The 72,089-nt window shown below is 35.2% G+C and overlaps 1 protein-coding gene and 1 pseudogene across 1 annotated transcript; both read right to left on the bottom strand.

The window, feature by feature from the left end:
* Positions 1–9,879: 9,879 nt before the first annotated feature.
* On the bottom strand, positions 9,880–12,009 carry LOC132622987 (geraniol 8-hydroxylase-like). Its single transcript, XM_060337681.1, has 2 exons — positions 11,051–12,009; positions 9,880–10,653 (listed from the first exon to the last, which is right to left on the bottom strand). Exons 1-2 carry the CDS (start codon positions 11,921–11,923, stop codon positions 10,048–10,050), a joined length of 1,479 nt encoding a protein of 492 aa, XP_060193664.1. The 5' UTR covers positions 11,924–12,009; the 3' UTR covers positions 9,880–10,047.
* A 26,464-nt stretch (positions 12,010–38,473) lies between these two features.
* LOC132624328 (uncharacterized) lies at positions 38,474–50,980 on the bottom strand (annotated as a pseudogene).
* Positions 50,981–72,089: the final 21,109 nt, after the last annotated feature.

Below are 72,089 nucleotides of genomic sequence, written 5' to 3'. Positions count from 1 at the left end.
TGTTGCACTTGTCTTGTCTCTTATACTTGGTTTTGAATAGTCTAGCCGTTGAACTGGTCTTCTAATTTTGGAAAAGAATTTCCTTTGCTGCTGACTTTTCCTCCAACGTTCCTTTGACTGCGGTCTTGATTCATGCTTCCAGATTCATTATTGGTAAGGAAAGAAATCCTCATTCCAAAAAGACTTTTCCTTTTTGTAGTAAAATATTAATGCTCCATCAATATAGTAAGTGCTCTCAATTTCAATTCTTCTCCACGTGATGTCCAATCAAAACATATACTTTATATTTACTTCCTTGATGGCCTCTTTGCTTGAAACTTCTATTCCAATTAAGTATTAATTCAATCAAAAGTCTTCCATCCAAAAATATAACTCAATCATCACAGCTTCCTTTAATTTCAACCATAGTCAATATATGAAGATCTCTCATATCACGAAATAAATATTTACCATCCATGGCTGATGCAATAATATTCCTGTCCATTTCTAAATCTTGTGCCAATCTTCTGCGTAATAATTTATTTCATAAGTGCTTTCCTTCCATGCATAGATCTTGGAAGTATAATTTATTTCCATAAAGAAACTTGTAGCAATTTACCAAATAATCTGAATAGTCTTTCCTTAATATTGTAGTAAAATCCATCCACCCTCTTTCCAAGCTTGCGGTAGATATATTCAAATTTGAATATCTTCTTCCCAAAATAACTAATATTCTTCCCATTAGTTTCTCTGCACTCTTCTTCTGATTTTTACAAATATGAGCTTTATTTAGGCAACCCAAGAGAATTTTAAGATCCTCTTCATTCAACGTGGATCTTGATTAGAATGTAAAAAAATTCAGCTTCTTGAATTTGGACTTTAATCCCTATGAATATGGACTCCCTGTAAACTTGAGACTTCTTGTATATCTTGATACTACATACATTTTGGATCTTCCTTGAGTACCAAATCAATCTTGATCTTTTCCTTTTGTAAAATATTTTCCTTCCATAGGATCGCAGTAAATATTCTTCCCATAATTCCTGCACCTTGATTTGAGTAAGTGTTTCTTCCATAATTCCATCTCGTAATATCTTCTTTTCCATATTTGCTTATATCTTCACCAGATCCGTCTTCATCAAACAAGCCTATACCAAAAATAAATTTACCACAAGTAAATGTTCTTTTATTAAAACTTATGTTGGTTTGTTATCATCAAAATTAATAGGTGAAATCTTGGACCTATCACCTAGTACATTCCTTACCCAGACAATGACACAGGTTTTAGTCTATCATTATTTTATTCAATCACGTCTTACTGTAGGACTAAATTTCTCTCCCATGATTGAACATGTTTCAATCTTAACAGGATCCTTATCATAGGCTTAACCTAATGCCATCTAAACAACTATCGAATTAGCTTACACTACCACCTATTGAAAACCGTGTTATGTTGTTCATTACATGATCATACTTGCAAATCAAATAAATATCTAGCCCGAATAAGCTTTTGATTTTGCGGAACAACCCAATCGTATGGAAGTTGTTCAATCACTTCTGATTGATGTATAGCTTCATTGAAGTCTCTAGAATTTTCTGAAATTTTTTTGCTAACTTGAGTTTCTGGAAGTTTCTATTTGAAGTTAAAAGTCGCGGTACCCTTTCGGCACTTGAACTATTTTCCCACAAGTTAATTTCCTAATTTAATCCAAGAATAATATCAGTTATTTGACTACTGAATCGATAATATACCACTTTTGTGATACAACATTATTGTGCAGTCACCTGTAAGTAAGCAATCCTTATATCATATTACGTTACTTGGTTTTGTTATCTATCAACAAAATATTGTAATTCAAAGTTTATTCATTTGAAGATGGCTTCGAAGCTATCAAACTTACATGTGAAATACCTTATCTGAGCCTATTTAAGAACCTAGAAACTCTGTAAGTTCTCTTCCTCCCCCTCTAACAATTTTTTCTTTTAACTTGTAAGTCTGAAAAGTCCACCTCGGCATGCCATGGATAAGGCACTTGAAGAACAACCAATTCCAAAGGTTCAATTCCAGACTCATCAGGACATTGCCAAAACTTTTGAGAAGTGTGTGCTCCTCTGTCTAAAGTTTGCATAATTTGTAAATATGATTATTGAAGCTCAGCTCTAACTCCATAATGGAAAAGCTGAACTTAGATTTCTATTCACAAAAAAATTCAAGTCACCTTAAGCATTGTTCTATTCACATAAAATTTTAAATCACCTTAAGCATTATCACACTAATACAGTTTTTTGGTGATACAATACAAATATCATACCTACTTGCCCGCACAAGTTTCTCCAATAAAATAGAACTGTCAGCCATAATTAAAAGATTTTAGAGCATAACAAAAAGAATTCATAAGATGAATTATGTTATCGCTGGAGGAATAAATTTTGAAGCTATGTCATAATAGGAAAGATTTTACCACTGATGCTTCGAGATATGGCTGACAAAACACACCAGCACTTAGGGTTGTTCACAGTTTTGGTTAAAACCAAAATCAAACCGAAAATTTAACCAAACCGAATAAAATAACCGATATTTGGTTTAGTTTGGTTTGGTTTGGTTTTAAATTTGAAAAACCGATAATATTTGGTTTGGTTATGGTTATAGTAAAAAATAACCGAATAAATAACCGAATCAAACTGATAATTATATACATAAAATTTATAATTATTTATATGTATAATATTAGCTTTTCATAAATAATTAAAGATATTTTATACCTTTTAATTATTAATTTAATTTTGATCTACTTATTTTAAGGCCCATGTCTTAAAAGAATATGTCCAACAATCCAAGCCCAACTCTAATAAGTCGTAAGCATAAGGGTTGTTTGTATTTTGAAACCTCTGTTTGACTTGTTCTTTTGAATCTAAACTGCGTTGCAAGTTTGGTCCACCTGATTTGCCAACAGCGTGTCTTTCCCTCAATATGCAGCAAAGTTCACCCTTGTGGGCCATGAGGAAAAAAAAGCTTCATAAGAAATTTGAAGAATGTAGAGAGAGAATATTTGAATTGTCACGGCTAGTCATAAATCGAAAAACCGAACCAAACCGACAATAACCATACCGGTGGTTATTATTCTACTTGGTTTGGTTATGGTTTTAGACATTTAAAAACCGACTAAATTGGTTTAATTATGATTTTAACCAATAACCGACCCAAACCGAACCATGAACACCCCTACCAGCACTCATATATCAAGCTCCAAATCAATGAGAAGATCTTAAAGGCACATTAGCACAAAGAAATCTTTCAAGTAAAGGTATGAGATTTTTTGAACTAAAACTTAAAAGAAGAAAGTAAATTACTTACTACAGTATATCCAGTATTTTGACATGAAAGCTAATAGCTGAAATTGATTCATATCATTTTTCCTCTATGGAAGTGGAGAAGTGCTCCATAAGTATGGGAAGAAAGAAAATGCACAAGTGTGGCAAGTGGGTATGCCTTTGGGTTCACTGTTTTCGGCAGTCATGGTGGCAAAGAGTTGAGAACGTGGGAGGGTGGATCTAGAATAGTTTGGAACCACGTGTAGAAAGGAAAAGTGAATAATCATGTGTTGGTTGTTCTATTTCCGGGACACGTTAGATAGATGCTGTCAAAAGTCAAATGTCAAAAGTCAAACATATCCTCAATTTGAAAGTTATGACCAGATCAAGCAGCCATGTCGATCCTTTGGTTCTACCGGCTCTTGTAATATATACTAGATGGACTATGCCCGTGCGCAAATTATAATGTATCTATGTATATGTAATTGTGTTTAGATAATGATAATATATATATAAAAACACTATGTTCAAAATACGATTAATATAACATTGTAGTTTGTGTTTCGTATCTAGAACTTTATTTTATTCGTGTTTGCTACGAAAATTTATTAATATTTTTTAAAAGAGAAGACTTGTTTAAAAAGAAATTATTTTCCTCTCTTTGAGATAAAACAATAGCAATATTTAAGCATCAGTTGATACTTTCAATTTTAATTCGATTAATTTAACGGTGTAAAATACTTATTATTTTTTATCAAATTTTGATTTAGATAATTCTAATTCAAATTATTAAATTAATTTTACATGTTTAAAACGAAACAAAGTAGAAATTAATTTTTTATTCTAAAGAGTCCATCATTATTGATTTAATTGTTTGATTTTCTAAGCATTTGTTTTTTAACATTGTTTGTTTTATTCATATGGGATTCACATTTTTTTTTAATATTACTTGATTATGTTAATATGGGGTCCACTTTTTTTTCCCCGTGAGTTTGGATGTGGTTAGTTCCACTTTTTTTTCTTCCTTTTTTTTTAAAGGGACAACGGACGATGAAGCATGGGTCTATGCTTTATATAGTTTTTTTTTTTTTTTTTATATTGCTTGGTGTCGTTTAGTATGGGGCCCACCCTTTTGGACATTATTAGTTTGCATTATTTTTATATATATATATATATATATATATATACACTATGTTCAAAACACGATTGATATAACATTGTAATTTGTGCTCCGTATCTAAAACTTTATTATATTAGTATTTGCTAAGAATACAAAGTCTGCACTTTTTTTTTTTGACATTGTTTATTTTTTTAATATGGGATTCACTTTTTTTTTATGTATATATATATTGCTTGATTTTGTATATATGGGATACTATGTTCAAAACACGATTAATATAACATTGTAGTTTGTGCTCCGTATTTAAAACTTTATTATATTAGTGTTTGCTACAAATACGCATGGTGTTTAATATGGGGCTCACAATTATTTTCACATTTATTAGAGTAAGGAAAAAATAAAAAAGTAATTAAATTCTATCTTATTTTAATATATAAGTATTTTAAGTATGTTAATGTACAATAATTTCATTTGCTCCCACTAATGGAATGATACGCACGCGGTAATGAATCCATCATTATTGACTTAATGAGATACTTTGGAAATTACATGAATATTGTTTGATTTTTTAATATGGGGTGCACTTTTTTTTTTTACATTATTAATTTGCATTATTTTTATGCATATATATATATATATATATATATATATATACTATGTTCAAAACACGATTAATATAACATTGTAGTTTGTGCTCCGTATCTAAAACTTTATTATATTAGTGTTTACTACGAATACGAAGTCTTTTTTGACATTATTTGTTTTGAGTATGGGGTTCAATTTTTTTTTTTTATATTGCTTGATTTTGTTAATACGGGGTCCACTTTTTTTACCGTGAGTTTGGAGATGGTGAGTTCCACTTTTTTTATATATATCTATTGCTTGATGTTGTTTAGTATGAGGTCAATATATATGGGGCCCACAATTTATTTTTTTTACAATTTTGTTTTTTTTATGGGTCTGTTTAATATGAGGCCCAATGTTTTTTTTTTTATATATATATACTATGTTCAAAACATGATTGATATAACATTGTAATTTGTGTTTCGTATCTAAAACTTTATTATATTAGTGTTTGCTAAGAATACAAAGTCTGCACTTTTTTTTTGACATTGCTTATTTTTTTATTCATTTTTTTATATATATTGCTTGATTTTATCAATATGGGATACTATGTTCAAAATACGATTAATATAACATTATAGTTTGTGCTCCGTATTTAAAACTTTATTATATTAGTGTTTGCTATGAATACGCATCGTGTTTAATATGGGGCTCACATTTTTTTTAAATATGGGATTCACTTTTTTTTTTTCAATATTGCTTGATTTTGTTAATATGGGGTCCACTTTTTTTTTCCCGTGAGTTTGGATGTGGTGGGTTCCACTTTTTTTTTTAATACCGGATGTTGTTTAATATGGGGCCCATAATTTTTTTTAATACTGGATGTTGTTGAATATGGGGCCCACAATGTTTTTTAGGCCCTGTTTAATATGGGGCCCAAAAATATGGGGTTCACTTTTTTTTTCAATATTGCTTGATTTTGTTAATATGGGGTCCACTTTTTTTTTCCCGTGAGTTTGGATGTGGTGGGTTCCACTTTTTTTTTTTTAATACCGGATGTTGTTTAATATGGGGCCCATAATTTTTTTTAATACTGGATGTTGTTGAATATGGGGCCCACAATGTTTTTTAGGCCCTGTTTAATATGGGGCCCAAAAATATGGGGTTCACTTTTTTTTTCAATATTGCTTGATTTTGTTAATATGGGGTCCACTTTTTTTTTCCGTGAGTTTGGATGTGGTGGGTTCCACTTTTTTTTTAATACTGGATGTTGTTTAATATGGGGCCCATAATTTTTTTAATACTGGATGTTGTTGAATATGGGGCCCACAATTTATTTATTTTTACAATTTGTTTAGGGCCTTTTTTTTTTTAGGGTCTGTTTTTTTTTTTTTAATGTTTTGGGGGGGGGGGGGGGGGGGGTCCACACACGGACGATGAAAGAAGCACCAACCGGTGCTTCTAATATAGTAGAAATTAAAAATTACAATGACACATGTAACGTAGCATTTTGACAGCCCGATTCATCTATATATTTTGAACATTCGAAAATAATTGATAGACATTTTAGTACTCTTACAGAGTGTTTGGCTAAGCTTATAAGCTGGTTAAACTGGCTTATAAACACTTTTTTTATTTATTTAGTCATTTCGTAAATATCAAAGTGCTTATAAGTCAAAATTAGCCAGAAGTCATAAGCAAGTCATCCTCAACTTATATATGTGTTTTGAGCTTATTAACACTTTTGATTTGACTGGTATTTTACTATTTTACCCTTAATATTTTATTAAATTCTCAAAATATATTTCCCAAAAGAAAAATCCTAACTTCCTTCTTCACCCTGTATTCGTCGTTACTCATTTTCTTTACGAGAATACTTTTAAATTTATAAAATTGCAAAATTTTAACATTTTTTTTCATTCTAATAAAAAACAACTTATCACCACGTTCTTACCAAACACATTAACTGCTTATTAATAGTTTCAACCCTTGTATCCAAACACGTAACTACTTATTTATACAATTAGTTTCAACACTTAAAAATATTTTTCAGCACTTAAACTTATCAGCTACTAGTCGTGGACACGTACGTTGCATGTGTGTCCCATGTATATATGTGTAGACTCGTTAGAACAATATATTTGGAACGTATATTATTGTTAACATATGATAAATGTAATTTCCAATCGAACGTAACTGACAGAAATTTAAGGAATTACTTTCCAACATGCAGCTAAACAAAACATATTAGTTGCTTATATAATTGTCATTTATCTGAAATTATTTGATCAAGTATGTCATTACCATAAGCTTATTACAAAAATGAGAAAAATACTACACTTTAACTCTTGCTGAAGCTATAATACAACAGACCTCTTTATTGACCAAATTTGAAATTCAACAAAGGGAGCCACCATAGTTTTACGGCTTCAGGTACGAGTCTGGAGCCAAAATGAGTTATTTTTGCAGCCATTAGCTCAAAATAGTATGTTTTTTTTTTTTAGACCAAAATGGGTATTTCGTTGGATAACCAACGAAATACCCACACTCACACTGTTCCGGTGCCGAATGAATTGTTGCATTTCGCTACATGTGTAGCGAAATGCAACAATTTTTTTTTTTTTTTTGCATTTCGTTGTGCAATTCACGAAATGCAACAATGTTTTTTTTTAATTTTTTTTTGCAATTCGTGAAATAAACTGTTTTTTTTTATTTTTTTGCATTTCGTTGTGCAATTCACGAAATGCAACAATTTTTTTTTTTTTTTGCAAAGTTATGACTGTTTAAAGTTTCACCAATTTACAACTACTCTTTCTACTATATTTTCTAACTATAAAATAATGGTGAAAGAGTAGTTGTAAATTGGTGAAACTTTAAACAGTCATAACTTTGCGCTCAGATATCCGATTTATGCAAAAAAAAAAATATTTTGCATATTTTTCCGAGATATAGCAGCACAAAGCCGGGCCGATTTTCTAGAAAACCTCTTTTTTCCCTTCCAATTTTAATTTTCCCCTAAATTGGCGGGAAATTTTTAGTTTTCTTTACTTATAATATGATGATGTGCAATAGATTTCAACATAAAAATTTCGGAGTAATGTAGCTGTGAATGTCAATTTCACTTATGTGGTTTCAATTTTTGAAAATAAAGCTGACTAATTTTCTCAACATATAGGATAAAACTAATTTTTTTTACACGAAATGCAATTGGAATATATATATATAATCCTATTTCGTTGATCTACCAATGAAATGCAAAATATATATATATATATATATATATATATATATATATATATATATATATATATATATATATATATATATATATTCCAATTTCGTTTTTAGATGAACGAAATAAAATAAAATAAACTATTTCGAAAAAATTATTTCGTTCATTGATTCACGAAATGCAAAAAAAAAAAAAAAAAAAAACAGTTTTTTTCATTAATTTCATGAAATGCAAAAAAAAAAAAGCCCATTTCGTTGATCAATTAACGAAATGCAAAAAAAAAACAATTTTTTTCATTAGTTTCACGAATTGCAAAAAAAAAAAAAAAAAAAAACAGTTTCTTTCACGAATTGCAAAAAAAAAAAAAAAATTGTTGCATTTCGTGAATTGCACAACGAAATGCAAAAAAAATAATGTTGCATTTCGCTACACATGTAGCGAAATGCAACAATTCATTCGGCACCGGAACAGTGTGAGTGTGGGTATTTCGTTGGTTCCAACGAAATACTTATTTTGGTCTAAAAAAAAAACATACTATTTTGGGCTAATAGCTGCAAAAATAACCCATTTTAGCTCCGGACTCCTTCAGGTACACTCAAAAGGTTTGTTATTTAACTTAAATTAAGAGGAAAGAGACAATAGAAGGGAAAACCTCAATGAATTCTCTTCCTAGACATAAACAAATAAAATAAGTTTCAAAATGTAATGAAGATGCAGCGCATTAGTAACATTTTCTCAATGGGTTTTTTTCTTTTATTTCTTGTTCTTCAATGCTTCTTTCTTCTCCAGCCTCTCTTAGGATATTTATTCTCAAATTACAGCATGATACGATTTTCATATAAAGAGACCGTTCATAAAGTAAATATTAACAATAATATGCAAGGAAATGTATTGATTAAAAAGCAAAGTACTAATATTTATAGACAAGATAGTGGAATGAACCTTCCGCAAAATATAGGCACTCCGGGATTTATTATAGTAGAGCAGTGAATACATAGAGAAGTATATTGATCATGCAGCTTGTTGTAAATAAGAGAAACTCCAAATTGAATGAATATCCGAATATCATAAACATGTAGATTAATCTCATAATTATGATATCAATATAGACATCAATACCGACAGCTTGAAAAGAAAATACTTTGTACTTTTGTAGATGAATTTGGTATATACATTGTTTTTATTGATTGCAACTTTACAAATTCTTCAATTTAAGACTAAAGAAGAAAACCTTGGTTACTGTAAGAATCAATTAGCTTTTATTGTTTCATTAATTACGTACAACTCTTCAAGTTCTTCGGTTTTCATATTCACGAAGCGAAGTTTGTATAGTATGTTGAGTTTTTAATTTTACGTGGCATTTGTATGTATTTTTAAGTATTGTAATGAATTTCAATTACTTCTTCTGCATTTACTTACTGTGGTCATGCTTCAGAGGATTTGCTCTCAACCTTAGATAAAATTTACGGGAAAATCAAAAGTCTTACTACTCAAAGCTAAGCATGTGAATAGGTTCGACATTTGTCTTAAATTTAATTAATTTTTCATTTTTATTATCTTTAACGATTGAAATCACTTGGACTTCTTTTTTATAAGATGTTCAAAATGATCATGGATTTTTAGACTACTAATATTAATTGAAATGGAATGAATTAGTAGAAAAAAATTAAAATGGAGAAAAAAAGATGCACAGATTTGTTAATCATTAATAGGATTGCAGGAGTAAAATCGTAATCCAACTTTAAAGATACGAGCTTCCCACTTTTAGTATAATATGATTTATAGTCAGCTCGAACGACCTCTAATCTACTGACTTAAACCCTTAAACCTATCCCTATAGCTACAGTGGGATCGGGATAACTAGCAGAGGTTGAACTTTTGCCAATGTAATACCAAAATTTTCCTCCATGTCTAAATCTTTAGATGCAATTTCACCATGTAGCTTCCAACTAAATGTATTTAGCATAGAACCCAATGCTACTGGAATCATTCTGATAGCCAAAGCCAATCCAGGGCAAATTCTTCTACCAGCACCAAATGGAATTAGCTCAAAATCCCGACCTCGTACATCTATTTCCAGCTCCCAAAACCTCTCTGGCTTAAAGTCCAAAGGATTTTCCCATAGACCAGAGTCGCGCCCAATTGCCCATACGTTCACTAGAACTTGCGAGTCTTTTGGAACAGTATAGCCACAAATCTCAACATCTTCGTCCACTTTGCGGGGAATTAAGAAAGGAACCGGTGGGTGTATTCGTAAGGTTTCTTTCACCACGCATCGCAAGTAAGGTAGTTGTGCAGCATCAGCTTCATCTACTAGTTTGCCTCTTCCAATTACTTGTGCAAGTTCTTCTTGGGCTTTCTCCAATGTATGTGGATTCTTAAGTAGTTCGGTCATTGCCCACTCCAACGTATTCGATGTAGTATCTGTCCCTGCTGCAAACAAGTCCTGTAAAATTTACCAGTGTAAGATCTATGAAATAGAGGCCATAATCTAGTAAAATGTTCCATCACACGTTAACTTGTTGGAATAATATTAAAGATGGGACTAATTAGAAATAACACGCAAGAAGCAATAATAAACAATAAAAGAAGAGATAGATCGGCACGCTTTGAAAGACAAGCAGTTAGCCAAGTTACATACCAAACATACAACTAAGATAAAAGCTACCTAGTATAACACTAAATATTCATAATAGTTAAGACTATATTTCGCTGACAGTCAATCTACCGCAACCTCACATAGTTGCAACCGGACTATACTTTGCACGTAAAAAAGCAAATAAATAAAAGAAAAGGAACAGATAATTATGAATTGGAGGAAAAGGAGTAGGAAGTAAATTAACCAGAAACATTTGCTCGATGTGGTTCCTATCAATCTCTTCAGGGCTATCTTGGCTAATGTTGAGAAGGGCATCTAACACATCAACATTTGCATGGTTTTCCAGTTCCCTTTCCTTTAGCCGCTCATCAATTAAACCACTCATAAGATCAAGAACCTTAGTAAAATGAACCGTCATGCGCCGCCTTATACCTTGTGGATCAATCATTTTAAGAAAAGGGAAATAGTCCACCAAATTGGGTTTACCAGCCTCGACCATGATATTCCACACCAATTCCTTAAATTCCTTAGCAGAATCAGCAAATGGATCACTCAAATCTTTAGAGAAAATGGTGTTGGACAACAAATTCAAGGAAGTCCTAAAAGCTGCCCTTCCAATATCCACTGCTTCACCATTTTCTCCACTCTTGTAACAATAATCAATCAGCTCCTGAATTTTTTTTGTCCTGAGATGCTTACTAGCATCAAGCTTGTTGATAGAAAAGATGTGAGAGTTCATAATCTTACGAAGTGTTCTCCAACGAGAATTGGCAGGTTGAAAAATAACAGAGAAATCAGAGTGATTACAGGCATGTAGTGAGTCCGGAACACACCTATTTGAAAAGGCTAAATCTTGCTTTTGCATCACTTCTTTTGCCAACACTGATGAGGAAATGACCACTGTGTTTATTTGGCCTAATTTGAGGTTCATAATTGGACCATGATTTTTTGCTAGTTGGGTAAGTGATATGTGGGGTTTGTCACCAAGCAAGTGAAGATTTCCTATTACAGGCAAAGGGAATGGACCTGGTGCTAGTCTTTTTGAGCTTTTGGTTCTTCTAAGCGAAACCAAAAACCAGATGAAGAATAGACCCAGTAAAATGGTCATGTAATCCATTTTTCTTCTCTTCCTGTAAGTTCTTGGCTTATTCTACTGATCAATCTTGGTTTATAATAGAGTCATCAGTGAGGTACTGTAGGCAAAGGAGTCTGTGAAATGGGTGGGCACGTTTTCATTTTTTAATCTTTTATTAATTGTAGAAGAAACGTTAAAAAGAAAAAATACCCTTAAACTATGTGAAATGAACAAAAAATATCTTTTATTCGTAGTTTAGTCAAAAAAATGCCTTTAAACTATGCAAAATTGAACAAAAATATCTCTATTTTTACTTTATTGGGTCAAAAATGCCCTTTTCCTAATAAACATATTGTTACTTTTCTTTAAACACATTTTTTTTAATAAAAATATTATTTTTAAAGAACCCTTTTCTGGTTTCATTTCTTTTGAAAATCCCTTTCACTAATAAAAAAGTGGGAAGTAATTTCTTTTTCTTAATCTCGTTTTATCAATTAAAATAAGATTACTCAATGTACTTTTTTAACTCATAATATAGGTCATATATATAAGATCATATTAACCCATCATAAATTTTCATTTAGATAACGATAAAATTCTTTTTTTCTATAAAATAGAAAATATTTGTATTTCTTAATCTTTTCTGAATTGAAGTAGGATAAGCATTTGGTGATATAATCCTTGGTTTTAAAGTTAAGACATGCCATAAAACAAGAAAATTTATTACATTGCTTCAAATCACAAAATATCTTTAAGATATCGTCGATGAAATTATTCCTGGCCCTTTTTCATTTTAACTTTAAAATCAAGGATTACATTAGTAAATGCTTATTCTACTTCAATTCGAAAAAGATTAAAAAATAAAAATACTTTTATTTTATTAGGAAAAAGACTTTTATCGTTATCTAAATGAAAATTAATGATGGGCTACGATGATCTTATATATATGACCTATATTATGAGTTACAAAAGTACATGGACTACTTTTATTTTAATTGATAAAACGAGATTAAGAAGAAAAGAAATTACTTCGCACTTTTTTATTAGTTAAAGGAATTTTTAAAAGAAATGAAACAAGAAAAGGGTTCTTTAAAAATAATATTTTTATAAAAAAAATGTGTTTAAAAGAAAAGAAACAATATGTTTATTAGAAGAATGGCATTTTTCACCCATCAAGTAACAATAGAGGTATTTTTGTTCAATTTCGCATAGTTTAAGGACATTTCGGACCAAACTATAAATGAAGAGCATTTTTATTCATTTCACATAGTTTAAGGGTAATTTTGACCCTTTTCCGTCAAAAACATTGATCTGGGTGTTTCTTGCATGTGCAGTTATATAGTACTTTCTCTATTCCAATTTAAGTGTTTTATTTACCTTTTTGATATATTTCAAAAAAAAAAGGTGACTCTTTCTATATTTAGTATTCAAACATCCTACATGTCAAATTTATAATACAAAATTAAATCGATATATTAGTATATTATACATATTTTTAATTTAGGACTATAAAATTTAAAAATCTCTTTATTTTTTAAACTCTAAATTGACGGAGGGAGTATGAATTATTAGTGCTAAGTCAGACTTGCCAGTTGCCACCAGGTAGATCTGGCGATATTTTGTACTGCGGTTGTCTTTATCATTTGAGGTCGAGCATTGTTTAATAGGATTGTGTTTGTCGTTTTATAACATGGTTGGACAAGTAGCTGGGCTTATTTTAGAGATTTATGTTATTGGTCAAGCTTTTAAAAATAGAATTAGTGCTTGAGTAATAGTTGAAATTATTTTTTACAAGCTAAAAAGAGTGACTGTTTTCCGTAGGCACTTTTATAATTTTGATTAAATATAAATTATTGCTCTAATATTAATCAACATACTCTTAAAATTAATAATCGAACATAAATTGCTACTGTCGAACGACACTTTTTTCGAAAGCACTTATTTTAAGAATTTGACTAAACAAACTTAATAGTATTAATCTTTTGATTGGTTTGAGTAGTCTCGGCATAGTTTAAAGATTGTGTTTGTCACCGGCACATGCATGCGTGCAACGGTGCAAGTTGCAACTGAAATGTGACACGTTTATCATCATAAGTTTTGACAGCCTAGCTGCCTTTGTTAAACAAGAAAACAAAAGATTTGCACTCTCTCTATATCAAATCGTTAGACGGAAGAAAGATTACAGGCAACCAGTGTACATAATGAAAGTTTGAAGAGTAGTTGTTTTCTAGCTAGAACAAAGATTAAAGTTATTTATATATATATATAAAAAAAAAATTGTGCTAGAGAATGTGGTGCTTTACCAACCCTATTTTTTTAATATATATAAATGTTCGAGAGGGACGAACACAGCAACAATAAATTGTACAAAACGTTGTCTGATTTGTACATTAAATTTGAATTTATTTCAATTGTACTTGGTTTCTTTTTTTTTTAGTTGTGGGTCCACTTCATTTAACAAGTATCACTACTTGGTTTGCCACCTATTCTCTGTACACGTGTATTTTACTTTTACGTTATCATATTTCTTTACTTCTACACTTCATTTTATTACTCTATTATAGAAAGCACATGAAATTGTACTCTAAGCAAGGACTAACATGTGTACATTTCAGAAGTTTAACATTAATTCTACCTCTTGTGTATTTACTTTTTAGGTCCTCACGTGTTGTCTCAATTGTGCTTTCATTCCCTTCATTTGGCAAATACTCCCTTTGTCTCAATTTAAGTGTCTAAATTTGACTAGATACGGAGATTAAAAAATAAAGATAGACTTTTGAATATTGTGGTTCTAAATTAAAAATGTGTATAATATAATAAAACATCTTTTGAATCTTGTGATTATAAACTTTACATGTAGGATATTGAATTGTCATCTTACTAAATATTAAAAGAGGCGGACATAACCAAAATAAGACAAATTTTTACAACAATTGAGAAATTAAGGGGAAAAATAGGAGGAAAAGAAACAAAATATGGAGACTCACGGTATCCTTTGCAAAATATACAAACCATAAAAACTAACTAAAGTGAGTAACCAAATTAATCATGTTGGGCCCTGTATCTCAATTATCCTTTCATTTCCTTCATTTGACATATACTCCCTCTGTCTCAACTTAAGTGTCTAATGTTACACTTTGAAAATTTTGTGTTGTTTGCATTATGAGTAAACTAACACAATCCTAAAGTAGACATGAGGCCCTTACAAGGTTAAGGAGGGTATTTGATAACTTTAAGTGTATACCTTAAGGTTTGGAGTCACATGAATCGGCAGAAGTAAGTTCATTGAAGAAATTGGAATTTGAGTCATGTTTTGGGAAGATTTCATATCATTTGAGTTATACATTGCTTAGCATTACCTTGAGGGGGAGCTATAGGGTCCCTTAGATGGTTAATGAAGTTTTATACAAGTGACTCCAAATCTTGAGTCATAACCTTGAGTTATACATTGCTTAGCATTACCTTGAGTCATGTTTTGGGAAGATTTCATATCATTTGAGTTATACATGTTACACCTCGGAAAATTTTTCGTTCATGCACAGTGAATTGACTGACGAAGGGCATGATGCATACGATATTTTTATAAGTAAGAAATAATATTTAATGATTATAAATGAGATTTCAAAGACATTTGAGGTAGGAGACGAAAGTTGTTAAGGAAAGCAAGGTATATGTTGTGTCGGGCAAGAATTTCGAGTATCGAATTAATGATGACTTAATGACATTTTGGAGAAGAGTTATAATGTCCCTTATATTGGTAATGAAGTGTTAAATAAGTTTTGGGAAGGATCCATAAGCCAAGTATGGGCATAAGCCATCCCGAAAGGGCGATTTAAGGAAACATTTTCGGATGATCTGATTTGGATGGGCCAAAACGCCATTATAGTTTGGAATTTGGAAAAACACTAAGGATGAAAGTTGTAGATAATTGAAAGAGCTTTCCAACCATAGGTCGTGGGCCCTCACAGCATATCGGGATCAAACGTTATGGCCATTCTACGACAGACTGGTTGGGCAAAATATCACATTCTGGCGCACTTTGCGGTGCAACATACGGCCAGCAAACACGACATGCGGCCACGCAGTTGCACAGCAAAGTGTGCCAGTGAAATTTTAGTGGTCCTGCATGGTTTTCGACACAACATGCGTTTAGCAAAGCATGCTTTGCGTCTCGAAAAGTGTGTCGCATGTTGTGTCGGTCCAGAATTTTCTGGACTACTTTAAATAGACCCAACTCGGCCAAAAATCATATTTTTCACCATTCTTGGTCAAGAAAACCTCTATAACACTCTCTAACATTCATCAACAAGAAAATTCAAGGGAAATCCATGATTAATAACACCAAATCCATGAACCCAAGTGTATGAAACCTAGCCAAAGTTCATTCAATACAAGAAAACCCAAGGGAAGTGAAGTAGGGTTTTGGTGCTAGAGGAGTAGCTCCACTCAATACTTGTTCAATCACTATCTAAGGTAAGTTTCATGACTTTCTCATGATGATTAAAGTATTGATAAGTTAAAATGCTTGGATTGAAGAAGAGTGTAGGAAATGGGTCATGAAAGGTGAATAGTGACATTATTGGATGAAGCTTTGAATTGAATCATGAATGTTAGTGTGTTATGAGTATGAACACGTTATAAATGACATGTAAAACATGAGATAAGTGTGATGCATGAGAAAATACGATAGCAAACCCAAAACCATAAATGTGGGAAAAATGAAGAGAAATGGTGGATCATGGCCATTGTATATGAATGATGATTGTTGATTGCTATATTGTGATTGTTGTTGCGAGTGTTGGGAGTTGATATAGAACATGGGAAAAGTAGTATAAACAAAGGAAGTGTTGCCCAGTTTTCTCTAGAAATAGTGGTGCGTTCTTATAGTTGATTAACTAATGTTAGTACGAATCCTCTTTTGAAGGTAGAGACGTGACATTGAAGGAGAATAAGCGAACGCTAGATTGCTTAAACGAGAAAGGTATGTTGAGGCTCGTCCCTTTATTTCAAAGGCACGATTCTTATGTTACGATTTCATAAATTCTTTCATGACCTCTTTGTTTTCGAAAATTAGAATTCTATGATTTCTTGCCTGATAACCCGTAAATGTTTTCCGAAATGTTCGTATCTTTCCAAAACAAAGGTTTATGATTTTGTAAGCTTTTATGATTATAATGACGGACATATTTTTGTAATGACAACGATGATGTCAAAGATGAGAATATTTTCCTACTTGATTATGACGATGATGATTCCGGGTTTAAAGGTTCCAAGTTTATGATTTCAATAACGATATAAGAATGCTGAGCTACTTATTGATTTCTCGATTTTATTCATGGATGATGACTATTTTTAAAAAGATTCCAAAGTATGTGAATTGACACCTTATGAGATTTATGACTTTATTCTATGTTCTCCTAATGCTATTCTTCATTGATAGTCTCACCTTATAATAGTTGTTCCTTCAAGGTGAGACAAAGTTATGACAATTATTCCATAATATAATCGGAGCTTACTGACCTTACGTCACTCCGATAGAAACATAACTTTCCTTGGGCTCTCATGCATGCTACGTATATTATATGTGTATATGATATGTATATGTACATAGGGGACGTGGGGAAAGGTGAGGCGCTATAGACGCATAGCCACCTGATCAGCTGGTATCTTATGATATCATCCCGGACGCGGGATATATGGGTGATGGATCGGGCCATTCGTTCTGCGGCAATATATTAATATATATGATGATATATGGATCGGGCTGCACGTTCGGCAGCAATATATGATATGATGATGGATATGAAGTAAGTCAGCATGTGTTATTTCTTTTATAAGTGACAGTCATATACAGTTGCTCCTTATTGATGCTTCCTTTATCTCATTGACGTATTTTCATTGTTATGCCTTACATACTCAGTACAATATTCGTACTGACGTCCGTTTTCTTTGGACGCTGTGTTCATGCCCACAGGTAGACAGGGAGACGGCGCAGACTCATAGGAGCTAGCAGCTAATTTGAGAGCACTCCATCATTCGGAGGTGCTTATGATTATTCTTTTGTGTACATGTATATTTTGGGCATGACGGGGTCTTGTCCCGTCCATATGTCTAGTACTCTAGTAGAGGCTCGTAGATACGCAGTGTGGGTTAGATGGTCTCACGACATTTCTACTATGTATACGTATTGTTTTGATAGCCAAAAGGCTTATGCATATAAAAGTACTTATGTTTTTCAAACGAAAGATGATTTCTTTATGATTTGAATATAAATTGATCAAAAGGCATTAGCTGGGTCGTGACAATACATTGCTTAGCATTATCTTGAGGGGGAGATATAGGTCCCCTTATATGGTTAATAAAGTTTTATACAAGTGCCAAGAAGGTTCTACAAGGATTGGAGGTCAAACGAATCGAAAAGAACGCGTTTTCGCAAAACTGGAGTTTGTGGACCAATATGCGGCCGCAAACTGAGTTTGCTGTGAGCATATTGGCCGCAAACTCACCAAATTCTCTAGCCTCACTGCCCAACCTCCTCCCTAAGGAGAGGAGAGGAGATGCGACCGTATATCCAATATGCTGAGCCGCATCTCCACCGTAAGTTGGAGCGAAATGTCGATTTTCAACCCTTTTTAAATCCCAAAAGACCTCATTTTTCATATTAACTTTCCACACCTCTTTCCCCACATTTATAGAGAGTTCTTGAGAGTTCTTCATCATTCCAAAACCTTCCACACCATCAAGAGAGAAGATCAAACACCAAAATCTCAAGACAAAGACATGGAAGATGATGGTTCTTATTTCTCTTCAAGGTTGTGATGAACTTGGTCTTGAGAAAAGTTACGTGAGGTGAAGTCCTTATATTATAAGGTATGTTATTCATCTTATTTACTTGATTGAGTTTATTTAAAGGTTTAATAACTCTTGGAAAGGAAAAGAATTAAGTGGATGAGTCACAAAGTATTGAATTGAAGATGATGACTATAAGATGAATTTGAAAGGAGATTTTTGGTGGATTTACGATAAATTTGAATGTAATTCCTTGACTATGATATTGCTGATGTTATTATTGTTGTTTGGCAGTTGTGTTGGAGTTTGGAGGGAGTTGATAAAATAGGGGAAGTGTTGCCCAAATTCTGCTAGCTCGTTAACCACACTAGTTTGAACTTAAGAGTGTTTCCAAGGCTTAAACTTAGTATGAATCCTGTTGAATGTAGATCTGCGAGCTTGGGAGGAGAACGTTAAGTAGTTAAGGAGACGTAAAGGTATGTTCAGGCTAACCATTTCTTTCTAAAGGCATGATTCCCTTATTGTGAACCCGTACTTGATATCCATAATGTCCTACTTCCTAGAGATGCTAGAAACACATTATTTTGAAGGCTCTTATGGTATTGTTGATAAAAGTTCTTCATGATGATGATGATGATGATCTCATTTCTAAAGATATCAAAGCTTACATTTCTTAATGTTCTCGTGATATTATTGAGCCTGTTCCATGATTATTGATTTTATTCCTTGTTGCTGGTCTCACCTTATGGTAGTTGTTCTTTCGAGGTGAGACATAACGATGATGATGATTCCATAACAGAAATCGGAGGTTTACCGACCTTACGTCCCTCCGATAGAGTAGTAACGTTTTAATTGGTCTCTCATGCATGCTTTATATATATATATATATATATATATATATATATATATATATATATATATATATATATATATATGGCCGGGCAGGCATGTAGATGTGCACACCACTGCAGTGGGCAGCTTATGATATCATCCCAGACCCGGGATGCCCGAACGTGCGCGGGATAATAATGATATGATATATGGATCGAGCTACACGTTCCGCAGCAATATGTATATATAATATGATATATGGATCGGGCTGCACGTTTCGCAGCAATACGTATATATATATGTATGAATGGAACATGTTTTTTTAAGAGCTAAGCATGCATGACATCCTCCTTAAGAGGCATCCAGATGTATAGGTTATCTCTCTTATCTCATATTACTTTCCATATCTTTATTATGTTGTTATTCATGCCTTACATACTCAGTGCATTATTCGTAATGACGTCCTTTTGTTTGTGGACGCTGCGTTCATGCCCGCAGGTAGGCAGGGAGACGGATCGGAACCTTAGGTGCTTCATAAGCTATCTCTCAGAAGCGCTCCATTTGCCTCGGAGCTCCAGTTTACTGGTACAGTTATTTTGTGTATATATGGGCATGGCAGGATCCTGTCCCGTCCTTATGATGTTATGCACTCCTTGTAGAGGCTCGTAGATAGATGTAAATAGCTAGATGTCCTATAACCTCATCGGTTCATATTTTTGTATATCACTTTTGGTAGCCTCATCGGCCTGTACATATATATTGGCATAGTTGATGATGATCTTATAGATGAGCTATTAACTTGTGGATTCATGCCCTTACGGATTATGAAAATTATGAGTTAGCCATGTGGTCCACCTAGATATGACTATAAGAAGTATGCTAAGAGGTGCTCGGTAGGTTAGCTCCGGGTACTCGTCATGGCCTTCCCGTTGGGTCGTGACAGTCTAAGCTTGACTAGACACGGAGTTTAATAAATAAAGATAGTCTTTTAAATCTTGTGGTTCTAAATTAAAAATGTGTATAATATAATAAAATATCCTTTGAATCTTGTGATTATAAACTTGACATGTAGGATATTTGAATTGTCAACTTACTAAATATAAAAAGAGGCGGACATAACCAAAATAAGACAAATTTTAACAAAAATTGAGAAATTAAGGGGAAAAATAAGAGGAAAAGAAAAAAAAATATGGAGACTCACTAAGGAGAATCGCGGTATCCTTTGCAAATATATAAATCATAAAGACTAACTAAAGTGAGTAACCAAATTAATAATGTTGGGCCTCGTACATCGCACCAACAAATAAAGCTAGACTTTTGAATCTGGTGGTTCTAAATTAAAAATGTGTATAATATAATATAATATAATATAATATAATATAATATAATATAATATAATATAATATCCTTTGAATCTTGTGATTATAAACTTGACATGTAGGATATTTGAATTGTCAACTTACAATATAAAAAGAGACGGACATAACCAAAATAAGATAAATTTTAACAACAATTGAGAAATTAAGGGGAAAAATAAGAGGAAAAGAAACAAAATATGAAGACTCACTAAGGAGAATCGCGGTATCCTTTGCAAAATATACAAACCATAAAGACTAACTAAAGTGAGTAACCAAATTAATCATGTTGGGCCTCGTGCATCGCCCGAGCATAGTTTGCTAGTTATTAAATACTTTTTGGACTTTTGTACTTTGTGAATAGTGAGTATTAATCGATTGAAAGGATTTTTTTTTTTTTTTTGATTGATAGGACTCTAGGCCCAACATAGCTTGGGCTGAGTTTTTCCTTTCTACAAAATCGCATGATACCCTTCTGTAGTAGCGCTTTCAAACGCACATAATCACCTTTTTTGAATTTGAGGTCACAATACCTTACATTTGAAATGATTTCTAACAGAGTTGTTTTGAGTCGTTCTTGAATCTATTTCAGATTTTACCACACATTTTGAACTATATAAGGCCGTATGACATGTATCTCACTAGGTCCGAACCATCATATAGGTGAACGATACATCTCTCATATAAAACCTCGAATGGAGCCATATGGATACTTGTTTGGTAATTATCTATCAAGGGCAAGTGGTCATCAAGTTTACACAAGCTCACAACTTATTTTTTAAAGTTTGAATAGTTCGCTCAGTGAAACCCATCGGTTTGTGGGTGAAAGGACGTGCTTAGATTAACTCTGGTGCTAGACCTTCCTAAAAGTTCTGCGAAAATTAGGCAGTGAATTGCGCAACCCATCCATTTTAGGGGGCGCTTATGCATTAAGCCCTTTAATTAACTTAACACAATGTGAGTCATGTGAGCATGGCGGTCAGTCTCTATCTTATCATATCATGAATCTAAGTGTTCAGCTTTACCTGCCTTTGTCGTTTTCCATTTGTGGTAGGTTATAGATTTTCCATTCATGATAACGTTTGAAATAATTGAAAAGACAATCGACTAGTCAATTGTCCAACTTAACGATTACAATAATTGAGATTTGGCCACCATACTAATGAACTAGTTTGGACAGTCCAGTAAATTTGGCTGGAACGATATTTACTCTTAAAAAGAGGTCCCTATAATTGGAGCCATTGTACTTGGCGCAATTTTCTGCAGTGCCCAAATCTCTGTCGACATATGATTAAGCTGAACCGGTCATTGCACTTCACAGGATAAGAAATACTATCAAGCGCTTCCCAATCAAAATACTGAAGACAAACACAGATGTCTCAAGAATGTTGCCATGTTGGACTCTATCTTAATAAGAGATTTCAAATTTGAATTTTGAGAATAAAAAAAATTAGTAGAGAGCGTTGTGGGATTACAAGGTATAATCATAATATACAACAAAAGACTATAATAATCATATATAAATTTATTTGTGTTTAAAACTAATTTATCATCATATAATACTAAAAGTGGAAAGCCACATAGTTGAAAGTTAGATTACGATAATATCCTTCGAACGTTGATCTGCTATTTTGTCGTTGATGAAACAAAAGACCTTTCATTAAATAATTTTGTTACATTGAACGTGAATTGGAAAAATTCTTCCACCTACCATAATTATTGCAGGTATAAATTTGCTTCATTATGAACCATAAGTATTTCATTATTTATTTTTTGTTTCTTTCATCTTCCATGTTAACGTAGGAAGTAATAACCAAATTCAAGAAATTGAAAAAGGAGAACAAAAGTGGGGGTAGCCCCACCTGATCTGCACTATACTACAAGTACACGAACGTAGAAATTTTCATGAAGCTTTACTTTTTCTTTTATCCTCTTTTTGCGTAGAAAGAGGATAAATTCAACTCATTAATGAAAAAGAAGTAAAGACCAATAAAACGGCCATAGTAATTTCATTTTTTAATCATTATTTGTTTCTTTCATCTTCCACATTAATAGTAAGGGACTAAGGGTGCTGCTAAATGCAGAGGCGGACCCAGGATTTTGAGTTCGGGGGTGCTGGATCCAGGAATTTTGAGTTCGGGGGTGCTCTATTAACTATTTATATCTGTTTCTTTTATATTTTCTATACAGTTATACACTCCGTAACTGAATTTAATGGGTGCCGGAGCACCCAAAAACTCTACATAGGTCCGCCCCTGGCTAAATGTCAAAACCCACTTTGTCAAAAATGTCAAAACTGGGACAGGCCCACAGTAAAATGACCAAAATATCCTAACCCTCAACGGCCAACATATCTCCTTCAATGTAGTGTAATGACTAAAGTAGGTCACATTAAAACATAAATGATAATATTTAAATGAGATGCATACACCTATATTGTACGGTGGGCCAACCTAAAAACATACACAATTTTTTTATTATTATTATACGGTGGGCCAATCTAAATAATATACACAACTTTATTTATTTTTTATTTCATTATACGGTGGGTCAGCCTAAACAATATACACATATTTATTTATTTTTTCTTTCATTATACGGTGGGCCAATCTAAACAATATACAAAACCTTAATTCTTTTTTCCTTTTTAGAGACATTTACCCCCTAAACCAATTAGTAAGAATTATATACAAGAAAAACATATCTTTTTAAAAGTAACAAATATAACACATTGAATAGAAAAAAAATATAAATACAATAATAAACTCCGATTAAAGCCAAGCCTCTCCATTAATTAATGAAATCTATTTTCATTAATACAATTTTATTCATTTACTCTTTTCTCTCACTTCCACAATGATCTCTCTTTCCACCTTAATTTTATGATTTTTTTTTCTTCAAACTTTATTTTTATGATGACAGTTTTCTTAAAAGAAACATTTAGTATATTTCAAATATATTATACTGTAACTATTTTATATTATGTTAATATTTCATCAATATATTATCTATATTAAGTTCATACATTTATTATTCAAAATATATAAAATTGTATATATACAATATTCTATACAATTTTAATGTTCATCAATAATATATATTGTTCATACATTTATTTTACCAAATATACGAATTGTATTTACAGAAATAATTTGCATTAATCAAATTGTAATTCTAAGAAAAGAAAATAAATATGGTCCCGATTAGTCCACGCCTTTTCTTTGGAAATAAAACAAATTGACTTTGCCCTTAAAATTAGCATGTATTTAATTCATACGTTTTAGACATGGAATATGGAATTTGTTCTAGGTGTTGTCGTGCTTAGTTTTAGGAGATCTTTTTAAAGGTTTATGCTATTTAGGTAGTTTGCTTTGACTGTTTTCTATACTGAAAATTTAAAATGGAATATTTCTCTAAAAAAACATTTGATCCAATATTTAATTGCAAAAAATGTAACTATAGCAATCACCGTAGACAATTAGATTTAGCTATGTGTTTATAAACCAGTGTTGGCCATTGATCATGTAAATGTCCTGATCTATAATTCTAATCAATTTTAATCATATATACTTTTAACGTTTATCAAAAGAGAAAATGCTATAACAATTAGAATTTAATTTTTTAAGAGAAGTCCACACATACAATGTTATTTCTGTGCATTTATTTAAATAAATAAATAAATAACCAATAATGTCTAAGACCTCGAGAAATTAACGACGAATATTTAGAGAGAAAATATTGCCTCCTCTATATGTAGAAATTGAGAGATATTGAGATTGTGAATTTCTGTGTATTTCATTGAAAGAGAAGAGCACCTATGCTTAGCAATAAAAGAATAATATTTAATCCTATAAAAATTTTGTCCAAATTCTATTTCCTAGCCTATAACTAATTTTATGAGAGTGCAACAAACCAATATTTTGCATTGAATTTCCTATTAAATATTGAAAAGTCGTTTATTTTACCATTTTGCTCTATTAAAATATGGAGGTAAGTAAATTTCTATTTCAAGAAATGTCGAATGTTATTGCAGCGAAATTGGTCAAGGTATGCGTTTAGAACCCTAAGGTCCCGAGTTCGAGTCTAGGTGTGCGCATTTAGTCTATTTTTTTTTTTCATTTTTTCTTTCACTTATATGATCACAAAACTCAAACAAATCAAATATCAATGTATTTAATCCTTTTCAACACAAAAACTCACTTAATGTTGTTATTTGATTAAGAAAACACTAAGCCTTTGAACGAAATGTCATATCACATACTCATTTGTTTGAAGATAGCACATTAAGTTATCTAATACTTTGAATGCAATGGCAACTCATTATCTCTTAACATAATGCATCAAGTCACTTTTGGTGTTGAAGCAACTATGAACTATAATGAGTTATAACCTTGTTATAAATGAGCTCACAATTACGCATCGGTAATGTAAACCAACGATGTGAACCGCTAACGATCGTCGTGTACACAAGTTCGTAATGTAAAAAACCCAAACAAAGCATGAATATCATGAATTGATGCCAATTTGATCATGAGAGTGCAACAAACCCATAATTTTGCTATTTGATTGAGAAAACACTAAGACTTAGAACAAACTGTCATATCACATACTCATCTATTTGAAGACAACACATCAACGTATCTAATACTTTGAATGCAGTGTCAACTCATTATGTCTTAACATAATGGATCGAGTCACTTTTGGTGTTGAAGCAACTATGAACTATAGCGAGTTATATAACCTTACTATAAATGAGCTCACAATTACCTATCGGTAATGTAGAACAATGACAAGAATGGTTAACGATCGCATCGTGCACAAGTTCGTAACGTAAAAAACTCACACAAAGCATGAATGTCATTATTTACATTTATGAGAGTGAAACAAACCTATATTTTGCATTGAATTTCCTATTAAATATTGAAAAGTCATTTATTTTACCATTTTGCTCTATCAAAAAATGCAGATAAGTAAATTTCCGTTCCAACAAATGACGAATGTTATTGCAGTGAAATTGGTCAAGGTTCGCGTTTAGAATCCTTAGGTCCCTAGTTAGATTCTAGGCGCGCGCATTTAGTCTAAATTTTCTTTTTCTATTTTTTCTTTCACTTACATGATCACCAAACTCAAACAGATTAAGTATCAATGTACTTTATACAATTTTGTCCAAATTTTGTTGCCTACCCTATAATTAATTGCATTCCCTTAGAATGTAATTAAAAGTAAGTTGTCCTTGTTGATCAAGTATATTTGATGCAATGTTGGAAATTTTTTATATTGGGCTGCATTAGATATGGCTGAATATATGGGTTGTGGTTGTTTGGGCCCAACTTCTTTGAGCAGCCCAATGCCCATGCATCTTTATGTTCAAAACAAACAGCCCAAAGTTAGGAAGTAGTGTCATATAACTTATACTCCAAATATATTTGATTAAGATATTTCCATTTAGTACTATTAACACATGACTATTTAATTAAGATAGTTTTTAAGAAAATAACACAAAATATAAAATGAAATATGAAGTTGTACTAAAATATTCAACAGAAAAGCAAGTAATAAGATCGCATAAAAAATAATCAAAATTAAAAAGCATTAAGTCATGCTATAATAAATATGGTTAATTTATAAGACATGGTATTGAGTATTGACTACCTCGCTCTCTCTCTCTCTCTCTCTCTCTCTCTCTCTCTCTCTCTCTCACACACACACACACACACACACACACACACACATAGAGAGAGAATTGATTGAATTAAATCAAAAGTTGTTAATTATTATTCAATCCTATATAATACTTAGCTAAATTGCAGCAATTCAATGTTTCAATTAAAATCAACCATAGTATTGACTACTTGTTAAATCTACTATTTTTCTGTAAACTAATTGAATTAGATCTAAATTTGCTTAATACTATTCAATTATATTTAATACTTAACTAATTGAGATAATTTCATGTTTCAATTAAAGTCAACTATAGTATTGACTACTTGTTACATCTACTTAAAAAAAATTAAATCAAAAGTTGATAATTGTTACTCAATCCTATATAATACTTAGCTAAATTGAAAGAATTCAAATATTTCAATTAAAGTCAACCATAGTGTTGACTATTTGTTACATTCACTATTTTTGTTTATGTTGATTGAATTAGATCTAAACTTGTTAAATGCAACTCAATTCTATTTAATACTTAACTAATTCAGATAATTTTATGTTTCAATTAAAGTCAACCATAGTATTGACTACTTTTCACGTATTGTTTTTTAAAATTGATTGAATTAAATCAAATGTTGCTAATTGTTACTCGACCCTATGTAATACTTAGCTCAATTGAAGGAATTCAAATGTTTCAATTAAAGTCAGCTATAGTGTTGACTATCAGTTACATTTACTATTGTTGTTTACATTGATTGAATTAGATCTAAACTTGCTAAATGCAACTTAATTCTATTTAATACTTAATTAATTAAGATAATTTCATGTTGGGATTAAAATCAACCATAGTATTGACTACTTTTCACATTTTTTTTAAATTGATTGAATTCAATCAAACGTTGCTAATTGTTACTCAATCCTATATAATACTTAGCTAAATTACAACAATTCAATGTTTCAATTAAAACCAATCATAGTGTTGACTACTTGTTAAATCTACTAATTTTGTTTGAACTAATTGAATTACATATAAACTTGCTGAATACTACTCAGTTATATTTAATACTTAACTAATTGAGATAATTTCATGTTTCAATTAAAGTCAACCATAGTATTGACTACATGTTGCATCTACCTTTTTATTTATTTATTTAAAAAATCATTTAATTAAATTGAAAGTTGTTAATAGTTACTCAATCATATATAATACTTACCTAAATTAAAGAAATTCAATGTTTCAATTAAAGTCAACCATAGTGTTGACTATTTGTTATATCCACTATTTTTGTTTAAATTGATTAAATTTGATCTAAACTTGCTAAATATTACTCAATTCTATTTAATACTTAGCTAATAGAGATAATTTCATATTTTAATTAAAATCAACTATAGTATTGACTACTTGTTACATTCGTTTTTTAAAAAATTGATTGAATTAAATCAAAAGTTGCTAATTATTATCCAATCCTATATAATACTTAGCTAAATTGCAGCAATTCAATGTTTCAATTAAAATCAACTATAGTGTTGACTACTTGTTAAATCTACTATTTTTGTGTAAACTAATTGAATTAGATCTAAATTTGCTTAATACTACTCAATTATATTTAATACTTAACTAATTGAGATAATTTCATGTTTCAATTAAAATCAATCATAGTATTGACTGGTTGTTACATCTACTTAAAAAAATTAAATCAAACATTGCTAATTGTTACTCAATCCTATATAATACTTAGCTAAATTGCAACAATTCAATATTTCAATTAAAATCAATCATAGTGTTGACTACTTGTTAAATCTACTAATTTTGTTTAAACTAATTGAATTTGATATAAACTTGCTGAATACTACTCAGTTATATTTAGTACTTAACTAATTAAGATACTTTCATGTTTCAATTAAAGTCAACCATAGTATTAACTACTTGTCACATATTGTCCTCTAAAATTGATTGAATTAAATCAAATGTTGCTCATTGTTACTCAATCCTATGTAATATTTAGCTAAATTGAAGGAATTCGAATGTTTCAATTAAAGTCAACCGTAGTGTTGACTATTTGTTACATTCACAATTGTTGTTTATATTGATTGCATTAGATCTAAACTTGGTAAATGCAACTTAATTCTATTTAATACTTAATTAATTGAGATAATTCCATGTTTCAATTAAAATCAACCATAGTATTGACTACTCGTCTCACACACACACACACACACACACACACACACACACACACACACACACACACATATATATATATATATATATATATATATATATATATGTATATATATATATATATATATGTATATATATATATATATATATATATATATATATATATATGGATTGAATTAAATCAAACGTTGCTAATTGTTATTCAATCCTATATAATACTTAGCTAAATTGCAGCAATTTAATGTTTCAATTAAAATCAATCATAGTGTTGACTACTTGTTAAATATACTATTTTTATTTAAACTGATTGAATTAGATCTAAACTTGCTGAATACTACTCAGTTATATTTAATACTTAACTAATTGAGATACTTTCATGTTTCAATTGAAGTCAACCATAGTATTGACTACATGTTGCATCTATATTTTTTTTAAATGATTAAATTAAATTGAAGGTTGCTAATAGTTACTCAATCTTATATAATACTTTGCTAAATTAACGGAATTCAATGTCTCAATTAAATTCAACCATAGTGTTGACTATTTGTTATATCCACTATTTTTGTTTAAATTGGTTAAATTAGATCTAAACTTGCTAAATGTTACTCAATTCTATTTAATACTTAACTAATTGAGATAATTTCATGTTTTAATTAAAATAAACCATAGCATTGACTACTTGTTGCATATATATATATATATATATATATATATATATATATATATATATATATATATATATATATATATATATATATATATTTAAATTGATTGAATTCAATCAAACGTTGCTAATTGTTACTCAATCGTATATAATACTTAGCTAAATTACAGCAATTCAATGTTTCAATTAAAACCAATCATAGTGTTGACTACTTGTTAAATCTACTAATTTTGTTTGAACTAATTGAATTACATATAAACTTGCTGAATACTACTCAGTTATATTTAATACTTAACTAATTGAGATACTTTCATGTTTCAATTAAAGTCAACCATAGTATTGACTACATGTTGCATCTACCTTTTTTTTATTTTAAAAAATCATTTAATTAAATTGAAAGTTGTTAATAGTTACTCAATCATATATAATACTTACCTAAATTAAAGGAATTCAATGTTTCAATTAAAGTCAACCATAGTGTTGACTATTTGTTATATCTACTATTTTTGTTTAAATTGATTAAATTAGATTTAAACTTACTAAATGTTACTCAATTCTATTTAATACTTAGCTAATTGAGATAATTTCATATTTTAATTAAAATCAACTATAGTATTGACTACTTGTTAATTTTTTTTTAAATTGATTGAATTAAATCAAAAGTTGCTAATTATTATTCAATCTTATATAATACTTAGCTAAATTGCAGCAATTCAATGTTTCAATTAAAATCAACCATAGTGTTGACTGCTTGTTAAATCTAATATTTTGGCTGATTGAATTGGATCAAAACTTGCTAAGTGCTACTCAATTATATTTAATACAGTTAAACTAATTTCATGTTTCAACTAAAGTCAACCATAGTATTGACTACATGTTACATTTGTTTTTTAATTAAATCCAAAGATGCTAATTGTTACTCAATCTTGTATAAAACTTAGATAAATTGCACCAATTTAATGTTTCGATTAAAATTAACCATGGAGCTGCTTGCTTGTTAAATTTATTATTTTTATTTAAATTAATAGAATTAGATCTAAACTTGGTAAATGCTACTCAATTTTATTTAATATTTAACTAATTGAGATAATTCAATGTTTCAATTAAAGTCAACAATATATTAACTACTTGATACACCTATTTTTCTTTTAAAAATAATTAAATTAAATAAAAGTTGCTAACTGTTACTCAATCCTATATAGTCCTTAGCTAAATTGAAGGAATTCAATGTTTCAATTAAAGTCAACCATAGTGTTGACTACTTGTTAAATCTAATAATTTTGTTTAAATTAATCGAATTAGATCTAAATTTGATAATTGCTACTGTGATAATTTAATTATTTGGATCCAAGCGACATTCCCTTTCTTTTAGCTGACTTTCTAAGTCAGAAAAGGTAATGGAATGTAATATTACATTTTATTGATTTTTTTAAGGTGGTCAAAATTGAAACAAAAAATTACGTGGATTGTCCTTCATTTGGGATGGTCTTTAATTTTTGTCCTTCAAATTGGTGGTCTTTAATATTTTTGCCCTTCGCCTAACACCCTGAGGTTTTGGGTTCGAACCCCAACTAAGTAAACCAAAAAAAAAATAAAAAAATATCGCAAGGCAAATGTTTAGGTTTGCAAGGCAGAAGTTGCAAATTCTGCCCTTGCAAATTAGGGGCAGAATTTGCAACTTCTGCCTTGCAAACCCGACTTCTGCCTAGCGATTTTGTTTAATTTTCGCTTGAGCAAGGGTTCGAACCTGGGACCTTGATGTTTTAGGCGAAGGACAAAAGTTAAATACTTTCATTTTGATGGGCAAAGTTTAAAGACCACCCCAAAATAAGGGCGTTACTGCTAATTGCCCAAATTGAAACATGTGATGCAAATAGCTCGACATTACAATTTATGTTTTTCTTGTGTAGTTTTAAATAAATAAAAACAAATTCATTATGTTAAACAATAGTAAACTAACTAAAATAAAGTTATAATGGTTATATTCATATTTTCAAAACAAAATTACTAAGAAACGGAGAAGTTTAATAGGTAAGTTTAGATCTAATTCAATCAATTTAAACGAAAATAGTGTATTTAACAGGTAGTCAACTTTATGATTGACTTTAAATGAGACATTAAATTGTCTCAATTTAGCTAAGTGAACACTAATTAGTTATAATAGAGAAGCAATTAGTAAGTTTAAATCTAATTCAGTCAATATAAACGAAAATAGTGAATTAAACTTGAATTGATTCAATTAATTAAATATTAAATAGTATTGAGAAGCAGTTAGCAAATTTAGATCTAATTCAATCAGTTTACCTAAGTATTAGTTAAGATTTAGTAAAAGGCCTGCTAAGTGCTGATTCAATTTCATCAAATTTTTATATAAATATGTGAATGTAACTATGGTAACACTATTTTGCATTGAATTTCCTATTAAATATTGAAAAGTCATTTGTTCTACAATTTTGCTCTATTCAAAAGATAATACTTTACTAAATTGAAGGAATTAGATTTAAACTTGTTAATTTAACATGTTTTGATTCCATTGAATTCATTTTTTTAAATAATGGATTTAACAAGTAATCAACATTATGGTTGACTTATTTCTACAAAATCTGGTCATTTTTGCAATTTCTGTGCAAAATTATGAAAAACAGCAAATCAATGGCTATTTATGCAAAAAAACTGCACTTTTATCATCTTCTTCATCACCTTCATATTGTTCTTCAAAATTGCTTCAGAGTTTTTGGGTCATAGATTCTTCAAATCAAGTCAAATCAACCCAAGCTTGAAACAAAGCTCCTCTATACCAACTAGAACAATCCCCACTCATCAATTTTGTCAAACAAATAAGAAATCAATTAAATCCATTTGTTAGTTTTTAAGCTTTTCCAAGAAGACATATGAAGATCTTCAAGAACACCATGAACTTGAAATTTGTAATTTCTTCAAATTAAGTCCGATTACTCCAAAATTTAGATCTAGCTCTTCCTCAACATAGAGAGCAAAACTCAATACAAATTAAAATCAATCAACCCTCAAATCAACAAACCCAGCAATGATGAACTCTTCAAATCAACTTGAAATTCTTCCAAACTTCGGATTCTTTACCTCTTTCACTAGAAAAACAAAGACCAACAGATTTGAGCCTTGAATTTTGACCTAATGTTCGAAACCCATCAACTTGTTTTCAAGCTTTGAAGGTCAATAATGGTGAAACTATCTAAAACTCCTCCAAATGACTTGAAACTTTAGATCTAGGTAGATTTTACCTCTAGGAACTCAAATCTACACTCAAATTCACACAAATCAAACAACAACACCAATTTTCGGTTTTTTTTTTTTTGAGATTTTTGTTTGTTGAGATTTTCAAAATATGAACAACCTAGGATTAAAAATTGTAGAAACAATCCAGTAGCCTAACGCTATGAGGTAACTCTTCTCCCCATTATTTTACATTAATGATTGGAAATTGTAAGCTCATTTATAATAAGGTTATAACTTATTATAGTTTATAGTTACTTCAATACTAACAGTGACTTAATACATTATGTTAAAAAATAATGATTTGACACTGCATTAACAAGAAATAGCAATATGGAGTTCAACAAAAAAATTATACTGTATGTATATAGCCAATATGTAAACAACAGAAATTAATCATTCATTCAAATTATTCCACTCTTCAATATATAACATCCAAGTGAAACCAAATACCGTATGTATACAACCAATATATGACACTCTATTTACAGGAAAAGTAAAAACACTATCAGATTCCAAAAAAAAAAAAAAAATGTCACGACCAAATTCGCGAGTCGTGTTGGCACCTACACTATCCCTCCGAGTAGGTGAACCATATTACTAATAACAAGTTAAATAAGCAGAAAATTAAATAAGAAGAAGTTATCAAGTTTTAAATACTTATCATAACTAGAAATGTCACGACAACCCCAAAATCTGGTCAAAGGGTACAAGCGCGCTAAACATAGTCTAAAATAAAAGTCTGAAAATACCCGAAGGCTACATACTGTCTGTCGAATTAAAAAAAAAACAGAATTAAATAAGAAGGTCATTCAGGGGCCACGGATGACCAAGTAGCTCACCCTGAATGAGGAAAGATGTCACCCTCGCGTATTAGCCACGGGGCATAGAACTGGAGCCTAGATCGTACTCTGCACTCAACAAAAGTGCAGCAAGAGTAGTATTAGTACAACACTAGTACCGGTATCATAGGCCGACAATGATTAGATAACGCATGACGAAGTGGAAACTAACAAGTAGCACATAAAGCAAACAGGTATGGTCACGTATCAATATACAAGTAAAGTGTAAAGGAATCATGAAATCAACCAAAACAGATATGGTTCACCAAATGACCAGTCAAATATATGAGTGGATGAATGCAATGCAATGCAACAGTCTTCTCTCTCACTTCACTCTCGTACACACATGCTAAGGGCAGTGCCTCAAAGCCATGACCCATGAGGTACCTGTGAAGTCCATGTACCACTCGTGCTCTCCGGCAGAAACCTCGGAGGCTATCAATCACTCTCAATCTTCGGCAAAGACCTCGGAGTCTCTCTGACACTCTCAATCTCCGGCAAAGACCTCAGAGTATCTCTGTCACTCTCAATCTCCGGCAAAGATCTCGGAGTCTCTCAATCACTCACCTAACCAATCATCACAACAATAATATGGAAAACATGTCATGCATGATATCAGTCTCAACAATATTACCACTATAAAATCAACAAGGACAAGTCATATTATTATCCACTATTCAATTATCAATATACCATTCCTTTTCATGTGATGAGTGAGCTAGTATGTGACGGAAATACAAACAGGTGATAATCACCGAAAATAACACATTTGGCGACAAGCCAACAGCTGACAGAACCAACCTAATTACAATTCACCTCCACTTCATGCCCGAAGGCCTAAAATACTATCCTCGTCAATTTCTACAACTACATACGATTCTCTAATCAGAGTCTAACTAAAGTAGACCGTAACCTACCTCGAAGGCCAAACGGGTGTGGCGAACGATCAAACCAACGCCTTCCCTTTGTGGAGAGCCTCGGAACGATCAAAGTCTATCAAATATGCGATTTACATTAGAATACGAATCTAAGGACACCCATATTACCATACTTATATTCAAAACCCAAAAATGACCTTAAAAATTGACCATGGGCCCACAAGGGCAAAATTGAAATTTTATTAGAAAATCATATCACCCATAACCTAAGGGTCATATATCCAGAAAATTAGTCAATTTCATCCATAAATGAACTCTCAAATCATTAATTCTCATCTCTAAGACTAGGGCTCAAAAACTTCAATTATCCCAAAATCTTAATTGTCATGAATTTGAAGGTGTACATATAATGGACTTCATACAAGTAAACACATGCTGAAGACTACAATGATCTGTGAAGACCTCACAATGGACTCCATACAAGTAATGCCTCCAAATCTTCAAAGCAAAGACCACCGCTGCCAACTCTAAGTCATGAGTGAGGTAGTTCTTCTCATGAACTTTCAACTGCCTCGAAGCATACGCAACCACCTTACCCTATTCCATTAATACACAACCCAAGCCAGTACGTGAAACATCACAATAAACAGTGAAGTACTTTCCCTCCGCCGGTAAATAGGGCTGGGCATAAATACCGAAAATTGAAAAATCGAACCGAACCGAATTTGGTTCAGTGTTTGGTGTCCACCGTAAAAAAATTAAAACCAAAATAGCCGAACCAAAGTTTGATAAAACCGAACCGAAAAACCGAACGCGCACCGAAATTTAATACATTACCAAAAAAAATTAAAATAGTCCAGGCTCATTAAGTTTAAAGTTAAAAAAACTCAATTGTAATAAGTCCTCTTTTGCATTTGTATCCCTAATTTTCCACTTCAATTGAGAAAATCAAATATCCGTAACAAAGAAAGGTAACTAGGATGTGTCTTTAGGATTAATGTATGTCCTTTATGTATTTTCTTAATTATTCTTATGGTATGTATATAACACCTAGTAATCCTATATCATGATTATAGTTTTCTGTTCTTGTGTATCCTGTTTGTTTGATTTTGATTTCAATTTATCAGTTTTATGTTTTATTGCTTTTAAGAATATGAATTAGTGTTAATGGAATCTCTTCTAATATTATATCAAAAAAACCGAATTGAAAAAATCGAAACCGAACCGAACCGAACTAGTTTGGTTCGGTGTCCACCTTCAAAAAATCGAACCCGAAATAGCCAAACCGAAGTTTGATAAAATCGAACGCCCACCCCTACCGGTAAAGCTAAAATCGGGGCTGAAGTCAATAAAGCCTTGAGCTTTTGAAAGCTCTCCTCACACTCATCGGACCATTGGAAAGGCACATTCTTCTGAGTCAACCTAGTCAAATGGGAAGGAATAGATGAAAATCCCTTCACAAATCGGCGATAATAACTCGCAAGGCCTACGAAGCTCCGAATCTCGGTCACCGAAGTGGGCCTGTCCCAATCTCTAACCGCCTTGATCTTCTTGGAATCAACCATAATCCCATACTTGGACACAACATGTCCCAAAAATGCTTCGGAACTGAGCCAGAACTCACACTTGGAAAACTTGGCATACAATTTCTTCTCCTCCAACAGGCCAAGTACAATCCTCAGATGCTTCTCATGATGTTCCTTACTCCGAGAGTACACCAGGATGTCATCAATAAACACGATCACAAACGAATCCAAGTAAGGCTTGAAGACCCCATTCATCAAATCCATGAAAGTTACGGGGGCATTAGTAAGCCCGAAAGACATCACCAAGAACTCATAATGACCATAACGGGTCCTGAAAGCGGTCTTCGAAATATCCTCCGCTCGAATGTTCAACTGATGATAGCATGACTTCAAATCAATCTTAGAAAATATTGATGCACCCTGAAGCTGGTCAAATAAGTCATCAATGCGGGGTATTGGATACTTATTTCTGATTGTAACCTTGTTCAATTACAGGTAATCGATACACATCCGCATGGTACCATCTTTCTTCTTCACGAATAGAACGGGAGCACCCCAAGGAGAAACACTGGGTTTAATAAATCTTTTGCTCAACAAGTCTTGCAACTGCTCATTCAACTCTCTCAACTCTGCTGGAGCCATCCGATAAGGTAGAATAGAAACAGGTCGGGTGCCTAGCTCCAAGTCAATGCAAAAGTCAATATCTTGATCAGGCAGCATACCAGGAAAATCTGTGGGGAAAACCTCTGAGAACTCACAAACAACTGGCATCGACTCAAGGGAAGGAGTATCCACACTAGCATCCCGAATATGAGCCAAATATGCTAAACATTCCTTATCCACTAACTTCTTTGCCCGAAGAAATGATATGATCTTCTTAGGTGATGGACTAGGAGTACCCTTCCACTCTAACCTCTAACCGTGGAATACCTGGCATGGCCAACTTGACTGTCTTAGCATGACAGTCTAAAATAGCATGATAGGGAGATAACCAGTCCATGCCCAAAATAATATCAAAGTCCACCATATCCAAAATAACCAAGTCTACCCAAGTGTCGTACCCCATAAACGTGACCATACAAGACCTATAGACCCAATCTACTGTCACAGAATCTCCGACAAGAGTAGAGACACGAATAGGTACATCAAGCATATCACAAAGCATATCCAGACTCGTAGAGAAGTAAGTGGACACATAAAAGAAAGTATAACCCAGATCAAATAAGACAGAAGGCGATCGGTGACAAATCGAAATAATACTTGTGATAATCGCATCAGAAGCCTCGGCCTCTGGTCTACCCGGAAAAGCATAAAAATGGGCACGTCCACCCTCGAACTGTGTGCCTCCACGACCACCACGGCCTGCCTGAGATCCTCTTCTCACTGACTGAGCGTTTTTCCTACCAGACTGATGATCACCTCTGCTAGGCTGATGGCCACCCCTGCCAGACTGCGAACCCCCTCTACTAGAATATCCTTCTCCTCTAGATGGCGGTGCTGGAGGCCTAGATGTCTGAACTCTGAAGCCCTGCTTGGGTCTACGACACTCTCTCGCGTAATGCCCTGTCTTACTACACTCAAAGCATGCCCCTCTGGCCATAGGCAGCTGAACTGTCATAGAAGAACCAGAACACCTTCCGCGGTCTGAAGGTCGAGAGTAAAAACCTCGAGAAGTTTGCTCAGAACTGTGCCCGCTATAACCTGAAGAACCACCTACTAAAGCCTGTAGTGATGACTGGATGGAGAGGCTGTAGGGATGATGACGACCCCTATCATGGTGTCCCCCACCTCTAATAGGAACTCTGAAACTGTCAAATCGCGAGCTTTCTTCTCACCACCCCCACTATGTGCCCGACCCATCTCTGACTCGACCATCCTGGTATGCTCTACTACTCACTGAAATGAGGCCCCAGAAGCCTCCAACTGTAAGGTCGCCAGCCGAAGCTGAAGGTCCAAACCCTTCACAAATCTCATCACTCTCTCAGCCTCTGTGGGAAGTAATATCGTCGCGTAATGGGACAAAGCGAGGAATCTGATCTCATACTCCACAACCGACCTACCTCGTTGATCCAATGTTGAAAACTCATCCTTCCTGTTATCTCTCAGAGTACGAGGGACATACTTCTCCAAGAACACCTGGTAGAACTGGGTCCAGGTTAAAGGTTGCGACCTAGCTGGTCGACACTCCATGTACGATCTCCACCACTGCTTGGCAACCCCAACTAACTGGAAAGAAACGTAATCGACCCCGTGAGACTCCACTATACCCAACTTATGAAGCATCTCATGCCAGCTAACAATAAACTCATACGCATCCTCTCTGGGAGTACCATAGAACCAATGAGGGGACATTTTGGTGAACCCTAGAACAATTTCTGCTCCTCACTGGTCAACACTGGCCCATCCATAAGCCTTAGAGAAAAATCAGGTGCTCGAGTAGCATCAATACGGGGAGCCACTGCTGCCGCCGACAATACTCTCGATGTGTGAAATCCTGGAGCAGCCCTATTATCGGGAGTCTAACCTCCCACTCTAGTCTGCGAGCCATCTGGAGTAATTGGAATCATGCCCGCCTGAGTCAAACTGTCAAAATACCCCAACACTCGAAAAACAGCCCCCTAAAAATCAGGAGTAGCAGCGACCCCAGGCCGTGCCTCAGCAGCCCCAATATTCTCCTCTGGAATGTCCTTAAGCTCCGGAGTCAACTCTCTGTTAGGGTCCTGAACAGGTGCTGGTGCTTGGTCCCTATCTGGAATAGCTACAAGGCCTCTGCCCCTTCCACGTCCCCTGCCACATCTCCTGCCTCTCCCACGGACAGCTGCTCGGGCAACGAGTAGGGATGCGGGTGCGGGTGCAGGTGCAGGATCCTGGCCTCCAATAGCGGTCGATCGCGTCCTCACCATTTGTGAGAGAACATAGAAATGAGGTTAAGATACCAATCTGAATAATCTCGCATGAAAAGAATGAACCAGATACCGATCGGATTGAACTAGCACGAAAAGGGAGAAAGGAGTAGAGTGTTTCCTAAATGTCCTATAGCCTCTCGAGGATGGGTACAGACGTCTACATACCAATCCGTAAGACTTTACTAGACATTGCTCTTATAATCATTAGACCAATTAACTTAGAAGCCCTGATACCAATTTGTCATGACCCAATTCGCGAGTCGTGTTGACACCTACACTATCCCTCCGAGTAGGCGAACCACATTACTAATAACAAGTTAAATAAGCAGAAAATTAAATAAGAAGAAGTTATCAAGTTTTAAATACTTATCTTAACTAGAAATGTCACGACAACCCCAAAATCTGGTCAAAGGGTACATGCGCGCTAAACATAGTCTGGAATAAAAATCTGAAAATACCCGAAGGCTACATATTGTCTGTCGAATAAAAAAAACAAAATTAAATAAGAAGGTCATTCAGGGGCCACAAATGACCAAGTAGCTCACCCTGAATGACCGAAAGATGTCACCCTCGCGTATCAGCCATGGGGCATAGAACTGGAGCCTAGATCGTACTGTGCACTCAACAAAAGTGCAACAAGAGTAGTATTAGTACAACACTAGTATCGGTAAGCATTATAGGCCGATAATGATTAGATAACGCATGACGAAGTGGAAACTAACAAGTAGCACATAAAGCAAACAGGTAAGGTCACGTATCATATATAAGTAAAGTGTAAAGGAATCATGAAATCAACTAAGATAGATATAGTTCACCAAATTACTAGTCAAATATATGAGTGGATAGATGAATGCAATGCAATGCAATGCAACAGTCTTCTCTCTCACTCCACTCTTGTACACATATGCTAAGGGCAGTGCCTCAAAGCCATGACCCATTGGGGACCGGCGAAGTCCATGTACCACTCGTGCTCTCCGGCAGAAACCTTGAAGGCTATTAATCACTCTCAATCTCCGGCAATGACCTCGGAGTCTCTCTGACGCTCTCAATATCCGGCAAAGACCTCGGAGTCTCTCTGTCACTCTCAATCTCTGGCAAAGATCTCGGAGTCTCTCAATTACTCACCTCACCCAATCATCACAGCAATAATATAGAAATCATGTCATGCATGATATCAATCTCAACAATATTACTAGTATAAAATCAACAAGTACAAGTCATATTACTGTCCACCTACCTCGAAGGCCGAGCGGGTGCGGCGAACGATCGACCCAATGCCTTCCCTTTGCGGAGAGCCTCGGAATAATCAAAGTCTATCAAATATGCAATTCACATTAGAATATGAATCTAAGGACACCCATATTGCCATACTTATATTAGAAACCCAAAAACGACCTTAAAAATTGACCATGGGCCTACAAGGGAAAAACTGAAATTTTATTAGAAAATCATATCACCAATAACCTAAGGGTCATATATTCAAAAAATTAGTCAATTTCATCCATAACTGAACTCTCAAATCATTAATTCTCATCTCTTAAGACTAGGGCTCAAAACTTCAATTATCCCAAAATCTTAATTGTCATGAATTTGAAGGTGTACATATAATCCAATACCAAAATATTCAATTACATTGACCCAACATATAAAGATTGAAGCTGTAACATAATAAACATAATAAAATTCCTAAAGTAGGAGGAAAATTTGAAACAGTGACTTTTAAATAAGAAAAAAAAAACGTACAGGACCATTTACACAACATCACTTTTATCATTGTTTCCTAAAATGATTTGGTCATCATTACTTCATTTTTAGCCCCCAACCATTATGTCACTCAATTTAAGAACTAACAAATGGGCTCCAATATTTCTGCTTCTAACTTGTTCGTTTCCATCTCTTTTGCTGGCTAAAACATCATTTCTTTGTGATATACAAAGCTAATAAAATTCTTTTATACTTTCACAACTTCTGCCAAATAAAAATACTCTTTTTTCGTTGCTATAGTGGTCCAATAATCCTAATAATTATATATCTATACCATGTGCATCACGGGGCGACAGAAAATACACTTTTAGAAGAAACACTATATAACCTGAAATCTAAAAGTCATCTTTCAAGGAAAGTGATGTTAGGAAGTTCATACCTGAGACCAAAAGTACCAATGTAAATGAAAATGGAAAACTAGTTGCAACTCTTAAACTCTGTTCCCACTATTCTTTTTCAAGCCGCCACATGAATGTTTAGGGAGTGTATTTGGTTTGAGTGAATGAAAGAATGGTGCCCTTTGAGTCTATTTATGTGCTGAGTTCTTTTCCTTGAGAATGGGAATTTGCTTGGGGCCCACTAAACATTCACCTAGTCTAAAGTAAAAGTCCACACCTAATTATTAGGAAAAGTGGGGTAATGCCCAATGTAAAGTTACTGCTAGTTAGTGTACACAAACAACAAATCCCAAATTTACCTCTATTTTCGTATAGAGTGCAAATCATCATAACTGACCCTTATAAATGGGCAGCTAAATTTCGCTCAAGACTCACATGCCACCTTGTGTACTTATAAAAAATTTATCACTCCGTCAAATACTTTATTTACCAACTTATACCTTGTATGGGTACAAATAATATTCCTTTGAATAAACTATTCATACTCATTAATAAATATATTTCAAAAAGTATCCGCCAATTAAATTACTGTGCCACCGATTCCCGCAAGTCAAGAATACCTTCTAATACTACGAAAAGGGTATTTTAGCGAAAAAGAGCCTAAAAGTGCTAAACGACCAAACAGGTCGTTACAAAAACACTTTAGGCCAAATATCCATGTATATAACCAATATATAACACTCTATTTACAAGAAAAATAAAAACTCTTTCAAGTAATTCAATCAGTTTAGCTAAGTATTAGTTAAGATTTAGTAAAAGATCCGCTAAGTGTTGATTCAATTGGATCAAATTCTTATATAAATATGTGAATGTAACTATAGTAACAATATTTTGCATTGAATTTCCTATTGAATATTGAAAAGCCTTTTTTTTTTTTTTTTTTTACCATTTTGCTCTATTAATACTTAGCTAAATTGTAGGAAATAGATTTAGACTTTTTAAAATAACACGTTTTGATTCCATTAAATTCATTTTGTCTAAAATATTTGATTTAACAAGTAGTCAACACTATGGTTGACTTTGATTGAAACGAACCAATAATTTACATTGAATTTCCTATAAAATATTGAAAAGTCATTCATTTTACCAATTTTTTCGATATACCCAAAAAATTACGTTGTAAAGATACCAATGGAATGGGTCTTTGTGTATTGTTTATCACATATTTATATGGTATGAATTGGAGTATTATATTTTAGTGAACAAATTTTATTTTGTGGATTGTGAGTTGTGAACATAAAGATGCATGGGCATTGGGCTGCTCAAAGAAGTTGGACCCAAACAACTGTAACCCATATATTCAGTAGAAGAGGAGAAATGCAGCCCAATATCAAAGTAAAAGAAAAATTTTAAAAAAAAATTTCACTGTATGCGCGCACCTAGACTCGAACCTGGGACCTAAGAGTTTCAAACGGACCTTGATCAATTTTTCTACAATAACATTCGTCATTTCTTGGAACGAATATTTATTTAGCTGCCTTTTTTAATAGAGCAAAATGGTAAAATAAATGACTTTTCAATATTTAATAGGAAATTCAATGTAAAATATAGGTTTGTTGCACTCTAATAATCAAATTGAAATGTAAATAATGATACTCATGTTTTGTGTGGGTTTTTTACGTTACGAACTTGTGTACATGACGATTGTTAGCGATTCTTGTCATTGTTTTACATTACCGATCGGTAATTGTGAGCTCATTTATAATAAAGTTATATAACTCGCTATAGTTCATAGTTGCTTCAACACTAAAAGTGACTTGATTCATTATGTTAATACATAATGAGTTGACACTGCATTCAAAGTATTAGATACATTGACGTGTTGTCTTCAAACAAATGAGTATGTGACATGACACTTTGTTCTAAATCTTAGTGTTTTCTCAATCAAATAGCAAAACTATAGGTTTCTTGCACTCTCATGATCAAATTGGCATCAATTCATGATATTCATGCTTTGTTTGGGTTTTTTACGTTATGAACTTGTGTACACGACGATCATTAACGGTTCTCATCGTTGATTTACATTACCGATCGGTAATTGTGAGCTCATTTATAACAAGGTTATAACTCATTATAGTTCATAGTTGCTTCAACACCAAAAGTGACTTGATGCATTATGTTAAGAGATAATGAGTTGCCACTGCATTCAAAGTATTAGATACGTTAATGTGTTGTCTTCAAACAAAAGAGTATGTGATATGACATTTCGTTCAAATGCTTAGTGTTTTCTCAATCAAATAGCAATACTAAGTGAGTTTTGGTGTTCAAAAGGATTAAGGTACATTGATACTTGATTTTTTTGAGTTTGGTGATCACATAAGTGAAAGAAGAAATGAAAAAAAAATGTTTTAGACTAAATACGCGCGCACCTAGACTTGAACTCGGGACTTAATGTCACGACCCAATTCGCGAGTCGTGGTGGCACCTACATATCCCTCCGAGTAGGCGAACCACTTTACTAATAACAAGTTAATTAAGCGGAAAATTAAATAAAAATAAGTTATCAAGTCTTAAATACTTATCATAACTAGAAATGTCACGACAACCCCAAAATTTGATCAAAGGGTACAAGAGCGCTAACATAGTACGGAATATAAGTCTGAAAATACCTGAAGGCTACATATTGTCTGTCGAATACAAAAACAGAAATAGATAGAGGAGGTCCTTCAGGGGCCACGGATGACCAAGTAGCTCACCCTGAATAACTGAAAGATGTCACCCTCGCGTATCAGCCACGGGGTGTAGAACTGGAACCTGGGTCGTACTCTGCACTCAACAAAAGTGCAGCAAGAGTAGTATCAGTACAACACTTGTACCGGTAAGCATCATAGGCAGACAATGATTAGATAACGCATGAAGAAGTTCAAACCAACAAGTAGCACATAGAGCAAACAGGTATGGTCACGTATCATATACAAGTAATGTGTAAAGGAATCATGAAATCAACCAAGACAGATATAATTCACCAAATGATCAATCAAATATATGAGTGGATGAATGCAATGCAACGCAATAGTCACCTCTCTCACTCCACTCTCGTACACACATGCTAAGGACAGTGCCTCAAAGCTATGACCCATAGGGGACTCGCGAAGTCCATGTACCACTCGTGCTCTCCGGCAGAAACCTCGGAGGCTATTAACCACTCTCAATCTCCGGCAATGACCTCGGAGTCTCTCTGTCACTCTCCATCTCCGGCAAAAACCTCGGAGTCTCTCAATCACTCACCTCACCAATCATCACAACAATAATATGGAAAGTATGCCATGCATGATATCAGTCTCAACAATATCACCAATATAAATCAACAAGTACAAGTCATATTACTGTCCACTGTCCAATTATCAATATTACCATTCATTTTCATGTGATGAGTGAACTAGTATGTGACGGAGATACTAACAAGTGATAATCACGGAAATAACACATTTGGCGACAAGCCCACATAACAGCTGACAAAACCAACCTAATTGGAATTCACCTCCACTTCATGCCCGAAGGCCTATCATGCTATCCTTGTCACTTTCTACAACTACATACGATTCTCTAATCAGAGTCTAACTAAAGTAGACCGTAACCTACCTCAATGCCGAGCGGATGCCACGAACAATCAAGCTAATGCCTTTCCTTTGCGTGGAGCCTCTGAACGATTAAAATCTATAAAATATGTGATCTACGTTAGAATACGAATCTAAGGACACCCATATTTCTATATTTATATTCGAAGCCCAAAAACACACCCGAAAAGTGACCTTGGGCTCACAGAGGCAAAATTGGAATTTTGTTGAAAAAATAATTTCACCCATAATCCAAGGGTCATATGTTTTAAAGAAATATCAATTTCGTCCATAAATGGACTCTCAAATCATTAATTCTCATTTCTTAGAGCTATGACTCGAAACCTTTAATTACCCCAAAATCTTAACTTCGGACAAAAATCTAACTTTCCATAATTCAAAGACCATGAATTTGAAGGTGTTCATATAATCCAATACAACTAACATTCAATTTCATAGACCTAATATATAAAGATTGAAATTGGAACATGATAAACATAAAAAGAAATTCAAAACTAGAAGCAAAATTCGGACAGTGACGTTCAATCAAAATAAAAACGTACAGGGTCGTTTAACCCTACATCAATTCTGTCATTACTGCCCAACAATGATTGGTTAATCATTAGTCCTCAATCATTTTGTTATCATTATCTTTTCATCATAACTTAACCATGATGGTAAATAAGAACACCTATTAAGGAATATGTAAGCGTTCCTACAGCACACGTAATTAACAATGAAAATTTCCAAGGCTTAATACTTATACTAATCATTATGTGAATCCTCACTTTAATTCCAAAGGTCCAATAGTTAGCATTCATAATTACCTTCCAATCATTCTTCATCTTATTACTCACTCATTGTCTACATACATTGTTATAACTTCACACCAAAATCTCTATAATGAAGATTAGAATTAATACCTAATGCCTGTTGAACCTTGATAATTCGATATCTTCCTAGCTTCTTATGTTGCCACTGAAACCCGAAATTCCCAGCACGTGTTCCTTCTCTCAATCACCTAATGTTTTGTGAACTAGAAGAAATCCCTAGGGCAACTTATATGTAGGAGATATAAGGTGGGCTTGGCCCAATAGCTTATCGCAATATTGACCCATTTCACTAATTCACTTAACTGCTTTGCATACTATAAAATATAGTCATTCTGTCAAATACTTTATTTACCAACTTGTATCTTATATAGGTGTAAATAAAATTCCTTTGAATAAACTATTCACACATAGTAAATAGATAAATTATAAAATTTACCCGTCAATTATATAACCGTACCACATATTCCCGCAAGTCAAGAATATCTTTTAAAACTACGAAAAGGGTATCTTAGCAAAAACGAGTTCAATATGCTGAATGACCAAACGGGTCGTTACATCAGATACCAATCAAACAATCGCTCGTCCTCGAGCGATAAGAGTAAAGGTGGAAAACAAGGAGGTACCTGAACTGTCGAACAACTGAGGATATCTACTCTGCATATCCGCCTCGGTCTCCCAAGTGGCTTCCTCAACCGGACGGTGCTTCCATTGTACCTTAACTGATGCAATATCCTTGGACCTCAGCTTTCTCACTTGCCTTTCCAAGATTGCTACTGGCTCTTCCTCAAAGGACAAATTCTGGTCAAATAATACCGAATCCCACTGAATGATATAAGACCCATCTGAATGGTACTTCTTCAGCATGGAAACATGGAATACCGGATGAACACCTGCCAAACTTGGTGGCAAAGCTAACTCATATGCCACCTCACCAACACGACGAAGAATCTCAAAAGGGCCAATAAACCTAGGGCTCAACTTGCCCTTCTTCCCAAATCGCATCACACCTTTCATGGGTGAAACCTTCAATAGGACCTGCTCACCAACCATGAACTCCATATCATGAACCTTCCGGTCAGCATACTCCTTCTGCCTACTCTGAGCTGCCAGAAGCTTTTCCAGAATAAGCTTCACCTTATCCAAAGACTCCCTCAGCAAATCTGTACCCCAAGATCGAACCTCAAAAGCATTAAACCACCCAATAGGAGAACGACACCTCCTACCATATAAAGTCTCGAATGGCGCCATATCAATACTGGAATGGTAGCTATTGTTGTATGCGAACTCTGCTAAGGGTAAGAATTTGTCCCAATGACCACCAAAATCAATAACACAAGCCCTCAACATATCCTCAAGCACTTGAATAGTCCTCTCGGATTGACCGTCTGTCTGCGGGTGGAACGCGGTACTAAGATCTAACTAAGTTCCCAATTCCTTCTGCAAGGTCCTCCAGAAATGGGAAGTAAACTGAGTGCCTCTGTCGGAAATGATGGAAATAGGAACCCCATGCAATCGCACTATCTCTCGAATGTAGATCCTGGCCAACTTCTCCGCGTTATAAGTAGTCTGAACCGGAATGAAGTGTGCAGATTTAGTCAACCTATCCACAATAACCCAAATCGAATCAAACTTGCCCAAAGTCTTCGGAAGACCAACCACGAAATCCATAGCAATCCTTTCCCATTTCCATTCCGGAATGGGCATCCTCTGAAGCACACCACCTGGTCTCTGGTGCTCATACTTAACCTGCTGGCAATTCGAACACTGAGCAACAAACTCCACAATGTCTCTCTTCATTCTACCCCACCAATAGTGTTGCCTCAAGTCACGATACATCTTTGTTGCTCCTGGGTGAATGGAGTATCTGGAACTATGAGCCTCTTTCAAGATCAACGGAATCAAATCATCAACTCTAGGAACGCAAATGCGCCCCTTAATCCTCAAAACACCCTCATCATCAAGAATAGCCTCTTTGGCTTCTCCACTTAGCACTTTATCCCGAATCTTGCACAATTTCACATCCTTAAACTGATGGGCCCTAATCTGCTCTAAAAGAGACGACTTCGCCTCCACACAAGCTAGAACCTTACCAGGTTCTGAAATATCGAGTCTCACCATACTATTAGCCAAACACTGCACCTCCATGGCTAAAGGACGCTTTCCCACAATCAAACGCGCCAAGCTACCCAAACTCACTGCCTTTCGGCTCAACGCATCAGCTACCACATTTGCCTTTCCCGGATGATAAAGAATGGTGATATCATAGTCCTTAAGTAACTCCATCCATCTACGCTGCCTCGAATTCAGGTCCCGCTGATTAAAAACATGTTGAAGACTACGATGATCCGTGAACACCTCACAATGGACTCCATATAAGTAATGTCTCCAAATCTTCAAAGCGAAGACTACTGCAGCCAACTCTAAGTCATGAGTGGGGTAGTTTTTCTCGCGAACCTTCAACTGTCTCGAAGCATACGCGATCACCCTACCCTCTTGCATCAGCACACAACCCAAGCTAATCCGAGAAACATCACAATAAACAGTAAAGTCCTTTCCCTCCACAGGTAAAGCCAAAATCGGGGCTGAAGTCAATAAAGCCTTGAGCTTTTGAAAGGTCTCCTCACACTCATCGGACCACTGGAAAGGCACATTCTTTTGAGTCAACCTAGTCAAATGGGAAGCAATAGATGAAAACCCCTTCACAAATCGAGGATAATAACTCGCAAGGCCCACGAAGCTCCGAATCTCAGTCACCGAAGTAGGCCTGGCCCAATCTCTAACCGCCTCGATCTTTTTGGGATCAACCATAATCCCATCCTTGGACACGATATGTCCCAAAAATGCTACGGAACTGAGCCAGAACTCACACTTTGAAAACTTGGCATACAATTTCTTCTCCTTCAACAGGCCAAGCACGATCCTCAGATGCTTCTCATGATCTTCCTTACTCCGAGAGTACACCAGGATGTCATCAATAAACACGATCACAAATGAATCCAAGTAAGTCTTGAAGATCCCATTCATCAAATCCATGAATGCTGCAGGGGCATTAGTAAGCCCGAAAGACATCACCAAGAACTCATAATGACCATATCGGGTCCTGAAAGCGGTCTTCGGAATATCCTCCGCTCGAATCTTCAACTGATGATAGCCTGACCTCAAATCAATCTTAGAAAAGATCGACGCACCCTGAAGCTGGTCAAATAAGTCATCAATGCGAGGTATGGGATACTTATTTCTGATTGTAACCTTGTTTAATTGCCGATAATCGATACACATCCGCATGGTACCATCTTTCTTCTTCACGAACAGAACGGGGGCACCCCAAGGAGAAATACTGGGTCTAATAAATCCTTTGCTCAACAAGTCTTGCAACTGCTCCTTTAACTCTCTCAACTCTGTCGGAGCCATCCGATAGGGTGGAATAGAAATAGGTCGGGTGCCTGGCTCCAAGTCAATGCAAAAGTCAATATCTCGATCAGGCGGCATACCAGGCAAATTTGTAGGGAAAACCTCTGAGAACTCACAAAGAACTGGCACTGACTCTAGGGAAGGAGTATCCACACTAGTATCCCGAATATGAGCCAAATATGCTAAACATCCCTTATCCACTAACTTCTTTGCCCGAAGAAATGATATGATCTTCTTAGGTGCCAGACTAAGAGTACCCTTCCACTCTAACCGCGGAATACCTGGCATGGCCAACGTGACTGTCTTGGCGTGACAGTCTAAAATAGCATGATAGGGAGATAACCAGTCCATGCCCAAAATAATATCAAAGTCCACCATATCCAAAATAACCAAGTCTACCCAAGTATCATACCCCATAAATGTGACCACACAAGACCTATAGACCCGATCTACTATCACAGAATCTCCGACAGGAGTAGAGACGCGAATAGGTACATCAAGCATATCACAAAGCATATCCAAACCCGTAGAGAAATAAGTGGACACATAAGAGAAAGTAGAACCCGGATCAAATAAGACAGAAGCTGATTGGTGACAAACCGAAATAATACATGTGATAAGCGCATCAGAGGCCTTGGCCTCAGGTCTACCCGGAAAAGCATAGAAATGAGCACGTCCATCTTCGGACTGTGTGCCTCCACGATTACCACGGCCTGCCTGAGATCCTCCTCTCGCTGACTGAGCACTTCCCCTACCCGACTGATGACCACCGCTGCTAGGCTGATGACCACCCCTGCCAGACTGCGAACCCCCTCTACCAGAATAACCTCCTCCTCTAGCTTGCGGTGCTGGAAGCCTAGATGTCTGAACTCTGGAACCCTGCCTGGATCTAGGACACTCTCTCGCGTAATGCCCTGTCCCACCACACTCAAAACATGCTCCTCTAGCTATAGGCTGCTGAACTGTCATAGAAGAACCAGAATACCCTCCGCGGTCTGAAGGTCGAGAGTAAGAACCTCGGGAAGTCTGCTCAGAATTATGCCCGCTATAACCTGAAGAACCACCTGCTAAAGCCTGTAGTGATGACTGGATGGGGCGGCTGTAGGGATGATGACGAACCCTATCATGGCGTCCCCCACTTCTAATAGGACCTCTGAAACTATCAAATCTATGAGTTTTCTTGTCGCCACTCCCACTATGTGCCCGAACCATCTCTGACTCAACCCTCCTGGCATGCTCTACTACTGACTGAAATGAGGCCCTAGAAGCCTCCAACTGTAACGTCGCCAGCCGAAGCGGAAGGTCCAAACCCTTCACAAATATCCTCACTCTCTCAGCTTCTGTGGGAAGTAATGCCGTCACATAACGGGACAAAGCGAGAAATCTGGTCTCATATTCCGCAACCGACCTACCCCGTTGCTCCAATGTAGAAAACTCATCCTTCCTATTGTCTCTCAGAGTACGAGGGACATACTTCTCCAGAAACACCTGGTAGAACTGGGTCCAGGTCAAAGGTGGCAAGCCAACTGGTCGACACTCCATGTACGATCTCCACCACTGCTTGGCATCCCCAACTAACTGGAAAGAAACATAATCGACCCCGTGAGACTCCACTACACCCAACTTATGAAGCATCTCATGGCTGCTAACGATAAACTCATACGCATCCTCCCTGGGAGTACCATAGAACCAAGGAGGAGACATTTTGGTAAACCCTTCCAACAATTTTCGCTCCTCACTGGTCAACACTGGCCCATCCATAGGCCTTAGAGCAAAATCAGGCGCTGGAGTAGTATCAATACGGGGAGCCACTGCTGCTGCCGGCAATACCCTCGATGTCCGAAATCCTGGAGCAACCGTAGTATCGGGAGTATGACCCCCCACTCTAGTCTGCGAGCCATCTGGAGCAACTGGAATCATGCCCGCTTGAGCCAAACTGTCAAAGTACCCCAACACTCGAAACACAGCCTCCCGAAAATCAGGAGTAGCAGCGACCCCAGGTTGTGCCTCAGCAGCCCTAATCTCCTCTTCCGGAATGTCGTCAAGCTCCGGAGTCAACTCTATGTCAGGGTCCTGAGCAGGTGCTGGTGCTTGGTTCCTATCTGGAATAGCTGCACGGCCTCTGCCCCTGCCACGTCCCCTGCCACGTCCCCTACCTCGCCCACGGACAGCTGCTCGGGCCACGGGTATGGATGCGGGTGCAGGTGCAGGTGCAGGCTCCTGGCCTCCATTAGCAGTCGATCGCGTCCTCACCATCTGTGGGAGAACATAGAAATGAGGTTAAGATACCAATCTAAACAATCTCGCACGAAAAGAATGAACCAGATACCAATCGGATTGAACTAGCACGAAAAGAGAAAAAGAAGTGGAGTGTTTCCTAGATGTCATATAGCCTTTCGAGGATGGGTACGGACGTCTACGTACCAATCCGCGAGACTCTACTAGACACTGCTCTTGTACTCATTAGACCAATTAACCTAGAAGCTCTAATACCAACTTTGTCACGACCCAATTCGCGAGTCGTGGTGGCACCTACATATCCCTCCGAGTAGGCGAACCACTTTACTAATAACAAGTTAATTAAGCGGAAAATTAAATAAAAATAAGTTATCAAGTCTTAAATACTTATCATAACTAGAAATGTCACGACAACCCCAAAATCTGATCAAAGGGTACAAGAGCGCTAACATAGTACGGAATATAAGTCTGAAAATACCCGAAGGCTACATATTGTCTGTCGAATACAAAAACAGAAATAGATAGAGGAGGTCCTTCAGGGGCCACGGATGACGAAGTAGCTCACCCTGAATGACTGAAAGATGTCACCCTCGCGTATCAGCCACGGGGTGTAGAACTGGAACCTGGGTCGTACTCTGCACTCAACAAAAGTGCAGCAAGAGTAGTATCAGTACAACACTTGTACCGGTAAGCATCATAGGCCGACAATGATTAGATAATGCATGAAGAAGTTCAAACCAACAAGTAGCACATAGAGCAAACAGGTATGGTCACGTATCATATACAAGTAATGTGTAAAGGAATCATGAAATCAACCAAGACAGATATAATTCACCAAATGATCAATCAAATATATGAGTGGATGAATGCAATGCAACGCAATAGTCACCTCTCTCACTCCACTCTCGTACACACATGCTAAGGACAGTGCCTCAAAGCTATGACCCATAGGGGACTCGCGAAGTCCATGTACCACTCGTGCTCTCCGGCAGAAACCTCGGAGGCTATTAACCACTCTCAATCTCCGGCAATGACCTCGGAGTCTCTCTGTCACTCTCCATCTCCGGCAAAAACCTCGGAGTCTCTCAATCACTCACCTCACCAATCATCACAACAATAATATGGAAAGTATGCCATGCATGATATCAGTCTCAACAATATCACCAATATAAATCAACAAGTACAAGTCATATTACTGTCCACTGTCCAATTATCAATATTACCATTCATTTTCATGTGATGAGTGAACTAGTATGTGACGGAGATACTAACAAGTGATAATCACGGAAATAACACATTTGGCGACAAGCCCACATAACAGCTGACAAAACCAACCTAATTGGAATTCACCTCCACTTCATGCCCGAAGGCCTATCATGCTATCCTTGTCACTTTCTACAACTACATACGATTCTCTAATCAGAGTCTAACTAAAGTAGACCGTAACCTACCTCAATGCCGAGCGGATGCCACGAACAATCAAGCTAATGCCTTTCCTTTGCGTGGAGCCTCTGAACGATTAAAATCTATAAAATATGTGATCTACGTTAGAATACGAATCTAAGGACACCCATATTTCTATATTTATATTCGAAGCCCAAAAACACACCCGAAAAGTGATCTTGGGCTCACAGAGGCAAAATTGGAATTTTGTTGAAAAAATAATTTCACCCATAATCCAAGGGTCATATATTTTAAAGAAATATCAATTTCGTCCATAAATGGACTCTCAAATCATTAATTCTCATTTCTTAGAGCTATGACTCGAAACCTTTAATTACCCCAAAATCTTAACTTCGGATAAAAATCTAACTTTCCATAATTCAAAGACCATGAATTTGAAGGTGTTCCTATAATCCAATACAGCTAACATTCAATTTCATAGACTCAATATATAAAGATTGAAATTGGAACATGATAAACATAAAAAGAAATTCAAAACTAGAAGCAAAATTCGGACAGTGATGTTCAATCAAAATAAAAACGTACAGGGTCGTTTAACCCTACATCAATTCTGTCATTACTGCCCAACAATGATTGGTTAATCATTAGTCCTCAATCATTTTGTTATCATTATCTTTTCATCATAACTTAACCATGATGGTAAATAAGAACACCTATTAAGGAATATGTAAGCGTTCCTACAGCACACGTAATTAACAATGAAAATTTCCAAGGCTTAATACTTATACTAATCATTATGTGAATCCTCACTTTAATTCCAAAGGTCCAATAGTTAGCATTCATAATTACCTTCCAATCATTCTTCATCTTATTACTCACTCATTGTCTACATACATTGTTATAACTTCACACCAAAATCTCTATAATGAAGATTAGAATTAATACCTAATGCCTGTTGAACCTTGATAATTCGATATCTTCCTAGCTTCTTATGTTGCCACTGAAACCCGAAATTCCCAGCACGTGTTCCTTCTCTCAATCACCTAATGTTTTGTGAACTAGAAGAAATCCCTAGGGCAACTTATATGTAGGAGATATAAGGTGGGCTTGGCCCAATAGCTTATCGCAATATTGACCCATTTCACTAATTCACTTAACTGCTTTGCATACTATAAAATATAGTCATTCTGTCAAATACTTTATTTACCAACTTGTATCTTATATAGGTGTAAATAAAATTCCTTTGAATAAACTATTCACACATAGTAAATAGATAAATTATAAAATTTACCCGTCAATTATATAACCGTACCACATATTCCCGCAAGTCAAGAATATCTTTTAAAACTACGAAAAGGGTATCTTAGCGAAAACGAGTTCAATATGCTGAATGACCAAACGGGTCGTTACACTTAAGGGTTCTAAACGCATACCTTGACCAATTTCGCTGCAATAGCATTCAACATTTCTTGGAACGAAAAATTACTTATCTACATTTTTTAATAGAGGAAAATAGTAAAATAAATGACTTTTCAATATTTAATGAATGTTGGTTTGTTGCATTTTCATAGTCAAATTGGCAGCATTTCATAATAAGGTCATACCGAATTTTAGTTCATAGTTATTTCAACACTAATAGTGACTTGATTCGTTATGTTATTAATAAATAATGATTTGACATTGCATTCACAAGAAATAGCAATACTGAGCTCAACAAAAAATAATACAAAATTAAGCAACATGAACAAAAATAAAACAACAAAAATTAATCATTCACTCAAATTATTCCACTCTTCAATATATAATGTCCAACGGGAACCAAATACCGTGTGTGTGTATATATATATATACCATAACAAAAATAAAAAGAAGAAAAATAATTAGAAAAAGAAGAAAAAATACACTCCAGGCCAAATACCGTATGTATATAGCCAAAATATAACAAATTTATAGGAAAAATAAAGCACTTTAGATACCAAAACAAAAAGAAAAAGAAGAAAAAAATACACTCTAGGCTAAATATCATATGTATATAGCCAATAAATAACACTTTATTTACAAGAAAAATAAAAAAAGACTTTCAGATGCCAAAACAAAAAGAAAAAAGAAAAAAGGAAATGAGTACACCCTAGGCCCACCGTATGCATACACAATAAGTAAACAAAAAGAAAAAGAAGAAAAAAGGAAATACACCCTAGGCCCACCGTATGCATACACAATAAGTGAACAAAAAAAAAAAAAAAAAAAAATACACCCTAGGCCTACCTTATTTATACACAATACAGCTAATGTAAAAATAATAATAATAAAAAAAGATACATTAAAAAAATGAAAAAGAGCATGGGAAACATAACCCATGATTAGCCTATATGAGAGAGTGTCTCATTTTATCAGGAAGGGCAGTGATGTAAAAGCACATGATAATAAAATAATAAAAGGCAAAGATTCCCCAAGATTCCTTATGAAATGACTAATATACCCCCATTTTTGACAGTTTTGCCCAAAAGTGGTGTCACGACCCAACCCGCCATGACCGACACCCATCTAAATCCTAATGGGTGAACCAACATACATACCACCTAATCCATTCAATACGATTTTTATATAAATCAAGCTAAACAATTAGTACTCATTTAACAACAAAAGAACAAGTAAATCATGCTATAAATACTGTAGTAAGTGCCGAAGTTCTAACTATTACAATCCCCGAAATCCGAAAGTCATCGTACAGGACTCTAAGCCAAAACAAGTCTAAGAACTGAAATCTGCCTAATAAATATCCATAATGTCCAGAATAAGAAAAAACTTCATAAGTAGAAGATCTTCTGGCGGCCTGGCATGGGAAGAAGCTCACCCCAAAATCTATCAGCAATTATCCTCCACGCTAGATGTGAGGACGAGTAGCGGTCTCTATATCAAAATCTGCACTCAAAGAATGCAGCAAGGTAGTATCAGTACAAACACTATGTACCTGTTATATCCCGTAATTTTATACATCGAGTTATTCGCAAAAGAATCGACTCAAATTAAAGACGAGATCATTTTCGGGCACGAAGTAGAAATCTTTAATTTCCGATTTCTATTAGAACATGAATTGCTTATAAATTTTACTTAGTGTATAAATATTAAGGGAGATTAGGGATTAATTAACCATGATTAGATTATTAAGTGGGGATTAAAAAATTAATTATTCACTAATTAGGCACTAGTGGTCGTGTGGGCCCCCCAAGACATGTGGCCAAATTTGATTGGCTCAAGCCATGAGTGGGACATGTGTCCAACTAGTAGGCATGATATTTAAGTTAAATTGATGACTAAGGAACTCATTTATCATCTTTCAAACTTGAGAAACTTAGAGATAGAGAGAGGAGCTCTCAAACCTAAAGAGAGAGAAGGTCACGGCCGCCACTGTTCACGGAGGCTACTGTTCACGCCGTCACTGTTCACGGGCGGCGTCACTGTTCACGGGCACTGTTCACGGCCAGCCCATTTTTTCCCCCTTCTACAAAATTAATTGGAGAGATTTGAAGATCAAGAGGAGGAAAAAGATGGAGCTCATGGTAGCCATGGCAACTCACGGCCATGACTTTCTTGAAGATATTTCATGGTGAAAAATTAGAGCTTGTCTCTAAGGTAAGATTTAATTCTTTTCTACATGTTTTGGAGGTAGTTTAGACTTGTATAGCTTGGTAGATGTGTGTTGAATACAAACGGGTTATGTATGTTGATGTTGAATTATAAATTGAGCCGTGTAAGGGGGGTTTTTTGAGTAAGAATGAGGAATTGATTTTAGTAGCATTATGTAGGAATTAAATGGTTAAATTTAAAGTTGTGTTGTTTTATGGACATATTGCTATCCTTGCTAAATTGAAAGGATTGAGGGTATGATTATGTTCATATGATTACTGTTGTTGTTATCATGGGTTATGTGATGAGAATGAAGGAATTTAATGGTTAGAAACTTTATAGAGGTCGTGTGAGTGTGTGAAGAGGAGTGTGGCCGTGAGCCATAGTAATGAAAGAGAATGGTGAATTAAAATTTATTTAGCTTGTTAGAGGTGTCGTTGTGACATTGATGACGTAGATAAAGGGTTAACGAGTTGAGTTGGTGTTGAAATTGGTTGTATGTTGTTATGAGAAATTATGTGATTTTTATATAATTTTTATGTAATTATGAAAGTAAGATGCTAAATGTGAACTATGGTTGTTATTAATGAATTTGGAAGAAAACAATGCAATTTGGTAGTTTCGTTGCAATTGTAGAAGTTTCAAATGGAATATGGAAATGGGCGGAATGGTTCGAATCCTTGGATATTGTTTAAAATGTTATTGAAATATGTTTGGGTAATCTTGAGTTAGTTAATGAATATGGAAAAATGTTGATATTAGTTGGATGGTGTGAAGTTAGAATGGAAGAGTTACATTATGTGGAAAGGAAGGGAAAATTTTTGGATTGTTGGAAATGTTGTATGAATTGCTTAGAATGTCTTTAAGTATTGTTGGTATGGATTCGGGTTAGTATTTAGATATATAAGCATCGATGTTGGCTTGAAGGTAAGTCGTCGAGTTGAATTTATGAAAGTTGTTGAATGATGTAAAAGAGAGTTACTATTATTATTTTGCCTTTCGAATTGGTTATCAATGTTACTAGGTTGGTTATTGTGGTTGTTGTTGTTGATTTTGAGCGAGATAAATTCTCGGGATGGCCTATTTACAGGGGAAGTGCTGCCGAATTTTCTGTAGAATTTAATGATTAGTTTGGAATGAATGGCTTAAGTGCCCTTAGCTAATGATTTGTATTCGTTGGCGTAATTGTAGACCTTGGGGAGCCCGAGGCGTAGATTTGGATTAGCTTTAGATTGGCTATCTTGGAAGTGCGTTCGAGGTATGTAAAGCGCAACCCTTCTTTCTTTTGGCATGCCTTAGTTTTCAATAGGCTAGATTATAAGCCTTGAGGAAATTTCTAAGATACGAAATCCGAGCATGTTATGAGCCTTATAAATATTCCTTGGCACTCTTATGTATGATTTGATGAAATATGAACCATTATGTCTTTGAAATAATTGCTTTCCGAACTTTGCATAAAAAGGTTTCACTTTAAAGAATTTCAAAATTTGTGAACGCCATATCTTTCACCGAAAGGCTCGGATTGCTTTAATATTTTTGTAGAAGTTTATATGGCATATAATGAGTATATTTTCCATAGGCGGGCTCGACTCGGGTCAATACCCGTCTGTGGGTCCCGCGACTTTCGTTTATGTAATTCGGACGACTTTTGAAAGAATTTGGTATGATTATCATTTCGAATTTCAAGTATGGTCATTTACTTATATTTGAGTCTATGATAATGATTTTATGCATATGGTTACTCATGACTCTGCTCGTGCGTTTTGTTATATCTTTCGCCGGTTCCCGGGCCGGTTCTGTTATCGTGCGCATTTTGATATACTCCGGAGTTATGCTGTGTTTATGGTTCACCGAGCTACTCGCAAAAGAGGGTCGGGTTCCACATATATTTGGTGTTATGCTGTGTATGGCGTTATGTTGTGATGTGATATGTGACGGGGATACGGAGATTTGAAACATTCTGGTGTTATGCTGTGTTATGGCGCCATCGACGGGCGGGCGACCATATTCTTCTGTACCCTACGCATGACTTAGATATTTTTGAAAGTAAACAAATTTTGATATGTTGGATTTATACTTATGTTCTGTACTACTATTTCGTTTATGCCTCAGATTTGTTTCTGTATTTTCTGCTTTGCATACTCAGTACATATTTCGTACTGACCCCCTTTCTTCGGGGGGTTGCGTTTCATGCCCGCAGGTACAGACGCACAGTTTGGTGATCCACCAGTTTAGGACACCCTCTTCTGCTGTTTGGAGTGCTCCTCTTGTTCCGGAGCCTACATTTTGGTATATATACTTGTTTGATGCATATGTATATATTTGTTCAAGGGTACGGCGGGGCCCTGTTCCGTCATATATCCGTTTGGTCTGTTTAGAGGTCTGTAGACGTATTTGTGGGTGTGTGTGCCTGCTTCTGTACAGATGTGTGTATATGTCCCTATTCGCTATGGCAGCCTTGTCGGCGTGCATTTGTATATGTGTTTTGGGACGTTGTGCCATTTGATAGCCTTGTCGGCTTTTGATACATTTGACAGCCTTGCCGGCTTTTTGATATATGTGCATATGTTCGGCGATATATATTCCGCCACCTCTTCTGATTCTGATATGATGTTTTGTACGCGTAATCGCGCAATATAATATTCGTTCTCAACTCTGTTTAAAAATGATGAATATGAAATCCGTGTTAAGCCTTGCTATGATGATTTAGTTTGTATGTCCGTTTGGGTGCCCAAGTAGGGCGCCAGTCGCGGCCCACGGGCCTGGGTCGTGACAGAAGTGGTATCAGAGCGGTTTGTCCTTGGGGTGTCTACAGACTGTGTCTAGTAGAGTCTTGTTTATCGGTGTGTTGTGCACCGCATCGATAAACAGGAGGCTACAGGACATTTAGGGTGTTTCCTTTCTTTGAATCTTAGATCATGCGATAGAGCCAGCCGTAGGAAATGAATCTCTTTCTAGTAACCTTAAATTTCAGCTGGAGGACAGTATCGACGTAAGAAAGTGACCGATGATGTTCGAAGCTATACCGTACACAGGTAAGAGATGGTATGAAAAATGTATGTCGGGGAAGCTATTTGAAGTATGATGGAAATATACAGTTGAAGATTGAAAAGAAAAATAAACAGGAAAGTGTCACCAGTGCCGTTTGAGTTGGGCATGTGAGGTAAGTCTCGACATCTGTATACTTTTATTTGCAATTGTTAGCCCCGTGTGGCTATGATACGATATGATATGATATATGTATACGTATATGTGTTGGCCCTGTGAGGCATGGTTGGTATTCCCTGTGTACAGGTCTTGGATAGTAAGAAATACAGAGGAACCACTGCCCAAATTTTGCCAGAAATATAAAGAGAGAAAATGAGATATAAGTTCTTAACATGTTTTGAAAGTCGATACCGATAGGGTAAATCTATTATGTTCGATTAAAGTTAAGAGATACCCTCCATGGCATTCGTAAGAAGCATTATCCTTGATTGGGAAATTTTATTCCGAGAAAGCATATATGAGTAGCAAATTCGTAATTTATTTAAATGGATCAGAATATGTTCCAACCACATGTTGCTTCAGAAAAGCTTATGTGAAAGGTAAAAATGTCCAACGATTAAGTTTCGATTCATTTGAAGAATACTAAATGTATAACAGGCAGTTGGGAATTGAATGGTTCGCTTACGACTCAAAAGAAATATATATATATGTATAAATATGGAGGTAATTATGTGAATTAAGTACCAAAGGATTTCGCGATGTTCGTCGGATTTTAGTGTTCTTTTGCTGGTGGTTGGAGAATGCCGTACAGAAATATTTTATCAGTCTTCATCGACTAATTGGAGATGGAATTTGTGGGATGAAAACTTAAATTTGTGGGCTGTTTAAAATTATATATGGATATGCATGAGGAGAAAAATATTGAGGATCACGGTGACTATATAGTCAGAAAAGTAAAAGAATTCTCTCTAGATCGGGGTGGGACCCGCTACGAGAACGTTTTGAAAATATGTAAGACCCCGATTTGCCTTAAATTACGTGATAAAGGTCGCGTGGGCTGAGGCGTATTAGATTAGTGAAAAAGAAGAAAGAGCAACGCAGCTCCAGAATTGGAATGAGTTTGAACAGATGATTGAAGACGCTTTGTAAAAGAAATGACCTAGGAAGCTGAGGAGCAGATGAAGAAAAAGTATCCTCACCTATTTCCGGTACCTACAGATAATCCAAATCCTTTGTTTGACTATGTTGATTTGTGAAAGACGTGTATGTGTGGCTATAAAAGAAAACTCCCCCGAATTGTTAGTGAGACCCGTGGAATTAATCTAACATTCGAGGACGAATGTTCTTAAGGGGGGGAGGATGTTATATCCCGTAATTTTATACGTCGAGTTATTCGCAAAAGAATCGACTCAAGTTAAAGACGAGATCATTTTCGGGCACGAAGTAGAAATCTTTAATTTCCGATTTCTATTAGAACATGAATTGCTTATAAATTTTACTTAGTGTATAAATATTAAGGGAGATTAGGGATTAATTAACCATGATTAGATTATTAAGTGGGGATTAAAAAATTAATTATTCACTAATTAGGCACTAGTGGTCGTGTGGGCCCCCCAAGACATGTGGCCAAATTTAATTGGCTCAAGCCATGAGTGGGACATGTGTCCAACTAGTAGGCATGATATTTAAGTCAAATTGATGACTAAGGAACTCATTTATCATCTTTCAAACTTGAGAAACTTAGAGATAGAGAGAAGAGCTCTCAAACCTAAAGAGAGAGAAGGTCACGGCCGCACTGTTCACGGCGGCTACTGTTCATGCCGCCACTATTCACGCCGTCACTGTTCACGGGCGGCCCATTTTTGCCCCCTTCTACACAATTAATTGGAGAGATTTGAAGATCAAGAGGAGGAAAAAGATGGAGCTCATGGTAGCCATGGCAACTCACGACCATGGCTTTCTTGAAGACATTTCATGGTGAAAAATTAGAGCTTGTCTCTAAGGTAAGATTTAATTCTTTTCTACATGTTTTGGAGGTAGTTTAGACTTGTATAGCTTGGTAGATGTGTGTTGAATACAAACGGGTTATGTATGTTGATGTTGAATTATAAATTGAGCCGTGTAAGGGGGTTTTTTGAGTAAGAATGAGGAATTGATTTTAGTAGCATTATGTAGGAATTAAATGGTTAAATTTAAAGTTGTGTTGTTTTATGGACATATTGCTATCCTTGCTAAATTGAAAGGATTGAGGGTATGATTATGTTCATATGATTACTGTTGTTGTTATCATGGGTTATGTGATGAGAATGAAGTAATTTAATGGTTAGAAACTTTATAGAGGTCGTGTGAGTGTGTGAAGAGGAGTGTGGCCGTGAGCCATAGTAATGAAAGAGAATGGTGAATTAAAATTTATTTAGCTTGTTAGAGGTGTCGTTGTGACATTGATGACGTAGATAAAGGGTTAACGAGTTGAGTTGGTGTTGAAATTGGTTGTATGTTGTTATGAGAAATTATGTGATTTTTATATAATTTTTATGCAATTATGAAAGTAAGATGCTAAATGTGAACTATGGTTGTTATTAATGAATTTGGAAGAAAACAATGCAATTTGGTAGTTTCGTTGCAATTGTAGAAGTTTCGAATGGAATATGAAAATGGGCGGAATGGTTCGAATCCTTGGATATTGTTTAAAATGTTATTGAAATATGTTTGGGTAATCTTGAGTTAGTTAATGAATATGGAAAAATGTTGATATTAGTTGGATGGTGTGAAGTTAGAATGAAAGAGTTACATTATGTGGAAAGGAAGGGAAAATTTTTGGATTGTTGGAAATGTTGTATGAATTGCTTAGAATGTCTTTAAGTATTGTTGGTATGGATTCGGGTTAGTATTTAGATATATAAGCATCGATGTTGGCTTGAAGGTAAGTCGTCGAGTTGAATTTATGAAAGTTGTTGAATGATGTAAAATAGAGTTACTATTATTATTTTGCCTTTCGAATTGGTTATCAATGTTACTAGGTTGGTTATTGTGGTTGTTGTTGTTGATTTTGAGCGAGATAAATTCTCGGGATGGCCTATTTACAGGGGAAGTGCTGCCGAATTTTCTGTAGAATTTAATGATTAGTTTGGAATGAATGGCTTAAGTGCCCTTAGCTAATGATTGGTATTCGTTGGCGTAATTGTAGACCTTGGGGAGCCCGAGGCGTAGATTTGGATTAGCTTTAGATTGGCTATCTTGGAAGTGCGTTCGAGGTATGTAAAGCGCAACCCTTCTTTCTTTTGGCATGCCTTAGTTTTCAATAGGCTAGATTATAAGCCTTGAGGAAAATTCTAAGATACGAAATCCGAGCATGTTATAAGCCTTATAAATATTCCTTGGCACTCTTATGTATGATTTGATGAAATATGAACAATTATGTCTTTGAAATAATCGCTTTCCGAACTTTGCATAAAAAGGTTTCACTTTAAAGAATTTTGAAATTTGTGAACGCCATATCTTTCACCGAAAGGCTCGGATTGCTTCAATATTTTTGTAGAAGTTTATATGGCATATAATGAGTATATTTTCCATAGGCGGGCCCGACTCGGGTCAATACCCGTCCGTGGGTCCCGCGACTTTCCTTTATGTAATTCGGACGACTTTTGAAATAATTTGGTATGATTATCATTTCGAATTTCAGGTATGGTCATTTACTTATATTTGAGTCTATGATAATGATTTTATGCATATGGTTACTCATGACTCTGCTCGTGCGTTTTGTTATATCTTTCGCCGGTTCCCGGGCCGGTTATGTTATTGTGCGCATTTTGATATACTCCGGAGTTATGATGTGTTTATGGTTCACCGAGCTACTCGCAAAAGAGGGTCGGGTTCCACATATATTTGGTGTTATGCTGTGTATGGCGTTATGTTGTGATGTGATATGTGACGGGGATACGGAGATTTGAAACATTCTGGTGTTATGCTTTGTTATGGCGCCATCGACGGGCGGGTGACCATATTCTTCTGTACCCTACGCATGACTTACATATTTTTGAAAGTAAACAAATTTTGATATGTTGGATTTATACTTATGTTCGGTACTACTATTTCGTTTATGCGTCAGATTTGTTTCTGTATTTTCTGCTTTGCATACTCAGTACATATTTCGTACTGACCCCCTTTCTTCGGGGGGCTGCGTTTCATGCCCGCAGGTACAGACGCACAGTTTGGTGATCCACCAGTTTAGGACACCCTCTTCTGCTGTTTGGAGGGCTCCTCTTGTTCCGGAGCCTACATTTTGGTACTTGTTTGATGCATATGTATATATTTGTTCAGGGGTACGGCGGGGCCCTGTTCCGTCATATGATCCGTTTGGTCTGTTTAGAGGTCTGTAGACGTATTTGTGGGTGTGTGTGCCTGCTTCTGTACAGATGTGTGTATATGTCCCTATTCGCTATGGCAGCCTTGTCGGCGTGCATTTGTATATGTGTTTTGGGCCGTTGTGCCATTTGATAGCCTTGTCGGCTTTTGATACATTTGACAGCCTTGCCGACTTTTTGATATATGTGCATATGTTCGGCGATGTATATTCCGCCGCCTCTTCTGATTCTGATATGATGTTTTGTACGCGCAATCGCGCAATATAATATTCGTTCTCAACTCTGTTTAAAAATGATGAATATGAAATCCGTGTTAAGCCTTGCTATGATGATTTAGTTTGTATGTCCGTTTGGGTGCCCAAGTAGGGCGCCAGTCGCGGCCCACGGGGCTGGGTCGTGACAGTACCGGTAAGCATCATAGGCCGACTAAGATTAGTATCATGCATATCTTTTGAAATCAATATAATAGACAAGCCAGTCAATCATACACGAATATAAATACATCACAACAAATCAACCACAAACAATCACAAATAATTCATCAAATTGCCAAGAATCACAAACATGTCAACCACAACGGAAATAAATTTACCACTATAACCCCACTCACTGTACACACATGCTATCTGATGTCATAGCTCAGTAGTCATGACCTGCAGGGGACCCATGGTGTTCATGTACCACTCGTTTCGGAACACTCCTCGGACCTGAGCACAACCTCCGCTCCGAAATGAACCTCGGACGCGGGATATAACAATAAACTTCTCATTTTTGGAACTATCCTCGGACCACGAGCCCATAATCTAGGCCACATGTGTGCCTTGTCATACCTTTTATAGAACAATGTTTCTTACCTTCTCAATATCCATATTCACCTCGTCATTTCACCTTATAATACCCTCGAGAAAGCTATATTAACTTCTCATCACAATACATCCACTGCAGATTAAATCACACAGGAATAATAGGATGAAACCTACACAACACTCAATCATAAGCACATAAGAGCTTAACCACACAATATCATGTAATGAATAATAGACATGCTTTCTCCTAATGAAATCACACGACATAGACTCAACTAACCAAAGTCTAACTTAAGTAAACCGTAACCTACCTCAGAGTAGAGCTGGAACAATGCCTGTCACTATGCTACAACCTTTCCTTTCCTTAAAGCTTCAATATGTTCGCGGTCTAAAAATAGAAGGCTTAATGAATCACATTGCTCAATTTGCAAATACCAAGGCAAGAAATGTCCTTCCCTCTCCCCATTCTAAGGGTGGATGATTTTCTAGGTGATAAACAACCTATCAAATCCCCTAATATTCATAAACCATCAATTTCTACCACATTCCATCCAACATTCCCATTACAAACAGTTTTCTATGACAAAGACACCATTTTTATAGAACCTTAGGTCTCAATCACTTAGTTTACTATTCTAATTGTTCAATTTATGACAAATAGCAACTAATCAATCCATTTAAAAGATAAATACGCGTTAGTAATACCCACCCATCAAGTTTAGAAGTTTTATTGATATTCTAGGGTTACTACTTCACTTTCACCATTAAAGACTCAAGAAGATGTTTACAACAACAGAGGTAATGGGATGGTAGAACGGAAAGCAAAGAGACTTACCTCTCAAGGTTAACTTGCCCTAGCTTAGAAATCCTCTCTAGGTGCTTGTTGGGAAGTGTGTTGGTGTGTTATGAATGAAAATATAAAACTAAGGCATTAAAACACGGATACTGCTTTCCCGTCGATCGCTGCGGCGGTCACTACGCTGCTGCAGCGGTCCCGCTATAGCGGCCAAGCCACCGCTATAGCGATCCTCTAATAAATCCGCTCACCGCTATAGCGGTCACCACCCCTCTATAACGGCATCGCCGTAGCGGGCAAAGTCCTGCTACAGCGGCCCCAAGAGAAAATGGTGGACGGCTGGGAGCGGTCAGCCCACATCTACAACAGTACCGCTGTAGCGGTACTCTCACCGTCGCAACGTTGCATTTTGGGCAGTAGCTCAATTTTCTGTCTAGTTGTTCCCCTATCACCCCACATTTCACCCAAGGCCTCAAAAACACAACACGAAACATGCATACATACCAAAAGATGCCCTACGAATCCATCCACAACCTTGGAATTCCCAATGGAGTCCTAAATTCCCATAATGACCGAAAAGGGTCTTTACAAGTGGTTTTGCTAAATAGATATTTCCTAATAGCAATCATTTTGCAGAACCTTTTCAACCTGTTTTGATCTTTCTTGGCTTTTCATATCTGTTTACACTTTCTATAGATTGCAGAGTAAATGACAGTTTTAACTTTATTGTGGGATCCGTGTAATTCTGTATATGCGCAATCGAAGTTCTCAATCTTCTCCTTAGTCCTTACCTTAGAGGTGGTTATACTAAAACATATACTAAAATATGTACAACCTCATATTCATTATTTCTAATTCACCATGCAGTTCTTAAATGTTTAATACTTTATTATGCAGTTCAGATATGATTTTATGTATAATTTAAAGTTTCGTGAATTTTTCGCTTATGATAGAATTTACCATTTATAATAATATTGAAAAATATATTCTCTTGTTGTTCGGCTGCATTATGTTGAGTAAAAGAGTTTGAGAAAGAAATGGAGGTAATGACTTTAAAGATCCATGTTGTGTTTCAAAATGAAAATAGGAATGGTCTTCTTTCAGGTGGATCACCAGTATTGAACTGGCCGGAGATTTTTGAACTACAAAGGTCACTCAATCAGTTTCTTCATCGTAGTTTCAATTTCCTTCGTTGTGTAGCTCGAGTTTATTAGTCTCAAGTTACAGAATTTTGATTCACTTCGTCAATTCATTTTTTATCCTTTATTTTTTATTTTGTGTTGTATATGATCATGGGTGCTGTGATAGTGACAATAGTGTCTCAAGCCCCGAGCATTGAAATATTTTTATTTTATTTGTCAAATTTTATATTGGCTTATTAAGTTCAATAATTATCAAGAGCTAACTTTTATCATGGCATTTTTACTTTTTTAATTTGTCTTGTGTTACTCGAAAACATATTTTAGTAAACTTGTGTAATTATAAAAAAAACTTTATACATAATAACTTAGAATACAGGTGCAACGCACGTGCCAAAAACTAGTATATTAAAAATGGACCCAAGACAAATTTGATAAAGAGAATCATATTTTAAAATTCTTTAATAGTGCGAAGAGTCTATGGTTATCCTGTTATGATATTATTGCAGGGAATTGTATTTGAGTCCCACATCAGTTAAATGGGGAACTAATGTGCGGCTTATATAGCCTTGAGCTCTCCTACCTCAATAACTACAATGATATGTGAGCCACTCATTGCTCTTCGTGCCTGTCATGTCTTGGATGATCATCGATGTTGTAATGTTGGCCCGGGGCTAGAAATGGTCTAGCGCATGGCCGTCGAGGACGACGGGTGGGGAGCGTGGTGGTTTGTTAGATATTATTGCAATGAGTGGGACTTGAGTCACATATCAGTTACATGAAAGGCGATGTGGGGCTTATATAGTCTTAGGTTATCCCACCTCAATAGCTAGCTTTTCGGTGTATTTCTGTTAAAGTTGTATTATCGCAAGATTGATGTTTGCTATCAATACTTTGATCACGAAACCGTGAACAAATTGGATGAAAATAATATGATGAAAACTTTCTCAAAATCTTCACCCCAAAAAGGCCGAATTTCACGCACAAGTGCCTTAAGTTCAAGCAAAATATAAAAGACAGTAACAAAATTTAAAAACTTCGGGTATAACTTACGGAAAAGTTAGCGGTGGTGGCTTTATGGCCAAATTCTAAACCTGGATTTCTACACAATTTTCCATTTAAAGTGCAAATCCATTGAGAGTGGTAAAATTTTTTACGTGGTACTTTAATTTATTTGAAACAATTATTTAATTTGTATTTAGTTTTTTTTTAAAATTATTCTTTTATTCATTTTAGAGTAATTTAGATATACGGTCAGAACTCATAATTTAGGTTTGACTCAATGTCTAAAGTTTCATATATATGGCTGAAATCAGTAAAAATAATATATTGATCGAGGGTAGCGTATAGAAACAATCCTTAACAACTGCATAGAGTGTTAATAACTCGTAGAAGAATAATGTAGTATTTTCTTATGTACTTATAGCTCAGGCTCACCCTTGGACATGGGGCAACTGTAAAATCCCAATATTGATCAATTATATGTGCATGTCAAAAATAAATTAAAATTTAATATAATGACCTAAGAAACTCTTTTCTTGGTTCATTCAATTTCCTTGGCCAAGGTCTTGAAGTAGTCATTTATAATTTATGATATTATATTATAGCGCTTAAATTCATTACCAAAAGCTGGCACATTCCATCTTGATCAATCATTAATTCCACAAGTACTTAATCATATACCATCCTTTCAACATTGTCGCCATATATGGGTGTCCGGTATCAAATACAGTAGCGACTGTTCAATGAATCGATTCAATCAACATATCTCTACACATGCACCATATATATATATATATATATATATATATATATATATATATATATATATATATATATATATATATATATATATATGTAAGTGATTTAGTTGATGAGATCAACTAATCGTTATCCATAAAGACCACTAAGCATACATATAGATCTAACTGAATTGAGCAACTTATCGGATGGGATGGGGACGCTTTGACGGATTTCGAATAAAATATAACGAGCTCTCTTCTCTCCCATGCAAACCCTAAAAGAGAGTAAATTCTAATCTATTCACGATGATTGCGGGCGGCCAACCACCATTGGTGGTTGGTTCCCTACCTTCAACTACTCACTACCGATCTTTACCTTCCAACCCTTCCACTAGTGGAGCAATTACCATTGACAAATCTGTAATGAAAACCCTAAGATATGCTGAAGTTCTAAGCCCTAATCATGCAACCATGCAGACACCAATATGTCATGTTGAACCAACTCAAATGAATCCTGTGGAGATTATTGATGAAATACATGTGATTAAATGGATAGAGAAAGAGGTTATGAACAAAATTGAAAAGCTCTCATATGTAGTAATAGGAAAATTTTCTTATAATTTTCCTGATTTGGAAGACTTGAGAATCCAAATTCCTAAACAATGTAGCATCAAAGGAGATTGTTGTATTGGTTTTTTCAGGCATAGACACATCCTTATGAGATTGGAGAACCTAGAAGACTTCCTTACAATGACATCAAAGGCTGAACATGTTGTTAAGTGTAAGGATAACTACTCTTACCAAATGCGTACGTTAATTTATGATCCCATCTTCAAAATTGATGAGGAGACGACTAAGGCTATAGCTTGGACCTCTTTTCCATACTTGTTACCTAATTATTATGTAAAGGAGACTCTTTTATCTTTAGCTTCAGTAGTAGATCAACCAATACAGTTGGATATGGAAACTATTAACAAAACTAGACCTAGTTGTTGCTAAGCTACCAGAGTTTGTAAGGATGGAAATCAAGGATGAGAATTCTGAGCAAGTTAGACTAGTGGATGTTAAGATACAATATGATGTACTGCCAAAGTATTGTAAGAAATGCAAGCTTCAGGGTCATGATGAGATTGGTTGTAGGATATTGCATCCAAAATTGAGGTTTGAGGCTGCTGAGACTGCTGAAAATGAGGTTGTGAATGATGCTGGTAAGAAAAAAGAGGAGGGGGGGGGGGGGGTGAAGAAGGTTGTTCCACAGGTGGTGAAACAACCTTCTATAGGTTGGAACTATAGGAAATTCCGTACTAAAACTCTTGTTAGTAGATTGGTAGTGGGAAATCCTGGAACTTTTAATGTGGTTGCAAATAAAAGAAATATGGATATGGGTAATAAATCTATTAATAATGAGGTTCATGTGGAAAACAAATTTGCTGCACTTGAGATTGAAGAAGTGGCTGATAATGGGAAGGATGAGCCTTTAATATCTGATGATGCAAGTCCTAGTGCAGCAAAAGTAGTTGATAGTGCTGAAAGGGCAATCAGGGAGAATAAGGAGTCTAAAGGTGTGATTGATTATATGATAATGGAAGCAAACTCTACTGCTTTGCAGGCAAAATTGGTATCTGTGGGAACTTCTGAGGAGATGTCAAAAGTGATATGTACTGAAGATTCTTCTGCAGGCAAGTTGGAAATAGTAGATCCTACTACTACTTTTCCTGAACTTAATGCTGAGGACCATATGGTGGACACTCTAGTGGATATTGTGGAAAATCTAGAGGAGGATATTGTGGCTACTCCAGAGACTCCAGCAGTTGTGAGTCATGGAGTGGATCATGTGGAAGTTGAAGATCTTGGTGATAATGAGGAAAAAAGGGCTGAGGTGGATTATGAGGTAAAGGAGGCTTCTTTACCTCCTTCCAAATGGGGTGATAATGTAGAAGTTGATGATCCTGGTGCAGGATTGGATGGGGATTTGGTGAACTCACAGTCATTACCTTTGATTGAGAAGGGGATGGTTAAATCAATGGATATTGTAACCAGTTCTATGACAATTCAACCTTTACAAATATTAAGTAAGGACTCCCCTATAAGGAGGCTACATGAGATTGTTTCTCACCAAGTAGGAGGATCAGAAATCAGTAACTCAGATGGACAGAAGAAGGAGATCAGTAATATTGAAGATAATGAGGAATATCTAGAGGATAATTTAGCTCATATAAGTAGACAAGCTGGTTTATCTCCACAATCAACATTGAAGAGAGGCAAAAAGGGAAAGAAGGAAAGCCATATGGAAGGTCAACATGTAACCAGGGATGTACCAAAGAGAGCTGCAGCTTTGAAAGTCTCTTTTAAATGATATTAAAAGCTTTGATATGGAACATCAAATCAGTAAGGACTTAACAGGCTTTTCATAGGCTACAGATGTTATATAGACATCACAATTTTGTATTGATAGCTTTGATGGAACCTTTCCAACAAGCTAGACATGTACGAAATTATCAATGAAGATTGGGAATGCATAGTACAGGTGCAAACTGCAATGGCAAGATTTGGTTATTTGTTAATGATAATATGGATGTACAGATTGTATCAGATACAGAACAAGAGATTACTTTGAAGTTATTTTTGCAGGAGCATAACAAACATATGATTGCTACACTAGTATATGCTAAACGTGATGCCCTTGAGAGCTTATAATTATGGGATAGTATTTATCATTTGTCTGCTAACATAGACATACCTTAGATGGTAGGAGGAGATTTTAATGTGGTACTGCATAAGGACGAGAAAACTGGTGGTACTCCTATTGTCCCTCAAGATTATGAAGACTTTGCCTTCTGCATAAATTCTTATGAGCTGGAGGAAACTACTTTCAAAGGTATACCATTTACATGGTGGAATGGGAGGGCTGGAAATGACTGCATATTTGAGAGGTTGGATAGATGGTAGTCAACTCACATATACAGAATTGGTTTGGAAGCATTGAGGTGGAACACTTGTCTAGGACTGGCTCTGACCATGCTCCTTTATCTATCACCTTGGGTACAGATATTCCAAACTTCATCAAGCCTTTCAGGTTTCTGAAGTTTTGGACTGATCATGAAGATATTCAGGATATTGTTAAAGACAATTGGCCTGGGGACAGTGAGGGTGATCCTTTTCTGAATTTCAAAAAGAAGATTAAACAAGTTAAAGGGGCACTATGAGCTTGGAGTAAGGTGTCTTTTGGTGACATCTTCAAACAACTCATCATAAGGGAGGAGATTGTGAGGGTGGTAGAAGAGTTGTTTAAAGAAGATCCTTCAGGGGAGAATAGATGTATTCTGCAGCTAGCACAAACAAAATGAAGAAATATCTACATTTTGAGAAAGAATTTGGAAACAAAAATCTGGTTATACCTGGTTTGCTGAGGCTGATAGAAACACAAAGTTCTTCCATAGTATTGTCAATGGTAGAAGAAAAAGGCTACAAGTGAAGAGAATCCAAGATGCTGATGGTGTTTGGCTTGAGAATAAGGAAGGAATTGCTCAAGGTGCAGTGCAGTTTTTTCAAGATCAGTTTACTCAAGAAGTTTGTAGTTCAGACTTTTCTATGATAAATTTTGTGCCCAGATTATTTACTGATGAATACAATGAAATGTTTTGTGCCCTTCCCACAGAAGATGAAGTTAAAAAGGCAGCTTTTGATTTAAAAGGTGAGAGTTCTTGTGGTCCAGATGGATTATCAGGCAGTTTCTATCAGGCTTACTGGAATATAGTTGGGATAGATTTCTATAAAGTAGTGAAGGCATTCTATGAAGGTCATACTCTTCCTAAGTCTATCACTCACACAAATTTGGTGCTCCTTCCTAAGAAGGAGGTGGTTCAGCAGTTCACTGATTGGAGGCCTATAAGTTTGAGTAACTTTGTCAATAAAGTTATTTCTAGAGTTGTGCATGGGAGGCTAGACAAGATCTTACACGAGATGATTTCTCCTAACCAGTCTGGGTTTGTGAAAAATAGAAGTATCATTGAGAATGTTCTACTCACTCAAGAAATTGTTACTGATATCAGGAAAAGAGGCAAGCCTGCTAATGTGATCATCAAGCTAGACATGGCTAAATCCTATGATAGAGTGTCATGGCAGTTTTTAACCAAAGTTTTGGAAAGGATGGGATTTGATGGAGCATTTGTGGATCAGATATAGAGGTTACTAGCTAAAAACTGGTACTCAGTTCTGTTAAATGGCCAATCTCATGGTTTCTTTCACTCAACTACAGGAG

The sequence above is a fragment of the Lycium barbarum genome, chromosome 12 (genome assembly GCF_019175385.1).
Source record: "Lycium barbarum isolate Lr01 chromosome 12, ASM1917538v2, whole genome shotgun sequence".
Lineage (NCBI taxonomy): Eukaryota > Viridiplantae > Streptophyta > Magnoliopsida > Solanales > Solanaceae > Lycium > Lycium barbarum.
Note: the sequence above shows the minus strand (reverse complement) of the source record. Positions and strands in the feature narration are given on the sequence as shown.

Coding starts and splice junctions, on each gene's coding strand:
- LOC132622987 (XM_060337681.1), bottom strand. CDS start 11,923: ATGGATTACATGACCATTTTACTGGGTCTATTCTTCATCTGGTTTTTG. Junction 10,654..11,050: donor ACATCGAGCAAATGTTTCTG/GTTAATTTACTT, acceptor TAAATTTTACAG/GACTTGTTTGCAGCAGGGAC.